This window comes from Hyperoodon ampullatus (genome assembly GCF_949752795.1).
Source record: "Hyperoodon ampullatus genome assembly, chromosome: 6".
Taxonomy (NCBI): Eukaryota; Metazoa; Chordata; class Mammalia; order Artiodactyla; family Ziphiidae; genus Hyperoodon; species Hyperoodon ampullatus.
This window is the reverse complement of record NC_136919.1, coordinates 112,766,661-112,824,176: the sequence shown is the minus strand read 5'-3', so window position 1 is coordinate 112,824,176 and position 57,516 is coordinate 112,766,661. Positions and strand designations below refer to the sequence as shown.

Below are 57,516 nucleotides of genomic sequence, written 5' to 3'. Positions count from 1 at the left end.
CCCGTCCCCCACCCAACGCCCACGTGCACACACACGCGTGCAGGCACGTGGACAGTGTCCTCCGGAGCAGCAGTTCAATCTTCCCCAGCTTGGAGGGATGCAAGAGAGGTAGAGGTCATTGAGTTTCCTCCTCTTTCACGTCACCTCTTGGCACCCTGTGGACGGCTTCTAGAAGCAGCATGGGCAGAAAAATGAAGCTAGTGGAGCTCTGGCCTGCTCCTCCTTGCCCAGGAGTGAAGCCAGCAACTGCAGTTTGCTGTGAGGTAATGCCTGGCGCCGCCTGGGTGCTCCTGCAGGTTGAGACAGATTCGGGCCGGGTGGGGTGGCGGCCCCAGCCGTGGAGGTCATGCAGGGAGAACCACACCATGACCGGCTGGCTGCCTGTGACCCAGCCCCCCTCCCCGGCCAGGCCTTGGGGAGGGGCCCACGGTCGGGTGAGCATCTTGGCCTCACCCGGACCCAGAGCTTCCAGCACCGCTGGGATTGAATTCCACGGAGAACCCTGGCAGGATGCTAAGGGCAAGGCCTGGCCTCCCCCGGTCTCTGAGCCCCTCTGCCCAGGTGTCGTGGACCTGCCGAGACAGGCTCAGAAGGCGCCAGAGAGAAACCAGCTGGAGCTGGAGCCTGGCATCCAGCCCCCCGGGCTCCCCAGGCCCTCTCCCACCCTGGCTGCAGTTGCATCAAGCTTCTCATAAGCGGCTGCCCCCACCTGGGCGCGGAGCATGCTTTGGGCATTTGCCATGAGGCTGTTGGGAATTGTGCAACAGTCTCCAGGAGGGCTGAGCGGGAAGAGGGGCTTCCCCTGCTGTCCACTGCCGCTTCCCCAAGGGTTAAGCCAAGAAGGCAGGAGAGAAAACGTCAAGTCTCGGCAGCATCTATGGTACTTGGTGTGGCAAAGACAGGGTCGTGCCCGCATCTCTCTGGCCTGTGGTCTTGACCGGCCTCAGAGCTATCAGCTCACTCCCCCTCGTGCCCCTGGAATGAGTCTCAGGTCTTGGCCTTCGCCACAGATGGCCCACAGAGACAGGTGACAGGCACAGGACACATGAAGCTCTGGGTCTGGGGGCTCACCTGGCCGTCACCCAGCTCCCCAGAGAAGGCCCCGAGGACACCAGGCTGCCCAGAAAGCCACCTCTTTTGCTACTTGGCTTCTGATACCTCGGAGACCCACTCCTTGAAACCCAGTCTGGTGGAGCGAAAAGGCCAAGGTCGTCTTGAGTTAACCCGAGAGTGGAAGCCCAGACCTCCACCCAGGCAGAGGTCCCCGGGATGTGAAGGAGATGGAGCCAAGCCCCCACCCCGGGAGGACAGCGGTGGCAGCAGTGCCAGGTGGGAGGCAGCTCTTGGGCAGAGGTGTCACGTTCCTGGTTCAGACGTGCCCTTCCGGGGGTTCAGAGAAGCGCAGGTGAGGACCACGTGGGGGGAACTTGACGAAAGCGATGGCAGCCAGCTCTTTGCAGAATTCCTCAAGGACTACCACGCCCTGGAGGAGGGTCTGGTGGTCCAGCCTGAAGGAGACAGCATGGCGGGGGTCACGGCTAGGAGGTGTGGGGAGCGTGCCAGCGTGGTATCCCAGTGTCTGTGAGGGGTCACCCGGCGGCAGCCACCTCTGTGAGGGACCACAGGCCTCAGCAACGGGCCCTCCTCTGTCCCCGGCCTGGCGCCTCCCCCACCCGGAAGCCCTAGCTTTCCCACCCCGGGGCTCTTCCTTGGGCACCCGCTTCCCTGTTACTTACTGCTCCCCGGGGACCTGGCCCATCAGCTGCCTGCGCACCAGAAGCAGTTTGCCTGGGAACTGGGGCACCCTCTGAATTCTCTGCATCAAGTCCCCGATCACCTAGAATGGGAACAAGAGGGGACTGAGGAGGAGACCAGCGACACTGCCGCAGGGTCCCTGGCTCTGTTGCACCATGGGAGGGGGTGGTACCAGTGCTTTCCCCTGGCGCTGGCAAGGGTGCCCACTCCTGCAGCCCCCAGCACCCCCATCCTGTCCCCCTCCCTTCCTGTCCTCAGCACTGGCATGCTCCCTCTGGCCTGGGCATCCTTACCCTGACGAGCACAGAGAACAGGCTCCGGCAGCCAGGGGCCAGGTTGATGTAGGGATCCAGGAGGTACTCGTGGATAAGCGGGTGTGGGAAGAGGGCGAGCCGGGACAAGACTGAGGTCACTTGCAGGTTCAGGCTGTACGGCTGTGGGGAGCACGGTGGACAAGCGAGGGTTGGCACAGGCGGTGAGCACTCCTGTGCCCCCCACCCCCCAGCAAGGCGCCTGGCCAGTGTGAACACGCGCGGGGGTTGGAGATGCATGTGATGTGTGTGTCACGGGTTCCCTGGGGCTGAGGACCAGGGCACGTCAGGGCGTGTGGAGCAGAGACGAGACGGGGCTTCCCGCCTGGGAAAGGTGGGGCTTGAGGGGGGTCGTGGGGCCAGAAAAGAGAGGACGACTGGACCCCCACGGCTGGGCCCTGCTCTCCTGAAGGACTCCAGAGGCCCTCGCCCTGTGGCAGGGGCCCAGCCCTGTCGGGCACCTGCTCTAGAATCCGGGACATGCGGTCGAACAGCATTCGGAGGAAGTGACCCTCGAAGAAAGGCCGTTCAGGCTCATGGGGGTCCAGGGGTGCGGGAGCTGGGGGCCAGCCCCAGGGTGCCACTCGGGAGCTGCACTCCTGGAACTGAAACAGGAGGGGAGAGTTAAAAGAGGTGGACCCAGTGGTCAGGAGGCACCAGCAGACAGAGGGAGCCGCGCAGGCAGGTGGGGCTCGGGCACTTGGCCAGAGCTGGGAGCACCTCGGGCGGGAGATCGCAGAGGCAGAGGCAGAGTGTATTAACCCCGCGCTCTGAGCGGCGAGAACTGGGCGCCGGCAGAGGCCTTGACACTCACCAGTCCGTAAGCATCGTGGACGTACGTGTCATATCCGGTCTCCTCCAGGAAAGCCGAGGTCTTGGCTTCCTCAGGAACGAGGCAGAGGAAACTGAGAGACAGGACCCTCGGTGTGGAGGCGTCCCCGCCTGGGCCGCCCTGCTCTCCCCGCTCCACCTCCAGCCCCGAGGGAGCACTCTCCCGGCTGCACCCCATCAGGGCTGTGGCCAAAGACGGAGCAAAACTCAGGTGGCTCAGACTTCCTGACCTGCTCGTACCTGTTGACAATCTCGGTCACCGCTGTTTTGCCATCGGGGTTGGTGACGGGGGCAGGGGGAGGCTTCATGGAGGGTTGAAAGCCGGGGTCAAGGAAGCCATCCGTGAAGTAGGGGTCTTCCTCCAGATCTCTGTGCCAGGGCAGACAAGCGAGGTGCCAGTGAACGCAGGAACTGGTGTGAGGTGCTGGGGGCCGGTGGGGGGGTCCCGAACGGGCCGAGGCCTCCCTGAGGCACTGAGGTTCACTTACAGGGTGTCCTCGTAGCTCTCGGGCTCGGGCGAGCCCCGGGCCACGTAAGGGCGGCCCTCGAGGTGGCACAGGATCAGGCTGTGGATGATCTGCTCGTGGGGCTTCTGGAGCAGCTCCTCAAACAGCCGCAGCGTGGCGATGCTGATCTGGGACAAGAAGCGGTCAGCAGGACACCCCTTCCCCACCCCAGCCTCTAGGGGTGCCTGGGAAGTGCTCACCCAGATAGGAGGAGTCCCCCTAGGAGGGGCTCACCTCCTCCAGCCGGGGGCTACGGTGGCAGGTTTTAAGGGGAGCAGATGGGTGTTGGCCCAGGAACCAGAAGTCTGGCTGGTCCCTGTCCCATTATTAATTTGAGGTGTGGTATCAGGCAAGCCCACTGGCTCCTCGGAGCCTTAGTTTCCATGTCTAAAAAATGGCCCGGAGCTGTCAGCTTCAAACAAGCCAAATGAATATAAAAACATTTTGTAAGATAAAAAGTGCCATCACAAGTATGTGATCACAGAAAATTAACTGCATGACAAAAGCAGTTTGGCTACCCATCACTGGGTCACTGCCTTTTTCTGCTTTTTTTTTTTTGGCTGGGGGTGGGGGTGGGGAGTTGGATTTCAATGGCCTCAACCACCTGGAAAGCTAATGCAAATGGGAAGAAGCTTCAGGAAGTCCCTTGGGCAGGGGTTGGGGGCCAGGGAGCGGTTAGAGAGGAGGGCCCGCCCGCCTCACCTCATCAGAGAGGTGGTCGCAGTGCCTGATGAGGTGGCCGCCCAGGGTGTGAGGGCTGTCCTCGGGGGCTGCAGGCTGCTGGTCCTTCCCCAGGAGGAAGGCCACGGCCTCCCGCAGCAGCGCAGGGGAGCGGAGCTGGCGCAGCATGGCGGTGAGCAGGGCGGTGGAGGTCAGGATGCTCTGTTCAGACCTACGGGGAGGGCGCGCTGAGCCAGGCGGGGCAGGTGAGACCAGAGTAGCAGCAGGGAGGGAAGGGGTGTAGGGGGCAGCACCCTTTCCTGGTTCCCTTGCATCTTCGGCTGGTATTTCTCTGCTCACACCCCACCCCTCTTGAGGTCCTAGAGTCCAAGGGTGGGAGGCCTTTGTTAGCCCACGTAGCTCTGAGCCACGAGTGTGTCAGGGGAACAGGCAAACATCAACTGGTGGAGCCCACAGACTCCCATGACTCTGGACAAGGAGGTCCCTGGTCTCAGGCGCAGGAAGGGGCTTGGTGGGGTGGGCGGTTCGCCCAGACTATGGCTTCGCCCAAGGGAACTACACAGAACTTACACATGCAGGAGCTGGGGCTGCAGAATCTCCACAAATAATTTCTCAGCCACGGACTTTGCCAAGGCATCCGAAACCACCTGGGCGCCAAAGAGCATGTCTCAAACACATTTTACCTCCAATCGACAATTTTCCACTGAGAAACAGCTGTGTCCTTGCACAGAACCTAACAACAGGCAGAGGGTCTCTGCTGACCCCGGGCCCCACCCAGCTCCCAAGAGACCCCCCCTGGGGCCTTGAGGTAGAGACACAGACAGAGCACCATGAAGCGGGGGACACCCAAGGAGAGCCCTGCCATCGCCCACGCCACTCACCGTGTGTGCCTCTGTGATGAGGTGGTCGCAGTAATCAAACCAGCCCAAAAAGGCAGCCAAGGTCTCCTTGCCGGGGAAGGAAGCCTCATCAGACGGGGCACTGGGTAACCTGAGGGAGAGCGAGGGAAGTATGTGGGGCCTGCTTCAGCTATGTCCAGGAAGCTGGGCCTTTCTGCCCTCTGCCCTAGAACCTCTGTTGCTGGGGCTCAGTTCTACTGGGGGATCTGAGGGCAGAAGCCAAAGTGATGCTTTCCTGGAAGGCGAGAAGGCCCTTGGGCATGGGCTGTAACCTCAGGAAGACAGAGGCCAGCAGGGGTCCCCATCCCCCCTGGAAAACAAGAAGAGCCACCACCGGGAAGATGACGGAAGGGCAGGGCTTCCAGCCCCTGAAGATGCGGCCCAGCCTTCCCTGGCCAAGCGCCTACCTCCAGCTGATGCCCTCTAAAGTGGCAATGTCTGCGGGGTCCAGGAAGCTGGGCAGGGACTGGTATAGCTGGCAGAGGTGCTCGACGATGGCAGGGCAACAAGGGCTGCTCTGCACCAGGTAGGTGGCAGCTGCCTGGGAAGCCACGCTTACCAGGACCAGCAGGTTCTCCTGGGCCTTCAGGGCCACCCGACCTTTCTAGGGGATAAGGGTACGACTTCAGTGACGTGCGGCTGAGCCCCCAAGTGCCCTCCCAGCAACTCGCCCTCCCCATCCCTGCTCCCTGCGTCCCGGCAGCCGGCACCTGGCTCTTGCACAGGCCAATCAGCGAGGTGATGAGGCTGCTCTCCCCAGTGCCTCCATCTGGCTCCTCGGTCTCAGCAGGCAGCTGGGTGCTCAAGGCCCGGGCCCCCCAGGCACCCCTGTCAGGAGCTTTGCTGTGGGGCTGCTCCTCGTTCTTGAGGCCGGCTGCCTCTCTCGGCAGGGCAGTGGCTTCTCTGGATGCCTCCTTCCTACCGACGGTCTTTCTACCCTGCAAGGGAGGCTGCGTGAGGCCAGGCTGTGGTGCAGACCACGCCCCGTGATGGCCCCTTGGGAATACAGGGTGGGTGGCTTCAGCGTGGAGCTGGAGGGGAAGCTGCCTGAGCGCCTCCCCGGTGCCTGCTCCAGCCTTCTGCTTCTTCAGAAGGGCCACGGGGGATTGCCCCGGGGTCTGGGCCCTCCCGCTCCTGTTCCCCAGAGGCGCTCACTTCTACAATATAGGTGAGCAGGGCTGGATCCTGCTGGATCTTGCAGCAGAGGACAGTGGTGAACTGCACCTCCTCCTTTTCTGTGAGGGATCCAGGAACGGTCCCACCAAGTCGGAGAAGTTTCTGGAAGCGGAGCAGGACAGAGACAGAGGGGAAGGGGGTGGCAGGGAAGAGAAGGAAGAACGGGGCAGCAGAAAAAAAAAAACCCCCGCGCACGACCATGGGTTCAGACTCAAACCTGCGGCACGGGTCCTGATGGAGAAGCTGGATTTGGGGGCTTTCTGAGAGTCTCAGAGGGTGGAGGGTTTTTGGAGAGAAAGGTCCGGTGCTTTGGGACTGGCCTAGGAGCAGCACCCCCTAGCTTTCCTTGAAAGCATAGGCCTCACCCCCAGACACCCCTTAGCTTCTGGGCCCCTCACCTGCACAGGCCTGTGGACGTTGAGGTAATGCAGGAGGGGATGCTGCACCTGGGCCAGAACCTTGCTGAAGAACTGGAGCACCTGCTGCCGCATGCCTGGCGGGTACTGCGGGTCGGGGGACAGAGTGCCCGTCAGTCAGGCGGCGAGGCCACGCCCCCACCCGGACCGCTCCTCCCCTCACTGCGCGGAGGGGCCTTCTCCCCCAGCCTCCCTCCCTCACGCTTGGAAACTGGCCTCCTCTATGCTGCCAAGCCCGCTTCCTGCTTTTCCCTTTTTTCTTTTTGGCCGCACATGCGGGATCTTAGTTGCGACGAGGGATCCAGCTGTGCCCCCTGCATCAGGAGCGCAGAGTCTTAACCACTGGACCTCCAGGGAAGTCCCGCCCCCTTCCTGCTTTATTTTCGTCCATAACCTTGTCTTTATTGAACATACTATACGTGGGCTCCTTTGATTATCCTGCCTCTCCCCACTAGAGTTTTCGCCTGTTTCAATCACTGCCGGGTCCCCAGTGCCTAGGACACAGACTGGCACATGGCCGGTCCTCAGTGGATCTTTGATGAACGAACACAGACTGAACGAAAGGAAACATGTCCTCAACCCCGACGACAGCGAGAACGCGCCACCAAAGCAAATAAGCAAGGGCCCGAAGCCTCGGGGTGTTCTGAGACAGCCTCAGTGCCCCGCCCCCAGTGTGGGCACCGTGGGGAGCACAGGTAGACCTGCCGGACACCGGCTCCGGTGGAAAGTTCCAGAGGCGCGCGGGGTCCTGCCCACCTCGGCCTTGCCCAGCGTGCACAGGGTCTCCAGGATCTTGTGCTGCAGTAGGTACTCCAGACACGGCCCCGCCTCACCGGCCACCGCCTGCTGCTTCTCCTCATACACCAAGATGTCCAGCATCTGCTTCAGCCGCCAGGGAATATCTGTTTTCTTGGCCGGGGTGTTTTCATCTAATCAAGATTCAGGAAACAAGGTGGGGTGAAGAGGGGCACTCTGGCTGGCTGGGGTCAAGCCCACAGGGCCTAGGGGGTGGAGGGAGGTGGAGGCCAGCCTGGAGCAGGCCAGGTTAACACTTTTCGTCAAAGACCAGAGGAAAGGGAAGTTTACAGTTGATGCCTCTCTAGTTAAAAAGACAAAAGACCTCCTAAATGAAGCCCAGGATACAGCCCTCTGACGGAGCATGTGTGCAGGCCCCAGCACTTTACGAGAGGAAAGCAGCAGCATTTTTTCTCTGAACCTTGGGGTCTACAGAAGGACACCTGCTAGGGCTTCAGGCCTGCTCTGGGCCTGAGTGAGAAGCTATGGGCTCAGGGGTCTCTTATATTATTTAGAAGTCATCTTCGATCAGCTTCCAAACAGATAACCTCCTGAGGCCTGTTTCTGTCTCTTTTATACTCAAGGAAGGCAATACTCTATTTTTTTTACAAAGCAAAAAAAAAAAAAAAAAAAATCCATGCATGACCATGGGTTCAGACTCAAACTCACTGCACAGTGCCCAGGTCCTGATGGAGAAGCTGATTAGTGGGGTTTTCTTAGTCAGTCTCAGAGGGTAGAGTATTTTTATAAAGAAAGTTTTGGTACTTTGGGACTGGTCTTGGAGCACCCCCTAGCTTTTCTTGAAAGCATTGGCTTTTAAGCAGGGCAGCTCACCTCGCCCACCCCTGCACCTCCGGTCCAGGGAGCAGTCTGGAAATTAACGGATTGGGCCCAGGTGAAGCCCCAGGTGGACCCAAGGCAGTTCTAGATCTTTTCCTAGTCTCTGGTAGTGTGGGGCTCCCTGTCAAGAGATCGTCAGTCTAAAAGCTGCAAACATCCAGATGTAAAATAAGTCCTGGGGATACAATGTACAGTATGGTGACTATAGTTAATAATACTTTACTGTATATTTAAAAGTTGCTAACAGAGAAGATCTTAAAAGTTCTCATCACAAGAAAAAAAAATGTAGCTCTGTGCGGTGACAGATGTTAACTAGACTTACTGTGTGATCATTTCTCCATATTTCCATATACTGAATCAATATATTCAATTGATTACACCAATTATATGGGGCTGGCCAAAAAGTTTGTTCAGGTTTTCTGTAAGATGCTACAAAAACCCAAATGAACTTTTTGGCCAACCTAATGTGTCCATTTTATCTCAGTCAAAAAAAAAAGGGGGATCTTCAGTCTAAAGCATTCGTTCTTAACTGGGGGTGATTTTGCCCCTGCTCACCAGGGTGTCTGGCAATGTTTGGAGAGCCATTTATGGTTATCACAATGGGGAAGGAAGGGGTGCTACTGGCATTTAGTGGGTAGAGGTCGGAGTTGCTGCTAAACACACAGTGTACCTCCCCAGCCCCCTACAACAAAGAATGATCCAGTCCAGGTGTCACCAGTGCCAAGACTGAGGAACCTGGTCTAACAGAACGCTCAGAGGGTCCCTCAGAGTGTCCAAAGGCCACTTTTAATTTCTTGCATTGGCTCAGGCTGGAAATAAAGCCTTTAGGAAAGGTGTAGGCTGGAATCAAACCCCAGTCTGAACTCCAGGAGGTGGAAGGCTAGGGATGCTGGAAAGGTTACCTGGCAACCAGTGCATCTCCACCAATCCCAGCATACTGACTACAAAGCAGCCAGTGAGACGCTGCCCCCTCAGTGAGTGATCCTGATGGGCCCAGATGACCCAAGGCTTTGGCTTTTTAGAGTGTCAGCCTGGGGAGAAGGACCGGGTGTGCTACATGCCTCGCCAGGTCTCTACAAGAGAAATGCCCTGTAAGTTGGCTCACGGAAAAGAGGAATTTATTCCATCTCTTTTCTTTAATCAGTAAGCCCTAGGCACAGGGCCCAGGCACTTGGGGACTGAAGGCCTGGACATTCTGCCCAACTGGAAGCTGGGGGCAAGTGGCATTCAAACTCTGGGCTGCAGAGTCAGGCCAGTGAGACCTCAGCCTCCCTGTCCCCACTCCTACCTCACACAGGTCCCCTCCCAGAAGGTCAGGGTGAACTCGTGAAGCAGCAGATGTCACCTTCCTCAGGACACCTGCATCTCTGAGCTGCAGGGTGACTCCACCCACACCTTCCTCCCTGCTCCCTCCAGGGATCCCTGTGCGGAAGGAGACCAGGCCCCACCTGTGCTTTCAATGTAGTAGTTCGTGATGCCCTTCCAGTGTTCCACGAAGGCCTCCAGCAGGTCAATGCTGGGCTCCCGCTGTGGAGAGAGCAGACACAACCTAAGTGGTCGCCACCGGCACTCAGCAGAAAGGACATTCCACCATCTGCTAAGTGTCGGACGTGTGCTAGGCCCTGGAGGAGGCACCGTGATCCTGGGTTCTCAAATTGAATAGTTACACGTTTTCTCCAGGACATCTGCACATTGTCTCCATATCTGCCAACAATCTGCTGGTTCCTCTCCTCAGAACCCCTCTCCCTCCTGGAAATGCTGTGACATGAGCACATGTCATGATTCTACATCCCCTGTCCCAGAGCAGCTAAGACTGATGGTAGGGGAAACAGACACAGAAACAGATCATTTCTATATATCGTGGTTATGCTACAACAGAGGTACGTAGAGGGACACAGGAGAGCACCCCCAAAACAAAATCAAAATGATCCAGATGGAAAATGTGGCGAAGACAAAGCTTTCAGGTCCCTCTTGGTCTGAGAGTCTGAAAATCCGGGTTGAAGGCCACGACAGCTCAGTTCAGCCAGATGCATAACGTTAGCGGAATATTAAGGAAGTGCCTTACTTATCATGTGCTGCATCTTGTGTCCACGGCTGCAGGCCGTGCACCCCTAGCTGCTCTCCGCTCTGCTCCTGTCCACATCTCCTGACTCCTTCCATCGCCCCGGGGGGGATTCTGATCTGCTGTGAGCAACCCCCCGAACCTCCCCCCCTTCCCAAAGTGCTCTCTCCATTTCCATGCCCCAGCTGGAACTAACCTTGAACTGGTAACAACCAGTTCCCCTAAAAACTTCTCCAAAAAAGCACATTTCTTCTCTATTCTTGCAGGGTAAATTTTCGCTGGAGAAAAACGCATAGTCCCTACCTCTTAGTCTTTGCTCCGGCCACTCCTCTGTCCAGGAGGCCCTGTATCCCCCTATACCTGTCTAGGTCCTAGCAGTCCCCAGTGAGGTCCTGCTCAGGGCCACCACCTCCACAAAGCCATCTCTGCGGTCCCCAGACGCATCTCTAAATTCACGCTTTACAGCACCACAGGACGGGGTGTCTCCTCCTTCCATAACTCACTCAGTAGGTATCTGTTGAGTGCCTACCACGTACAAGACACCACGCCTGATGTTACAAGCCATACAAGGCTGTCTAAGAGCCAGTCCTCCAGAAACACGCCATGGAGGAGAAGAGAATATAAAACACGCTGAATAACTCAACTACTGAAGTAGTGTGAGAACATAGGAGAGGTGGAGAATGACCTTCGGGCGAAGAGGGGTCACTTCCAACAAGTGGAACAAAGAGGCTTTACCGAGGTCATGCGGGAACTAAAACCCGAAGAGCTGGGTCTGATTTCAACAATTAGAGAAACAGGAGAGACATTTCCTGCAGAAGGAACTTTGCAAAGCATGTCGGGGCCAAGGATGGATTGATGAGCGTGTGGGGCCTTGAATTTCTTGGCCAAACCGAGAAGTCCGATTTTATTTTTAATTTTTAAAATTTTTTATTGTTTTGCAGGCCGCCGGGTGCAGGTCAGTGACATCGGAACTGTGTGAGGAAGAGTCATCTGGCGGGTGTGTAGGAGACAGACACAGGATGAATGCTTAGCAGACCATTATGACAAGAGGAGGAAGCAATCACACTGAATCAGAGGCCTTGAAGTATTCCCCCGGCCTTGGCGGCCCAGGCAGTCTTGTCTTCTCTCAAAGTTCACTGTGGGGACCACGACCCTTACAGGAGTGGCACCTCGCACAGTCGTTCCAAACACACCATCCATATGGAGTGACCGCATCTTATCACGTTCTACGTGACGCTGTTATTGTTGGGTGAGCAGTCATCTCTCCAGGAGACTGTGAGCTCCCTGGGGGCCAGGGTTCTGTTCCTGCCTGCCCCTAAAGGGCTCTGCACAGAGTGATCACTCACTGATATTTACTAAATATCTCAGCAAACTCCTTCAGCCCCTTCCGTAGTTCCTTGTCTCTGGGAAAGCCCTCTGACCCTTGACCACGCTACAGTCATCGCACAAGCCTGTGATGGGGTCTCATCTACCCTTAAAATTCATTTATAGTCTCCTAAAGCCTTAAGCTGGACTTAAATCAAAAAACAACAATCCAGGGACTTCCCTGGTGGCACAGTGGTTAAGAATCTGCCTGCCAATGCAGGGGACACGGGTTTGAGCCCAGGTCGTGGAAGATCCCACGTGCCGCGGAGCAACTAAGCCCGTGTGCCACAACTACTGAGCCTGCGCTCTAGAGCCTGCGAGCCACAACTACTGAAACCCGTGTGCCACAACGACTGAAGCCCGCACGCCTAGAGCTGGTGCTCCGCAACAAGAGAAGCCACCACAATGAGAAACCCACACACCGCATCGAAGAGTACCCCCGCTCGCCACAGCTAGAGTAAAACCACACGCAGCAACAAAGACCCAACGCAGCCAAAAATAAAAAAATAAATTAAAAAAAAAATCCAGCAAGAAAAGGAGAAACAGGAGAACAAAGGTTAGCCAAAACAGACCCTTAGAGCTAAGAAAGCAGGGGGGTAATCTTTACCTGAATCTGTTATTAGCTACTGTAACTCCAGCCCAAGGAAACTGCACCAAATGATTAATTTTTAAAGATAATATTATATTTACAAATAACGCTAAAGATTGCTTTTCTATTTTGTCAGAAGAGGGCAGGAAGGAGCACTCTTCCTCCTTAACTAGGAGTCAAGCAACTTGCTGGGGGTTTTAACCTGGTGACCCAGCCCTGGGAAGACCTATGCTCAAGCTTGCGGGTGGGAGGGAGAGGGGTCCCCATCTCTCCTGGTGGTCGCACGAGGCCACCCAAATTTCCAGGGCGTCATCTATATGTTGTATACTGAGGGGCCTAAGATCACCTGCCTAAAAATATCCCCCTCGACCAGCAATACTCCTGCAGCCACTGACACTGAAATTTCCACATAGGAAGCATTAGAAATTCACTTCCCAGGGCTAGGGTCCTGTCTATCCAGTCCACCCACCTTGTGTATGGAGCTTTCCCAGAGAGGTATGAAGGAGTGTCAGATTACTTTCTAAAACGACAGCTATTTTGATTGGGGACAGGGAGGAAGGGAGGAGAGATCATTCTGGAACCCCCTCCTGAGGCGGGATGGCTGGAGGCTCCTGAACACCAGCGAGGGCAGGGCTGGGCAGGTGGGAGAGGAGAAAGAGCAGAAGCTTTTCATTTTCTTCACAAGTTTGCTTAAGGCTGAGACTGTTTTCACTCAGCAACAAGCTCCGATTTGGTGTGTGTGTTGGGAGGAAGGGGATGGAACCCAAGTGTGTTTCTCCTGAGAACATGTGATACACTCAACTGATCAATTAGGGGGAGGGTTTATACTGTGAGACAAAAGAATTGTTAACTTTACAGGCAGAATCTTGGCAGGGTTGCTTTAACTGGAGGGCATCCCGCCTACCCTATCTAAACGGCACTTTTATCTCGCTCAACCAAGAGAACAGCCGCCGTGGGCGCCTCTCACCAGCCTTCAACCCCAACAGAAAATGGCAGAAACACACACTCCTCGTCCCCGCTGGCCGCCCTAGGCCGCACCGCAGCTGGCCTCTCCTGACTCAAGGTCAGTGGGGCTCGGGCTGGCCTGGTGTTGAGACAGCATTCTGGAAACTGCGCTTGTACCCTGCAGACGGCTGTTTCCTGGGCCAGGCGACCCCCACCCCCCGCCCCCGGACTGTATCTGTACCCTCCCTGGGGACCTGGCCAGTCCGGGGCCTGCACTTCCCAAGTCCAAGGTGAGAGGGCAGACTGCGCCTGAGTGCGGTCTTGGAGGCGGCCGAGGGCTCGGAACCAGGGTAAGGGGCAGCTATTTTTTAAGGCCGGGTGACCAGGAAGGGAGGAGCGTGGGGGAGGAGGAAGGCACCCAAGCTGGGGGAGGGGCCTTGGGGGGAATTTTGGGAAGAAACTATTGGGTGACTAGGGAACACTCGGCACAGAGGAGTTTGGGAATTGGGAGAGACTCGGGGAGCAGGACAAATAAACAGGAAGCAATCCGGGGAGAAGGGTTAGGGGCCGGAGCGACCTGGAGAGAGCTGGGAACACGCGAGATACGGAAAGAAGCCACTGGAAGCGGGGAGCGCTGCGCGGGAGGGGCGCGGCGGGGGAGCGAGGAGGCCCGGGAAAGGGAACCACGGCCCGGGTCGGGGGTCCCTTCCTGGAGGCGGCCCGCGCCCTCCGCCCGCCCGCGCGCCGGCCGGCTCCTCCCCCGGCCCCGCGCCCGCCCTTCCGGCCCAGGCCCCGCGCGCCCCAGCGTCCCCGGCCTCACCGCCCCCACGGCCTCCTGCAGCAGCGCCCCGAGCCGGCTCAGCATGACGGCGGCCCGGCTCCCGGTTCCCGGTTCCCGGTCGGCGGCGGCGGCGGCGGCGGCGGCGGCGGCGGCGGCGGCGGCGGCGGCGGCGGCGGCGGCGGCGGCGGCGGCGGCGGCGGCGGCGGCGGCGGCGGCGCTCCCGGGCGCAGGCGGCGACCCGGACACGCGGCGAGGGAGGCGGGGCCCCGGCCGCCCCGCCCCGCAGCCCCCGCCCCGCAGCCCCCGCCCGCAGCCCCCGCCCCGCAGCCCCCGCCTGGCCTAGCTTGGGGTCGGAGAGGAGGCCGGCAGCCAACGTGGCCGGGCCGGGCAGCGAGGAAGGGCCCCGGGGTCGGGGGCGCCGGCAGCCAGGTCAGCGGAGGGGCAGGGTCAAGTCCGCCGGGGCCTGTTGGTGAACCAGGAGGCAGCGAGCGAACTACCCTTAGAGAATGGCGAGTGGAACCAGACAGGATTTTCCTGTGAGGGATGAGGTTTGTGGGTTCTGGAAGTCTCTAGACTTTCCTCGTGGGACCCCATAATGCCTTAGCCTCCCATCATATGACGTCGAGGATCAGCAGAAATACATTTTGAACAGCTGACTGCCATGTGCTGAGGAAGAATTTCTTTCCATTCCTGGGCGAATGGGGGCGTGGAGTGGGGAGATGGGGAATGGGCTTTGAACTGGCAGAGCTGGCTGCTAGAAAGCCCCCTCCCTAAGGTCCCAGGTTTTGACATTCCGGGAAACCCTGCTCTGGTTGAGGGTTCTGCCTGGGTAATTCTTGGCCATAATTTTCCCAGTGTGTCCCCCCCAACAAACACACACACACACGAGACACACCTGTTTCTTTCCTCGATGCGTCTAGAAGGGCAAAATGGGGCCAGCGTGACTTCTTTCCCCCACCCCTGTCCAGCACAGTAGCCACTGGCCACTTGTGGCTATGGAGCTGAAACGGGCTAGTCCTAATTGACATGTGCTGAAGACATGTCAGACAAAGGAAAAAATGTAAAATAGTCACTAATGATGTTTTATGTTGATTACAAGTTGAAACGTAATCTATTAGATAAATTGAGTTAACCAAATATATTATAAAATTAATTTCACCTGTTGCTCATGACTTTAAGTGGATACAGTGCTGGTCCAGAGGTCCTGCAGAGGAAGTCACACTGGCCTCGTTTTGCCCTTCTAGACGCACCAAGGAGAGAAACAGAAGGTGGGTCTCCGGTGTCGGGGACACACTGGGAAAGTTACACCCAAGAGTTAAACAGGCAGAACCCTCAACCAGAGCAGGGTTTCCCGGAATGTCAAAACCTGGGACCTTAGGGAGGGGGCTTTCTAGCAGCCAGCTCTGCCAGTTCAAAGCCCATTCCCCATCTCCCCACTCCACGCCCCCATTCGCCCAGGAATGGAAAGAAATTCTTCCTGAGGATAGGGCTGACATCTGTTCAAAATGTGTTCCTGCTGACCCCTGACACCATCTGATGAGAGGGTGAGGCACCAGGGGTCCCACGAGGGAAGGTGGGTAGCCCCTCTCACAGATCTGAGGACCTGGAGCTGTGGGGTACTGGGGCTTCACTGCGCTGGCCCTGCCTTTGGGGCCCCTTTCACCAGTGGGACTAAGGCCCAGGAGGCAACGCCTGCCCAGAGTTGGCCACGTGCTGTGGAGTGGAGCCTGCAGTCCAGACCGAGTCACGGGGAGGCCAGGGTTCGGCTGAGCTAGTATTTGGATCTCAGTTCTCTGGCAGCTGCTTAGGGAAAATAGATGTTTCAAACAGCTCGTCTACAATTGGTCCCAGGTGAGGAGCCTATGGGAAATGAGAGGAGGCTTTTAGTCCAAAAAGTATAAGAACAAAGGGAAGAAAGAAGCCTATTTTGTGTATCAAGAAGCAATCTAGGGGGCTTCCCTTGCAGTCCAGTGGTTCGATCCCTGGTCGGGGAACTAAGATCCCGCATGCTGCACGGCGTGGCCAGAAAAAATTTTTTAATAAAAAAAAAAGCAATCTGGAGTCAGTCCAACACTGTTCTTCTCTGGGTCTTCTTCCTCATAGGTAAAGGAAGCAGGCTGGATGGATTAAATCTACTTGTTTTCCTTCAAGATATTTCAAGGAACTGTAGAATATAGGGGAAGTGTATAAGAAATTCATAACCTTTTATTTGGTTTAACTTTTAAATTTTTATTTCAAAAGCTCTAATAAAAGTCAGAGGACATACTTGTATATATGATAGAGCCCACCGATGTACTTAAATTCTGCTGCCAGGTTAGCTCATTGGGAAGAAGATGTTTGAATAAACCCTTCCCTCCTGTCAGCGTAAATGAAGGCGGAAGGCTGTTGCAGAATAAACAGTTTGAAAGAGCAAGGCACTAAGCCCAGATTCAAAGAGATGGGACTTAGCTGCTGCTGCTCAACAACGTGAGGAATGTGACTGTTCACATTTGCATGCATTTTTAAACCACCGCAACTTTGTAACTACTTATCTGTGTGAATCAGAATTCTCTCCTACCGTGCAACCAAATGCAAGAATAAATTAGATCCTGTGTTTGGTGAAAGGGCGGCTGTCATATACAACCCCTGACTTAAAATTTTTATATCCATCAAATAGCTTCCTTGTTCTCATTGATTGATTTCATTCATAATTAACTATAAAATTCAACTTACAGGGAATTCCCCAGCGGTCCAGTGGTTAGGATTCCGTGCCTCCACTGCAAGGGCCACAGGATCTATCCCTGGTCAGGGAACTAAGATCCCGCATGCCGCGTGGCGTGGCCAAAAAAATAAATAAAATCAATTTATAAATGTATTCTAATTGCTAATAGTAAGATCTAATTTTTTAAAAAGATTGACTACTAAAAAGGTTTGGAAACCAATGGACTAAATAATCACCAAGGTTTTATTTTAGGACAGACCTCCACTTTGAGCCACTCTTAATTCTCAGGAACTTCAGATCCTTTAGGACTTCGAGTCCAGTCTGCTCGCACCACAAACATTTCCCAGTGCACTGTGATCAAACACTCCTCACACCCCTTGATGCTCAAGAGCCTGGGAGCTCTGTGGACAGGGGGGTGCTGGCCTCGTCACCCCTGTTTCCCTCATGCCGGAATGGGATAAGCCTTCGAAACTTTTGCTGAACACCTAATCCTGGGTACGTGTGTGTGGGTACCGTTCCTCTCTTTGCTGCTCCTGGAGAGGCAACTGTGTCTATACTGGGAATGACCCAGGTTAGCAGTGAAGAAACTGGGCTGTGTGTTTCCAGTCTGCAATCATTAGTTGCTTGTAGCTTCAGGCTTGTGAAATGTCTCTATTCCACGATTTTCTCATTCTCGAGAAGGATGAAAACAACCTGTGCCGTTGACCTCGCAAGTTTGTTAAGACGATCAATGTTGTGCATGTAGCAGAACTCCTACAGTTTAATCATTCACACTTGAGCAGTTCTTATCCACTTTGCTTTTGTTTCAGCCAAAGGGGCTAGAAACTCGTCCAAGGGCAGGAGAGTTGATTCAGGTGCCAGGTCCAGTCTTGGGTTCACACGCAGGGCCCCCTCCAACTCACCGGGTCCTCTGGACTGCATACCTCTTCAGGTGCCCAAACCCAGGTTCTGTTCCCCCCAGGTGAGCCGGCCCCATCCCCGCCAGCCCTCACACCCAAAGTCCTCCTTCTGATCTTCCAATCCAGTCTTCACCCCCTCCACCCACTTCAGCAGGCCCGTTCCAAGTCTACGGCCCCTGGGCGGTCCTGCCAAGTCATCCAGGACCAAGTTACCCCTGCTCCCTCGGCCTCCACTTGACCCTTGCTCCTGCTAGATTTCCCCCATCATTTCTCCACCCCTTAGCTTCCCCCCCCGACCCTCGACAATCAGCTCACTGTCCACTCCTACACAGTTGACCTTTACTGGGTGTTTGGCCTCCCCATTGAACTGTGAGTATTATAGACCTGGAGGGGTACAACCATGTCAGCTGTTGATGAGCTTGACCGCCAAGGGGGTGCATTTAGGGGCTCAGTGAAGGGCAGAGCCTTTTCTCCCAGCTGGCTCTACATTCATGCTCCAGAGTGAGTTTCTGTCCCCTCATCCATGTCACCATTGCACAGCCTCTGAAGGAGAGGAGGCAGACAGGACCTGCTAGACCGCCCCCGCTTTTCTGGCCCAGGGATGGGGGAGGGTAGGATGTGTGCCCCGCCATTTGAACCCTCGCTCCGTGGCTTTTCTCAGCCTGGCATCACCTGTCCCTCTCACTCAGATCTGGTGGCTCATAAAGAACAAATAAGGGCTTCCCTGGTGGCGCAGTGGTTGGGAGTCCGCCTGCCGATGCGGGGGACGCGGGTTCGTGCCCCGGTCTGGGAGGATCCCACGTGCCGCGGAGCGGCTGGGCCCGTGAGCCATGGCCGCTGAGCCTGCGCGTCCGGAGCCTGTGCTCCGCAACGGGAGAGGCCGCAGCGGTGAGAGGCCCGCGTACCACAAAAAACAAAAACAAAACAAAACAAAACAAAAAAAAGAACAAATAGATTTGGGGACCCGATGCAACCTTTTAATTCCAAGCAGAGTCCCCCTCCCCCAGCATTATCACACACACACGGTGGAAAGGGATGTCGGGGTCTGGGCAGGAACAAAACCCAGACCCCGGCAAAAAATATATATATATATAATTATATACACGTGTATTTGGAGAGAAGAAAAGCTGGGAGCGTGATTAAGGTAGGGCAGAGAGTTAGGTGAGGAAAGCAGCTGGGGGGTGCCCCAATAAATTACATTCTTTAGAGAGCACGGCGGGGGATGCAGGGGTGTGGGTGGAACCCGGTAGCCAGGACTCGAAGCCTGGCTCCTCATCCCATCCAGGGGAGCCCAAAGGCCTGGGCTCTGCCCGGGACCTGGATGCTAGAAGGTAGCATTCTAGCCGACTCAGCCTGAAGGCTGATGTTGGGCTGGGGGTCTGTATACGCGACATCTCCACTCTAAGCCAAGGCTTCTAGGAAAGCCTCAGGGCTGGAGCAAGAGGCTTCGAAGCTTAGGGGTCACAAGGAGAGGACAGGGTGAGCTGGAGGGCTGGGTGGCCTCCCTGCTGGAGGCTGAGAGGCGGGAGGCCCAGGTGCAGGGGAACCCGTCCCAGGTGAGCTGCGGAGGAGTGCTTGGGTACACACAGGGTCCTGGGAGCTCTCTGCCTGCGTGGCTGCTTCCCACCCTCACGTGCCTCCTACCAGGCCCGAGGGTTCTTCCCACCCATTGGTCAGGACAGCAGACAGGCCTGACCACTAAGTGTCATGTTCATGTCTCATCACTCTCTTCTGGGGACCTTCACATGGGGGTGGGGGCAGGGAGAGGGTGCAGACACTAACTCTGCGTGTGCTGGAGTGCACGCTGCGTTTGCCCTGTGCAGCGAGGACCAGGGATGAGCGAAGGGCCCCCCCGCCCCAGCTCATCATGGGGAAGGAGGTCCACGTCCCCAAACCCCAGCACTGCAGAGGCCTTGCTCTCCCTCGACCTGGGCAACGGAGGCAACCCCACCTCTGCCCCACCCCCCTGGCCCCCAGAGATGATGCTTTGGGGTCTAGTGCCCCCAGCTCCAGAGCCCTGAAGCAGCAAGGGTGAGGGTCAGTCACAGAGCAGCTGGGGGCCGTCAGAAGAGAGAGGCCTTTTTCTTGAGTTCGTTTCGCTTCCACAGAGCCAGCTTGCCAAACTCTTCGGGAGACATGGAAAAGACCCTTGAGAAGTCCTCTGCTGACAGGTGCCTCTGCAAGGGGGACACAGGGTGGGGCTGGGCCGCTTTCCCCCACACCGGGCAGGGGAGGCTGCCCCGCCAGTAGCCCCTGACCCACCCAGCACATCCTCCCTGCGTACCTCAAGCCTCATCCTATCCACACCTGGAGGCAACTTGGTTCGCCCCCTGTTGGTCACCACCAGCATTTCGTAAGGATAGACCTGGCGGGGACGGGAGGCGGGCAGTAAGTATCAGGCTCTTCGAGGTCCCCGTCAGCGTAGCCCCCTCCATTCCCCAGGCCCCCTTATCAGCCTGCAGGGGCCACGGGGGCTCATGCCACCTTGCCATCCAACTCCCCCAACTTCCGTGCTGCCCCTCCCATCCTCAGCCAGCAGGACCCCTCAGTGCATTCACGTCCCTGGCTTCTCCCCAGGCTGGCCCGCCCCCGATGGAGACGGCCCTGTCCCCTGCCCACCACCCCCTGCCTGTGCCCCTGCCCCTGCCCCTGCCCCTCACCTTCTGCTCCAGCACACAGGGAAGGGAGATCCCCCGGTCCATCCTCCCCCTCTGGCCCTCTCCGTTCTGGGGAGACCAAAGCCGCAGTGAGCCAGAGTGGGGCAGGGAGGCCTCCCCAGCCTTACCCTAGGCTTCTTATGTCCTCACCAGGTGACTCGGTAACCCCGCACCCCTCCCCCAACACTGCCAGTCCCCCGTCCATCCATGGCTTCCGTGCTCCACGTGTTTCCCTCCAGAAGGCACTCACCTGCAGGCCTGTGGGAGACAAGAGCCATTGTTCAGAGGCAGCTCTGAGGTCAGCAGGCTCCCAAACCTGCCAGCTCAGCCTCCCCGACCTCCAGCCACAGAGCCCTGCCCACGTGGCAGACACGGGCTGCCCCAGGGGCCTCCTGAGCCCCGTTCCCAGCATCAGGTCGGCCCTGCCTCTCACCTGGGCTTTCGGTCTCACTCCCGGATGGGCTGAAGTCTGTGGACTGGAGCTGGAAAGGACACAAAGGAATCAGAGGAAGCTGGAGCGTTCCACATCGTCCCTCTTCACTGTAAGGGTCGGGCCGCCCCCGCTTCCCGGTGCCCACGTAGCTCAGTCCCTCACGGGCCCCACACGCACACTCTTCCCACGAGGCCTGTGACCTCCGTCCTGGGACCTTACCCGGCTCAGGGTGGTCCTGCCGTAGGCGGGGAGGGAAGAAGACTTCGATGTTCCCACGTGCAAGGCTGGAAGAGAGCAGGAGGCCCTGTCTCAGACCCTTTGGCCTGACAGTCATTCCAGAGGGTCATTCACTGGCCTCTCCTGCCAGGGGCAGGGCAGTGGAGGCGGGACTTGGGGGAACCTGGTGGGCCTCTGTTGGCTTCCAGATCCTGCCCGTAACCTTCAGCAGGTGACATCGTGCTGGCAGCTCTGAACTATCCCTAATGCCTCCCCTCTCTCTAACAGACATGCACAAAATAGACATTTGGGCTAAATGTCTGAGTGTTCAAATTGATAGTCAGCCAATGATAGTCAGATGATGAGGCTCACCATCATAAAATGAACCTCTGGAATATGAAAATAAATCTAAAATTTAGGGCTTCCCTGGTGGCGCAGTGGTTGAGAATCTGCCTGCCAATGCAGAGGACACAGGTTCGAGCCCTGGTCTGGGAAGATCCCACATGCCGCGGAGCAGCTGGGCCCGTGAGCCACAGCTACTGAGCCTGCGCTCCGCAACAAGAGAGGCCGCAACAGTGAGAGGCCCGCGCACCACGATGAAGAGTGGCACCCGCTCGCCGCAACTAGAGTAGAGAAAGCCCTTGCACAGAAATGAAGACCCAACACAGCCAAATAAATAAATAAAAATTAAAAAAAAAAAAAAAAAAAAAAAAAAAAATCTAAAATTTAGTCAAAACAATCGAATTATTACAATTTTATGTTTAGCAATGTTGGTAAGCAAATTTCAAATGCTTGATGTTGTAAAACAGAAGCTGCAGTTTTCCCAGCACTTTCAGCTGCTAGATGGCACCGCAGTCACTGGACTTGACATCTGCATGACCAGATGTCACTTTCAACTTGACGTCCAATAATATCACTAAGCTTTCAAGCACCGCAGATTATAATTCAAGAAAATTGGTTTTCCGTAACAGGTTTTCCTAGAAGGATTCTTAGTTTGCACTAATCTCAAAATTCCTTCATCTCCAATGACTAGAAATTGCTGGCATGGTATAGCAATTGTTTTGACCAGCATTTTTTGTGTGAAGGTTTAGCCTGGACGGACTCAAAAGTATAAGGAAGAATTGTTTTCTTCAAACATTTTAATAAAATATGTTATTTGGAAGTTTGTTGAGAACAAAATGTGTTTTGGGGACCCTCGTGTTTTTTTTTTTCCTTAATGCTTCTTATTTTTGTGTAGAAAATTGTCTGCTTTCACAACCCTCATGATTGAAGCACTTCTCTTCTGTGATAAGTACACACTTCTCCCTCAACTGACTGATAAGATTTTTGTTTTGAAAATTTTTTGGCCATGCTGCATGGCATCCCCAACCAGGAACTGAACCCGTGCCCCCTGCATTAGAAGCACGGAGTCTTAACTATTGGACCGCGAGGGAAGTCCCTAAAGTGTATAAGATTTTCACTCCTAATTACTTCTAGACTGCTTATTTACGTTTGAAAGTGACCATTAATTCCAATGTTACCCTTAAGTCAGAATGACACGCCTGTCCGTAATTCTGAAATCGTTCAGGTTGGAGCTTGGATTCTTAACCACTGGACCACCAGGGAAGTCCAGAACCTCAGGTTGATCAGCTATAGAGAGTAACCTATGCAATCATATGACCTTTGATCCCATACAAGTTCAAGGATGCCAGCAGTGACCCTGAGGCAGACATTTCGCTACTCAACTTTGCAAGGCCAAATGCACATTAAAGAGCTAATTTTGGGCTTCCCTGGTGGCGCAGTGGTTGAGAGTCCGCCTGCCGATGCAGGGGACACGGGTTCATGCCCCGGTCCGGGAAGATCCCACATGCCGCGGAGCGGCTGGGCCCGTGAGCCATGGCCGCTGAGCCTGCGCATCCGGAGCCTGTGCTCCGCAACGGGAGAGGCCACAACAGTGAGAGGCCCGCGTACCGCAAAAAAAAAAAAAAAAAAAAAAAAGAGCTAATTTTGCCTAACTAGCAAATCCTGGTGGACCATGAAGACTGAATCCAACCTTCGGGGCATCTCTCTCTCTGCCTCCTTCTTCAGGCCTTAACTGTTCATTCCACATTCTCTAAAAAGGCCTGTTAGAAGCTCTTCCCACCCACATTGAAATATCATCCTGGTGAAATATCATTTTGATGACCCTATGGACGTCCCAGCCATATAGGAGCCTTAACGGTTCCTTGAGTCCCCCAGCCCAGTGGCTTTCACCTCCACTCCACAGCATGCAACCCCTTCCAGTGGCCAGCCCCTGGATCTTGTCGTCCACAACCGCTTCGCTTTGACACTGAAGCCTGGGTATCACACTTTGCGGCCACAGTGCCCTTTTTTGTTTGCAGCTTTCCCTCAGCCGCATTCCTGGCACATCTGCCGGTCAATATCATGGGGAACCTCCAGTGTCTTGATCCCCCACGTCTCCCTGACCTTTGACCCATGGGTGGGTACATAACCACTTTCACCCACACTCAGCAGCACCCAAACTCTAACCCTGCATCAGCCCAGGGCTCCCCTTTTGCCCGCAGGCGATGGAGATGAAGCCCACAACGTGTACCTTAGCATCACTACAGACCCTAAAGCCTCTCATCAGTTCCCTTTCCCAGCAGAAGCTGTTCCGAACCTTCACCACTCTCACCAAGCCTCACCCTCCGTGTGCTCAGCAGACAACGTCAACTTCTCTTTTTTTTTGTTTTGGCCTAGCCACACAGCATGCAGGATCTTAGTTCTCCCCGACCGGGGATCGAACCTGTGCCCTCTGCATTGGAAGCACAGAGTCTTAACTACTGGGCCGTCAGGGAAGTCCCTAAAGTGTATAAAATTTTCACTCCTAATGATTTCTAGATTGCCTTTTTATGTTTGAAAGTGACCCTTAATTTCAATGTTACTCTTACGTCAGAATGACACGCCTGTCCGTACTTCTGAAATTGTTCAGGTTGGAGCTTGGATTCTTAACCACTGGATCCGCAGGGAAGTTCCAAACCTCAACTTCTGATGTGGCCTGCTCCCAAAGCCAAGTCCCCGACCCTTTCAAGGCCAGCCTCGCGCATCCTGAGGCTGGGTCTCACTTCTGACCTCCTCCCAGCCAACCTTCCAAGGGGATTGTAGTGTGAGTGCTCTCCAAGGAACAGCCCTCGGCACCCTGACCTTCCCTTCCCTTTTTCTACACAACTGGATTTTTTTCTCATGGTCCCACTACCACGTATAAGCTGAAGATTCTGCTTGAGGCCTGACTTGCGCCTCAAGCTTCCAACTCAGTCAACTCAGCTCCCACCTACATGCACTTAAAACCCAACACGTCCCAAAACAGTCTCGTCGTCTTTCCCCCGAAACCTGCCTCTTTCATGATCTCAGCCCCAGGTCTGTCATCACCCAGCACCCAAGACAAAAACCCCAACTCGTCTCTCCTTCACCACCCATATCCAATCAGCCACTAAGTCCAGTTGTTTCCATCTCCTCTACAGATCTTCCTCGACCTACGATGGGGTCGCGTCCCGATAAACCCATGGTTAAGTCAAAAATGCATTTAAGGTCTTCCCTGGTGGCGTAGTGGTTGAGAGTCCGCCTGCCAATGCAGGGGACACGGGTTCGTGCCCTGGTCCGGGAAGATCCCACATGCCGCGGAGCGGCTGGGCCCGTGAGCCATGGCTGCTGGGCCTGTGCGTCCGGAGCCTGTGCTCCGCAACGGGAGAGGACACAACAGTGAGAGGCCCGCGTACAGCAAAAAAAAAAAACAAAAAAAACCAAAAGAAAATGCATTTAATACACCAAACCTACTGAACATCAGAGCTCAGCCCAGCCTACCTTAAACGGGCTCGGAACACTTACATGAGCCTGCAGGTGGGCAAAGCCTATTTTACAATGAAGTGTTGAACCTCTCATGTAATTTATTGCATACTGTACTGAAAGTGGATAACAGAATGGTGGTCTGGGTACAGAATGGTTGTAAGTGTATGGGCTGTTTCCCGTCATGATGATGTGGCTGGCAGGGAGCTGAGGCTCGCTGCCACTGCCCAGCATCTCAAGAGAGCATCGTGGGACTTCCCTGGCTGTCCCGTGGTTAAGACTCTGTGCTTCTACTGCAGGGGACGCGTGTTCAATCCCTGGTCGGGGAACAAAGATCCTGCATGCCGCACGGTGCGGCCAAAAAAAAAAAAGAAGAAAAAAAAGAGAAAAAAAAAAGCCAAGAGAGCATCGTACCGCACATCACTAGCCTGGGAAAAGGTCAAAATTCAAAACTGGACCTACAGTTTCTACTGAATGCATATTGCTTTCGCACCATCGTAAAGTTGAAAAATTGTACTTTCGGGGCTATTTCTATACAGACTGTGCCTGTATAGTTCTCAAACCCATTCCCTCTTCTCTGGACCTACGTATATTTTTAGCCCTTACCCAGTTGATTGCAAAGTGTGGTAGACTGTCTCCGAAGATGGCCCGCAACGTTACCTCCCAGCCTGTGTGCCCTTGGCTGGTTCCTCTCAGCAGGAAGCAGAATCTCTTTCCTCTCCCTTGTGTCTGGGTGGCCTGGGAGCTGCTCTGACCGTCAGAAGGCAGTAGAAGGATGCCCTGTGGCTTCCGAGGCCAGGCTCTTAGAGGCCTTGTAGCTTCCAGTTTGGGCTTCTCAGAACTGCCCCCCTCCTCTCCAGCCATCATGCTCGAAGGAAGCCCAGGTTAGCCTCAGTGACGAGCAGCATGGCACCAAAGCCCCAGCGACCGCAGAGCATGCTCCGTGCGCTGTAATTCCAGGCTCCTGGAGGTCCTCTCTGCTGGCCGGATGTTTGCTGCTCCTGGCCTTTGCTCCCACACTGTCCCTGGGGTCTGTGCTACCCTTCTCCCCCACTCACTTTGTCTTGTCCTTCAAGACTCCAACTCTGGGACCCAGGCCCTATCAGCGTCCTCTCAAAGCACTTGAAGTGTACCTCTCACCTGCTATGCTGCACTGACACCCCAGTTTCCACGTCACTTTCCCCGTGACCAGAAGCTACTGGAAGACAGCACTATAGTGTTTTACTCTTTATATCCTCAGGGCCAAGAACATGGTAGACAGCCAATAAATGTTTGCTGAATTAAACAGAATGTGCTAATTCTGCTTTAGCTGATGTCGTCCTTTGTCATCTCGTCTTGTTCCGTGACCGGTACTCTTGCCCTAAGGAGAGCGCCAGAGCCTTGAGCCAGCAACCGAAACGTCTATGTCTCTTATACCCACACTAGCACAGCGCCGGGCGTGTGACAGACAAACTCAGCAGACTATTTGATTCTGGCCTCAGGGTCTGGCCAGGTGATTCTGAGCCCCCTTGGTGACACTCACAGGTATGGAAGGGTGTCCGGTCAGGCAGAGAGCGGGTTTTCCGCCGGATAGGCAATGACTTTTCCATCTCTTCCTTCAAGATCATCTTTCCCAAGTTAGAAGTAACCTGGCAAGGAGAAAGGAAGATGGATCCAAGGCGTCGATACCTGTTTCTCATCTCCAAAAGGTTCAGAGTTGGGCCCACCCCAGGCAGAAGTGGGGACAGGGTTCCTGAGGGGCTGTGTGGTGCCTGGAGCCCACGGAGCCTGTCCTGGTCAGAAGCTCTGCCACACTGGGTCTGGCCACCCTCGAGAGCGAGGAGTCAGAGCCGCTCAGTGTAACTCTGCCCCAGGGGCTTCTGCATCCCGGGTCACAAGGCCCAGAGCACAAGCCCAGGCGACCATCAGTGGCCTTTCCCTGACTCCATGCACCCTCTCCCCTCCCCTGGAGGCCAGCAGCCTACTTTCTCCTTTCTCCTCGTCCCATGAACTACTCCGCCTGCTGAAGCCTGGCACTGGCAAGACCACCCTTTTCTGTGCTTTTGGCCCTAACAGTAAGTGGTGTCCCCCTAAAGCAACATGCAATCCTAGTGTCCCTTCAAAAGCAGCAGCCTGACATCCTGGCAAAGGAAGGGAATTCCTCACATGTTCTCGCCAGGACGCTCTTCAGACATGTACCCACTTAGATCAGAATGGAACTTCCGTCCCCAGGGTGGCCCAGGGATGCGGGTGGGGCGGCAAGACGCTACCTTACTGAGTTCCTGTCTCTGACGCTCCCTGAGAGCCTTCATCTCCTCCCCGGAGTCATCGTCGTCATCCTCCTCCTCCTCCTCTGCCCCCCTCCTCGAAGCCTTCCGCTTCCTCCATTCTGTCTCTGGGAAATACGGACAAAAGCAGGCACATCAGTCAATCAAACCGCGTGCTCAACGAGCATCTGTCAGGGGCTGCTTTGTGCATATCCCGGGGCAGCTGCACCTTGAAGGGGACACCGCAAATTATTATTATAAAATAAATGCAACGTTTTCTAGTCTTGTGGTGAAGCTGGGTGGGCAATACGTGCTCATACGACTGAAAGCGATTGGGGGCCAAGACCTCGTCTCATTCCTCTTTCTCTTCCCAGAGCCTGGGACACAGTAGAAATTGGACAAATGTCTGTTGAGCGGCCAAAGAAATGAACGGAAAGCGGGTAAATGGCTAACAAGCAGGGCCGCTTACGCCGAGAGCGATGGGGTTGCAGGAGCCTGGAGGGTTCATGCAGGTGTGTGGGGGGGTTCCTGGGGCTTCAGCAGGGCCTCCCTCTCCCTCTCCAGCAGTCTCGCCTACCCACAACGGCCAGCGATGGGGGGCACGGCCAGTAGTCCGTTTCGATCTTGGCTGGCTGGTTGGGGTCGGGAGGCTGCGCTGCAGGGAACTTGGATGACTCGATGATGAGGTCTTCAATGAGGTGCTTGCTCTGAGGGCTGCCTCCTGTGGGCTCTGCGGGGGGAGGTCAAGGTCAGCCCGGGCACACCCTCCCCCACCGCCGGAGGCCACCTCCCACCTTAGCCCCCCACTCCCGCCTCTCTCCCTCTTCACACCCGTGAGCTCCTGGGTGTAAAAGCAACGCACAAGGAAGAGCACAGGGCAGTTTACACGCCGTCATGAACATCTGTTTTCCCATCACCCCCCCCCACCCTCAGGACAGCCTCCCGGCACGTGGCGAAAAGGGGGCTCTGGTCGGTCAGGGGAACCCTCACCTCTCTGCTTGTAGATGGGTGGCTTCTTGTAGATGTTGGAATCTGGGCGGGTGGTCTCTGTGGGGAGGGAGAAAGAGTGGATGAGAAGGAGGCTAGGAGGATGGCGGGGAGGCTGGGTCAGAGAAGGGAATGGAGACATGGATTGGAAGAAGGCAGGAAACTCAGGGGCTCCTGCCAAGAGCCAAGACAGAACCGGAGATCCTGAAATTACCCCTCAGGAGTTGGGATTTTTGCACTTCTCTGTTTGGGTGGGGGGGAGGATGCAGCAGGGCCCACCACCTCTGGGAGCTCTGCCTGGGGTCCGGCATCTGGGGGTCCGGCCAGTTCTGTGGTGTGCATATACTCCAGAGAGTGGGGGACTGAGAGTAAGGGGCTTGGGTTCCTGAAGGAAAAAAAGAGGTCCTAGGGCAAGGATGCAGCCATGCTGACACTAAAACCTACCAGGATGGTGGAAATGGGGCAGGCTGGTCCGGGGTGTGCCAGTGGTTCTTGGGGCTGAAGCCTGAGAGAGGGTTCCAGGGGACCGGCTCTCCGCCCACACCTGCAGAGCAGAAGTACGGTTCACTGCAGCTCCCAGGTCCCCCACCCCACCCCCTCCACCATCTCCATCCTCCCACCCTAGCAGCCCACACGCCCCCAACCCCAGGGCAGAGGAAGGCTATCCAAGGACTCGACCTGCTGATGCTGCCTGACCCAGGAAAAAGGATTAAAAGAGATCCTGGGTCAGACGTAGATGGACCAGTGACGGGACAAGGTCCACTGATTCCATCACCCCCTAGGCTCTGCCAAGCCCAGTCTGGATGTGTGTGGGGAAGGGGGTTGAGCCCGGTCAGAGCAGGGCTGAGCAAGTGTCAGGTGCGGGGCAGACTCACCTCTGGGGATGGTGGGGGGGATGTGGATTTGGGTGACAGCGAGCGCTGTGAATGGAGAGGAGGCTGGTCAGAGCCACAAGGGTGGGATTAAACCCTTGTCCCTAGGACCCCAGGTGGGCCACTTCACCCCCCCACACTCAACTCTGCAATTGCCCAGCCAATTTCTGGGCCACCTCTTCTCTCTTAGTCCTTGCCAGCTCCCAGGGCTGGCCCTCCGTCCTCTCTCTCCCTAGACAGGGTCCTGAGTCTTTCCCTAGGACCCACGAAGAAGCAGAAGAAGCCGAGGATCTTGGAGCAGTGTGCGTGTGCTCTGAGGGCCAGCTGGAGGGGCTGTGGCTCTGACCTCAGAGCCAATGAGCAACAAGGGGAAGGGACAAGACCCACAGCACCCAGGATGGAGTCCGGGCCCCTTGTCAGGCATTTAAGTCTCCCCACAGCCTGGCCCCGTCTCTCTGCTCAGCCATGACACTGCCCCTTTCTCCAACACAGTGTACAAAGTACCTGTCCTGCGTTATCTCGTGCAGTTGACTACCTGGTGAGGTGGACGGGTAAAGGTATCACCTCTATTTTATAGAAGGGAAACTGAGACCACACCGTCGCACAGGTCACACTCAGCTAGGACTTCCGGCCTCCAAGCTCAGTGTTCCTGAGTGCTTTCCACAAATTTGCTCACTTTCTGCCCAGTCCCACCCCATTCCTACATGACCCCGCTCTGTGCGGCTACCATTCAAACATGGCCTCCCCTGCTCTCCACCTGGAGCTAGCCTCCAGCCGCCAGCCCATCTCTGCCTGCTCTGCGCAAACACCCAGTTCACCAACTGACTGGTGATTCCTGTGCACAGGTCCGCTTCTTGTTTTGGAGTCTGGCCTCCAGGAAAGAAAGCATGAGAGGGATTCTGCCTCCCACCCAGTGTGGCTGGGGGAGCCCTTCCCTCAAGTCCTGTCCAAGAGGAACCTCCCACCCTTTACCTCCCGGCTTCTGGGCAGCTCCACGTGTTCCAGCAGAGAATAGGTAAAGTGGGGCTCGTAGATCATGAGGTCAGGCCTCTCGATGTCCAGGATGGCCTTGTCCTTGGGGATGGCAGCCAAGTCCTTGTAGCCCAACACCTGATTGTCCATCTTGGCCTGAAGGGAAATGGTACACATGGAACAGAGGTGTCAAAAGCCTCCCCTAGAATACTGGCCCTACAAGCCAGACCTGCAGTTTATTAGGAAGAAGATGGGCAACCGTTTTAGATGTCAGCTCCTGGAAGTTAATAGTTCTATGATTGTCATTTTAAGGGTTTAGAGGGTCACCTTGAAACAATGGTAGTCCTTCACCTAGCCCTTTGGGTACAACGAGACAGTACCAGACCAGCAGGAGGGGGTGTGCAGAACCTTCTCTGGATCTGGGGTTCTCTCTGCCTGCCAGCCCTGGCAGGATCATCATCATTTGAGTGAAGCTGCCCCGCAGCCAGCGTGCGCCCCGCCCCTCCCTCCTCCCAGCCTGAGGGTGCTGGTGGCCGAGAGGTACTCACCACGATGCTGGAGGGAGAGCCGGGAACACTGGAGCCTCGGGAGGAGCTGACGCTCCCAGGGGAGGTAAGTGGTTGCTGGGGAGAGCGAGAAGGCGGGCGGGTGGGAATGTGTGTGGGTGCCAGGGCCGGGCCGGAGGGAGGGGGCTGGGGCAGGGGAGGGCTTCTCTAGGCCTCTGGGGCCCCGGGGTGCGGCGCCGCGGGCAACCACCAGGTGGCATCCTCGACTCCCGACCTGACCCTCCGCGGGGAGCCTGGCCCCCACCGCGTGCCCCCGGCACCCCACTGCCCCGGCGTGGGTGTAGCCCCGCGCACCTTCTGCAGCCGTTCCATGCAGCAGGGAGCTGGGCGGCCGGATCACTCGCAGAGCCCTGTGCGCGAGGGGAGACGACAGGGCGTCAGGCTCTATCCGGCTCCTGGGCGCTGCGCGCTCGGGGCCGCGAGAGCAGAAAGGGTGCTCCCCCGGGCTGTGGCGTCCTCATCCCTCGGTGACTCTCCAGGCTGCTGGGCGAGTGCAGGGCCTGGAAGGGGAGGGAGAACGTGCCAGCCGGGGCTGTCGGGCCCCGCGATCTCAGAGGGCGGGGGCGAGGGCAGCCCCCTCTGGCCCCGCGTGTCTCCGGGGAGCGGGGCTCCGGCTTTCCGTTCGCTCAGCCGCGGGGACCGGAGGTCGCATGTGGCCCGCGGCGAGACGGGAAGGTGGACGGGCTGCACTAGTTTTTGAGCCATTGTTCTCCGGCTGGAAAGGAAATGACGGCAGGGCTCAGCCGTTCCCAGGGCAGCCTACACATCCCTGCTTCCTCATACCTGCCCTGCCGGGGCTGCGGGTCAGTTTCAGGCCCAGGTTCTCACTCGTCTCGGCCTCTGACGTGGCCTTTCCCTGGCGCTGTGTTGGTGCCCTTGACCTCCTTCCCCTCAATCTATGTCCACGGTGCCCCCCCCACCCATGGCCCAGACAGGTTGAACACAGAGGGACTTAGTAATACTATGAGACGGCAATAGGGGGAGGGGAGGACACAGCGAAGGCGATTTGGTGGGAAGCGCTCAGGTCATTGGCTGGGGGCTGCCGCTCTCCCAGTGGAGCAGGGAGGAGGCGGCTGGAGGGAGCCACATCCCCATGTGCCTGTCCCTGTACAGCAGGCAATCCCACTTGCAGGCATTTGGTAAAACACCTCTGGGGTCAAGGCCACGTCCCAGCTCCCCACCATCTCGGAATCCTCGAGCTGAGGCTGCCCTCTGAAGTGCTACTTTGCTGCAAGTCAGGGCCCCCTAGTTCAGCAGGAAGGCCTCCAGGCTGGCACTGCCCTCTCTTGGTTCCTAAGAAGTTGAGTCCTGTCTGCAGCAGGAGTTCCCTGGGGCCGCAGCCCAGGTCTCCTGCCTCAGTAACTCCCTTAGCAATCCTCCCCTCCTCCCCACACACCCCTGGACCAGACACATAATAACCATTCAGTGGGACTTCCCTGGGGGCGCAGTGGTTAAGAATCCATCTGCCAATGCAGGGGACACGGGTCTGAGCCCTGGTCCGGGAAGATCCCACATGCCGCGGAGCAACTAAGCCCGTGTGCTCCAACTACTGTAGCCTGCGTGCCTAGAGCCCGTGCTCCACAAGAAGAGAAGCCACTGCCATGAGAAGCCCGCACACCGCAACGAAGAGTAGCCCCCGCTCGCCACAACTAGAGAAAGCCCACGTGCAGCCATGAAGACCTAACGCAGCCAAAAATAAATAAATAAAATAAATAAATTTATATAAATAAATAAAAGTAACCATTCAATGAACGCCTGGCTGAGTTTCTGACGTGATGGTGGCAGTGGAACTGTCTTCCAACTGCTGGCAGTAAGCCATAGAGTGAAGAGAGCTGATGACTACAGAACGTACGGGGAAGAGGCAGCAGTCATGTAGTGGTTAAGAGCATGGACTCTGGACTGGAATGCCTGGGGAGAGGAGACTCTGCTACTCAGAAGCTGTGTGACCTTGGGCAAGTTACTTACCCTCTCTGTGCCTCACGTTCTCATCCATAAAATGGAAGGTGGCAATAGTATCTGTGTCATAGGGTTGCTCTGATTATTAGGTAAGTTACAACATGTGAAGTGTTTAACACATAGATTTTATGTAGAGTGTTTATTATTTCTATCTCCCTGAGGACTGATAAACTTAGATGGCTTTCTGTAGCCACTCTGCCACAGAAGGTCATGAAAGACTTGAGGTCATTGGTGCTCCCAATTTTATCACCTGTTACTTTGTATCAGGCCGTTTTTCTGCTGTCTCTCCACCACCTACTTGCTGCACCAGCAGCCCTCACTCCCACTTCCCTGCTTTTGCGCAGGCTCTTGCACTATTCTCATCTCCCAGATCCCACCCATCCTTTAAGGGCCATGCTAAACCCTCCTCCTCCTGGAGGCCTCCCCTATTATTCTAGTCCTCATTGACAAACTCTACTCTGAATTCCAGTGGGACTTAAAAAGAGAATCATATAACTTAGTCCTTGATTATGTTGCCTGACGTGTTTTCTCGCTAACTAGAATGACTGCTAATTTCTACAACAATAATAATAGCTATCATTTTTTGAATGCTCATGCCGGGTACTTTGATAAGCACTTTACAAGAATTATTTTGTTTCATCCCCCCAACAATCCTATAAGGTAGACCTATTTTACAGATGAGAAAACCGAGGCTCGGAGAGGTGAAAAACTTGTCCAGAGTCGTGGAGGTGACAGTGACTGTGTCTTCAGCATTGGCATGTTCCATAGTGCCTCCGTAGTACTGTGTCAGGTTCACTGTGGGGATAGACTAGCATTTGCCACAGTTCTCAAGTCTTTTTGGAATTCTAGAGCCAAGGCTTCTCCAAGACAAGGCTCTGGCCATCAGAGTCACACTGGGGACTAGGTGCCCATGGAAGGGCTCCATTCCAGAGCTTCAACCTTCTCTTGCTTTCTTAACACTCACTTTGTAATGCTTTTAACTAGATGTGTGAGGACTGGAATAAACTCTAGCACATACTCAAAGAGCTGTTAGCTCCCTCTCACTCCTATTTCACCTTTACTTTGTTAACAGACATTGTCAAACTAGCTATACACTGGCTTAGCCAAGAGGCAAACACTCATTCATCCACCCATATACATCCACCCGCCCACCCAGTCATGTATTGTTTTATCCATTCATTCACTACTTTCTGAGCGCCTGTTCTGCAATGACCACAGAGCGTTGTGGTGTTATGGAGAACAGAAAGATGAGTCAAAGGAGCTAAGCTGCCCCTCCAGAAATGAGGCCATATGTATAGATAACGCCTGTGCAAAGCAGAAAATTATGTGTGCCTGATAAGATAGTATAAAGGGCTGTGAGAGGTCACAGGAGAGAGGAATCACTCCTGCTGGGGTGTCAAGAGGGGAAAATAAAAAGGTTTTCTTAGAGGAGGAAGTGTTTAAGAGGGAAGCTGGAGACATGGGGAAGCACTGGGTCTGTCTGGGGACAGCAAATACGGCTGAACCGAGGAGCTCATGAGGTTGAGACTGGTTTGGGGCAGGAGGTTGGGGGCCAGATTTGTAGATGCCTTGAACTTAGACTAGGGGATTCCGAATGTATTCCGTGGGCAACTAGGACTATGGAATGCTTCGAAACATTTTTTAAAACAAAGAAGTGACGGATCCAAGCAGTGCTTTGGGAAAATGAATCAGGCTGCAGGCTGGGAGATGGAATAGACAGGAAGAGGCGGTCCACAGAGAGACCAGCCAGGAAGTTATGGCAGTAGTTCAGGCAGGGGATTGTGAGGCTCTAGACTTGGGCCTGGGGCCGAAGATGGAAAGGGCCAAGTGGGAGGAATCCTAGAGGCAGAATGTGCAAAACAGAACTTGATCTGGAGACAGCCCCCCCGCCCCCACCCCTCACCGCTGGGGAGGAACAGGTAGCAGTGACAGGAGAAGGGGAAGCAATGAGTTCACTTCTTGCCAGTTGAGGCTGAGGTGGGGGCAGTAGCTGGCAACAGAAATTTGGGAGCCATTTGAGCTAGAGGTGGTAGTCTGCCCCATGAGGTTGCCGAGAGAGAGAGAGAGAGAGAGAGAGAGAGAGAGAGAGAGAGAGAGAGAGAGAGAGAGAGAGAGAGAGAGAGAGAAGGTCAAAAACCAGCATCCTGGGAAACGCTAGGGGACTAGAAGAAAAAGGGAGCTGGAGATGGCATGAAAGGGAGGGGGAAGACTAGATGGCCAGGTCCCTGAGGGGCTGGGAGTGTATCTAGTGATTCTTTGTATTTTCAGTAAAGGACCTAATACACAGTAAGTGTGCCATAAACATTGAGAAAGAGTTGCGGGGAGGGATAGGGGGGTTGAGAAAGGATGTCATGAAGCCAGGAGTCCATCGCCCAGAGAAGGCAAGACATGCAGAAAGGAGTGACAGCTCGCCAGTTTGGATGTCAAGCCCTGGTGGCTTCTGAGAGCATCTGCAGAGGAATAGTGAGGCCTCCTTGTTAGGGATGGGGGTGGGGAGAGGTGGCCAGGGTGTACAGGCAGGGGGAGGGGCACTTCCAAGAAGTGTGACAGAAGGGCAGGAGGGGGTTAGGGGTTAGGGGTTTGCAGGAGGTGAGTTTGGCTGAAGGTTTTTTAGGAAAAGGGAGACCTGAACACGTTTGTAGGCAGTGGAGAGTGAAGAGTAGAGAAGAAGAAATTGTGGCTGCAGGAGAGGCGGGGGACTTGAGGGGGGAAGGTCCCAGCAGGGGAAGGGGAGAGGGATTGGGTCCAGGCCCAAGTGAAGGACTACCTTTGGAAAGAAAGCCCGAGCTTCCCTGAAAGGAGAGGAAAGGGAAAGTTGGGTAACGGCAATCTAGGGGCCTTAGGAGCGGGCCGATCGGGAGGCTTCTATTTTCCCAGGAAAAGTGAGAGATAAGGTCATGTACAGACCCTACAGGTGGGTTAGGCAGAGGCTGAAGAGAGTAGAAAGGACCGGAACAGTGGTGGGGGGTGGGGGGGGGTGGGGGGGTGCGGGGTGGGGAGTGTGGCGCGGGGGAGTGGGGGGAGAATGGAGAGCTTCTTCGTGTCCTGGAGCCTCAGGCTGAACCTGGAGGTGGCCCAGGCACCCTGCCCTCGAACACCAGTTGCGGGTGGGTACAGAGTGGGGTAATGACTGCCTCTCAGAGTGGTCACTGCCCAGGGAGGGAGAGGAGGGGTCCAAGATGAGCCAGGTCACAGGTTACAAGGTCTTGCACTGAGACCCCCACTCGCCCGTGCACGAACACTGTCCCACAGACGCAGCCACTCGGAAAGACGATTCAGAATAATGATGTCCCTGCTCTGTCCCCTGCCCCCTCTTCTCCACAGCTGGCCGCAGCCCCGTGCCCATCCCCTGGGCTGGGTCTCCTCCGCCTTCTGCCCTGAGCCACATTCCTTCAGGAACCTGCACCCCAGCGCCTGGTGTGTTAGAAAGCACGCTGCGGAAATTGTTAATGTCTTACCCTTCCAGGGACACGGCATTTTAATTCGGGGCTAACCCTGAGGAGTGAAGGTCTTACTCGTTAAAGATTAAGCCAGCAGGGAAAATGTTTTGGGGTGGAGTAGGAGTGTGGGGTCGGGGGAGAGGGAGAGAGGGAGGGACGGAGGGGAGTGGGAAAAGGGGGAGGGAAAGAAAGGGAGAGAGAGTGTTCCTGCCTTCTCCCAAATCACATCACGCCCCGCAAACGCTTACTCCACCCACTCGTAGCCCCTCCCCCAAAGCCAAGTTCCTCGCGCGTCCGCACCCGTGCACACCCCTCGTGCGTTCCCAGGCCCGGGCGGCCTCCCGTGGACGGACCGAGAGGGCAGACTGCAGCAGGAAGGGAGGGCGCGAAGGGAGGAAAGGGAAAGAGCCGCGGAGGAAAGCCAGCCCAGGTGGCGGAAGGACCTTCTCAGCTGCCCCGGCGGCGCCCAGTTCTTCCATCTCGGACCCACCCTCCCCCAGCTGTGCGGCCGCGCCTTATCTGAGCCCCCAGCCGGGCCCCACCTCACACCGCCCGCCCCGTCTCCATGGCAACTAGAGCCGCCCGGCCCTGATGATAAGGCCCGCCCACCCATTCCCAAGGGCGCCGCTACAGGTAGGGGCTGAGCCGGCCTTGGCTCCCTGGACTTGCGGAAATGAAGGCTCAGCCGGCAGAACCGCAGCCTGGTATCCTCCAGTCCAGCTTCCCAACCTGTTCTAAACCAACCATCACTTGCTCTGGGCCAGGGGCTTTCACCCATCCTCTCTAGCTTCACCAAAGCTCATGTCTCCCAATCAGGAGATGAAAATGTGGTTGAGAGATTGACCTGCCCCACCCCCCCATGCCCCCCACGCCTCGGCCCATTGAAGCCAACCTGGAATTCCTACCCAGGTCTGTCTCAGGTCAAAGCCAATGAATGCTCTTTTCAATGGGTCCCCAAAGATCTCACTTTCATCTGAACTTGGGATTTGGGGTCCCGTGTGCTAACCTTATACCGTGGAGCCACCAGAATCCTGCTTCGTTGGACTGGCCTGTGGACAAGGAGCAGAGAGGCTGGGGGACGCGGGCTCTGTGCCCTGGGGCAGGGACAAGCCAGGCTGGAGGCCGGCCTTGCACATAGTAAACGAGTTGCGAAATGGCTGAGCTGGCCCTGTGGGCGGGGGTCAGGTGGGCAAGCATTCCGCCTCTCTCCGTTTTCGCCAGTGTCATTCACAGTGGGCCGGCCTGCCTGTGCCTCCGGGTCCCGTCTCGCTCCTTCTGCTTTCCATTCCCTTTTTCTTTCCTTTCTTCATCTTTCTTCCCTTGGCTCTGCTTCCCTTTCACTCTCTCTCCCTCCCAGCCCCACCCCCGCAGTTGCTGTGGCAACAACTCAATGCCAGAAATAAAGGCAGGATCCAGCTAGGTCACCAGTTCCCAAAACAGCACACCAGGGTGGAGGGGGGAAGGGTGGATGGGAGCAGACCAGCCCAACAGGGGAGGCCCCCGGCATACCCTGAGGGTGGGGTCTGTGTCTGTGTGTGCGTGGGGAGGGGGCACCCACAATCGCCCCCAAAATCGCCCCGCTCCGGGCCGGTGGCTCGTCAGAACGTCTCTTAACCTCTGCCAAGCCTGCGCCTGCGCCTTTCCTGAGCCTGATGCAGCTCCCACTCCCCTCCTCTCATTTTATGCTTCTCCCGAACCCCCATTTTTAAGCCCTCCTCTATCTGCTAGGACTAGGGTTGGGGTTCCTCTAATGCTAACCCTGAACAGCACCCTCTCGCACTCTGGTGACGCATCAGGCAGGGGCAGGTGGGCCCAGAAGCAGGGTCCCAGCCTGGGAACCCACCTGCCCAAGGCCCAGCTCCCCGTTTGCTTCTGATGACGGCAGGAGCGGGCCCGGGCGTCCCCTTCCTTCCTCCCCCAGCCCCCCCCCGCCAAATATGCATCTCGTCACACAGTCTCTCTTAGCACTCTCGCTTGGGTTTCTGTATCCTCTCTCTGCACACCCCGGAAGGAGGCCCTCTTTCTGTGTCCTCCCTCCCAGCCCCTCAGGCTTGCTTGGTCCTCAGCTTGTTCCTGCTCTGGTCTCTATTTATAGTTGGTCCTGTTGGCGGGTTGTGACGTCACTTGTACTAGTTGATTGATAGGGCTGCGGGAGATGCAAGGGAGATGGCCTCCCAAATTCAGCGTTCTGAATCCTGGGGGCGTCCCTATTCTGGTCATGACACACACGCATGAGCTCTGATCGAGGAATTCCTCAGACCTGCACCCCCCCCCCAGGTGGACAGGCTGGCCCCGGCGTTGGACATGTGGCCATAGCGAGGCCAGCAGCGCGGAGGCCAGCCTCCCCCGTGGGCACAGGCACTTCACCCACACAGGCAGCCCCTGCCGAAACATGGTTGCAGAACGCACGCCCCCGCTCTCCCGGTGAGGCACCCCCCACGCTGACACGCGGTGCCCTTGACACCCACTCACGCCACCCACCGATCCTCCCCTTGGCTCCGGTTCTTCACGCTCACAGCCACCCACCCCACGTGCTGACACCCCGTCCCCGGCACAGAGCGCCCACTTACCCATCCCGTGGGCGCTTCCTGGGCCCCACCCCTTCCCAAAGCAAGACTGCCTGCCTTCTCCTACACCTGTCCCTGCACCCCTGCCTCTGGCAAACTCGGCAACCCAGTGCCCTGGGAAAGAACCACCAGGTGTGCCTGCCCGGCAGAGGGCGCCTGGCCTGCCAGGCCAAGGGAGGGCAGAGCTAGCAAGGGGGTGCCTCGATCCTTGGAGGCCTGCGTGTCTGCTCGGCCCCCAGCCCCTGCAAGCACTTCAACAGCCGGCACCAAGAGCATCGTGGTCAGGCCTGTGGCCATGCCCTGCCGCCCAGCCTCATTCTGCATTTGGTCCTCACCACAGCCTGGCCAGCTGAGGGCTAGAAGGAGGCTCCTCAGGCCCCTCCCCGCAAGGAGCAGTCCCCACACCAATGGCATTCAGGCCTCCGAGTGAACTGCACCCCCCCCCCCACAAGAGCATCTGTGGCATGGTGGCGGGAGACGGGCAACGCCCCCTCCCCTTCCACCACTCAGCAAAAATGGCACAGCTCTCCAGCCTACTCAAGGCGGAGCCTCCACCCCCATCACTTGGACTTCTGACCAGCACAGCTAGGGGAAGGGGTCCCTGGGTGGCAGTATGTGACACCCCAGCCCCTCTTCCCCGAATCAGAAGGAGGTTGGGTCAGATCAAACCCAGCTCGTCCCCGGGTCCGGCCCATTCTCCCACTGAACAAGGGGCCATAGCTGACACCACCACCCCCACCCCCACCCCGGGACCCCTGCCACCACCCAGAGCCTCACTTCTAGGCGGCTGTTGTGGCCAAAGTGCCCACAGAGGGGAAGAGAGGCGGGAGACCCTGCCACCTACCTCCTCCCGGACAGGGTGGCCCAGATGCTCTGAGGCCCCAGGGTGGGGGCTGCGGCTTTTCCTGAGAGCCCAGGTAACAGGCGGCTCTTCCAGGAACCCGGCGTGCTTTCCCAGAGCACAAATGACAAGAAAAAACGCCGGCTTGCGGTGGGTGAGTGGGTGGGTAGCCGGCGAAGGAGGGGACTTACCCTTCTGGGCCCCCAGCCCCTCGCCGCCACCCTGCTTCTCCGCCAGCCTGGCGCGCAATCCCAGGGCCGGGTGTGTGCGCCGGTGGGCAGGCCGGGCGGGGCGGGCGGGCGGGCGGCCAGGTGGGCGGGCCGCTGGCTCCCACCCACCCCTGCACCCTCCCCACGTCCAGCTGATAGCGTGTGGCCACTGGCCTGCGGGTGTGTGTTTGTGTGTCTGCTCTTCCACCTCGCTTGCTGCAGCTCAATCCATTTCAAACAAGAGGACCATTAACTGGGCATCATGACGAAGCAGAATCGGAAGCAGACTCTCGGCCAGCCGCTGGCCTTTTTCCCTTTCCCACACCCACCCCCAACTTTGCAACACACGCTCACACACACAGCCCCCTCCAGCCTCCTAAACAGCCAGAGTCTGAGTCAGGGGGAAGGGGCTCTACTGATAACAGAGGGGTGACAACACCCGGTTTCCCCAAGCACCTGTATCTCTCACTCATCACCTACCAGCACCACAGAGGCCTCTGGGGTCCCTGCCTCCCTGGGGTGCTAAAGCGAATAGATGGTGAGGGGCAGGGGTGTGGGCTAGATGCCAGAATTGGTTACCCAAGGATTAACCCTCTCCTGGGGAGGACAGGATAGGAGGATTCGAGAAACCAGGTCCCCAGCACAAGAGACCGGGTTGGCCCTTGGGTAACCCAAATCCCCCGGGGACGGAGCACGGTGGTGGTGAGTGGGAAGGACCCCAATCTCTCTCCAGGGCGGGGTCTTCAAAAGAGAAGTTCTCACCAGGTGATGTCCAGGTCCCAGCACTGAACTACTGGAATGTCTCTGGGAAAACCTCCACGACTCCAGGCCCCTGTCATTGGCCTTTTGGTTCCCTCTGGGCTTAGAGCAGAGCCTGGTTCATTTGTGACCCCCGGGAGCAGGGGAGGGAGCCCGGCCCACTGACCCTGGCCCCAGCCCGGCCTCCTCTCCACCTCTGTGCAGACTTGCCTATCTAGGCAGCCCTTACTGTTGCCCTGGTAACCGCTGCCCACAGCTGGTCAGCTGATGGTATCAGCTGTCGTTGGGGAAATCTAGAATCTGGGGAGGGGGCTCTGGGGTATCTGAATGGAAAAACCACAGGGGGGAGGGTCTTGAGAGGACAAGTGAGAGTGTGCCCTGGGACCTCTTTCTCAAAGAGAAGAGGACCGGAGAGGGTGGGTAGGGACAGGAAGGGGGGGATGTGTCTGGGTTAGTGGGAGACAGAGAAGAATGAATCCTGAAGGATGGGCTCCAGAAAGAAAGGAGAAATGAAAAAGGCAGGTAGCCGAGTGGCTGAGGAAGAGTGGAAAGAATCTGGGCTTAGCTGCTGGACGTAGGCCAGAGGCGGGAGAGGGGCCTGTGGAAAGGTACTAGAAAGCCTGGGAGTGGGAGAGAAACGCAGCATCCATCGAACCATGAAATAAAGGCCAGGAGATGATGCGGGAGGAGGTGCACTCTTGATGTGGCAGGAGCGGGCCACAGCCTTAGCAGAGGGGAACCAGGCCTTTCTGGACAACCAGGCCGGCCTCTCAGCTTTCGGTCCCTTCAACCCCACCCTTACTGCCCTGTCCCCACCCTAGTGCTGCACAGCCTCCCTCCCCCTCTCCAGGAGACCAAGTGCCAGGTAGCCCTTTAGGATTCCTGATTTTTCCCACTATCTCGGCTCCTTCCCTGTTTTCATGCGCCACCCACCCCCCAAGACCCCATTCCAGGATATTTGCCTTCCGGTGCAAGGGTCCCCAGAGGCAGGGCTGGAATGAGCGGTTGCCAGGAAGGACAGCTGTGGACAGGGGCCTGGAATGAGGTGGCTCCGGAGGAATGGGTGGGAGTCGCTGGGCTGGGAGGCGGGGAGCGTTCCTCAGGGAAACGAGTGCTCTGGATAGAGTGGGGAAGCCTAGGGGAGAAGGCAGGGGGAGGGGGAAGGGAGGGGGTCTGCGGTACCTTCAAGGGCCTGGGGCGTGGGGCTCGGCAGCTTCCTCGGTGACATACACCTCCGTCCCTCAGCGCATCTCCTCTCCGCCTCCCGTTGCCAAGACAACCTGCCGGCTCAGCCGAGGAGGCAGCAGCCGGCAGGGAGGGGGGAGGAGGCGGCTGTAGCTCCTACTGCCTCTTCTTCAGCAATGGAGGGAGGGGGCCTCGGTGCTGGGGGTGGGGGTGGGGGAGCTTCAGGAGCCGGGGCTCCCACTGAGCCCCCCCACCACTCTCCCGTTGTTCCCTCTCCTTCCTTAATGCTCTGGGATTGGCTCCTGGGGCGGCCTCAGGAGAACCTTAATTCAGGGCCAGATAGCAGGCCGGTCTTGGGAGGCACTGGGCCACGTCCCCCATTCCAGAAAGCTCAGCGTGGAGTTGGGAAGAGTGATAGGAACAAGGGAGGGATGGCTTATGTGGAAGGGTCGGAGGGTGGTTTCTGGCAGGAAGGAGAGGCCCCGGGTGTGGCTAGGGTGGGCATGTGGGCCATGGGCCGAGAAGGTCAGAGCCTGGGACGGCACTCTTCCAGTCCCGCAAGGGCCATTCCCAGTGCCCCTCACTCCATAGGCATGTCCTTCCAGGGGCGGGAGAGCACCTTGGGCAGAACAGTCCCCCTCGAGCCAGCCCTGGGACCAAGGGGACTGCAGAGTTAGGGCTCCCTCTGTCGACCTGAGGCTTGGTAGCTGTCAAGGTCGGTCATTCCTTGCTGAGGGATCCTGGGTGTGTGTGTGTGTGTGTGTGTGTGTGTGTGTGTGTGTGCGCACGCCTGCCAGGCTCTGCTTCCCCCTCACCTTTGGCCTCGCCCTGTGAGGAGACTTACTCTGCCTCTGGCCCCCGCCTCCTGGGAAGACCCCAGACTCCTCAAGGCCAGCTGAACAGTCGGTCTTCCCCCACTGCTTGCCTGCCACCCCAATAGGCTGGGAGGACAGGGGAGGCAAAAGCTTCCCCCTGGAAGCAGGCAACACTGAATACCAGGTTCCTGTGAGCCCAGGCCCCCGGGGTGGGCTTCCTGGGCACGGCTTGGCCACACCCAACCCAGCAGGCTGCTAACAGGACGAGCGTACCTTTAGGCTTGAGGATGGGCACGTGCGTCCACAGCAGGGGGCTGGGGCTCCTGCCCCTCTCAGGCGGGTGGTCCCAGGCCCAGGATACCTAGTTCTTGGCTCTTTTCCCCAGCAAGGTCACTGCTGCCAGAAGTCCTGACCAGACGCTGGCCCTGCCGCCTGTCCCCTCCCCAGGGGCTGTGCGTAGGTTTCTCTGTCCTCTCTCCGTCTCACTCCAATGCCCCTGCCCTGCCCCCTGCACCGACCTGCCCGGGGAGGTCTAAACATTAACTCCTGGAGAGGCTGACTGGGCACCTGTGCACCTAAGAAGGGACAGTGACAGAGAACTGGGCCAGCAGAACAACAGGAAAGACGAGGGCCTCCAAGGGACCCTTTCCCATCAGCTTGGATGACACGTCCCCCACCTCCGATCACTGGACTGTCTCACTCCTGGACCCCAGGGCCTCAGCCCCAGCAGCTGCAGCAGACCAGCCTCTCCCCCGAACCCCAACTCCACAACTGCGTCTGGTCACTCCTCTTCTTTTTTTTTTTTTTTTTTTTGTGGTATGCGGGCCTCTCACTGTTGTGGCCTCTCCCGTCGCGGAGCACAGGCTTTGGACGCTCAGGCTCAGCGGCCATGGCTCCCGGGCCCAGCCGCTCCGCGGCACGTGGGATCTTCCCGGACTGGGACATGAACCCATGTCCCCTGCATCGGCAGGCGGCCTCTCAACCACTGCGCCACCAGGGAAGCCCTGGTCACTCCCCTTCTTGAAGGCCCTCACTGTCTCCTGTCACAGCAGAGACCCAGCTCTCCATAATGTGGCCCAATCCTTTCCTGCCACTTCTGGCTGCAAACTTTCAGGGCCAGCCGAGCCGACCGACGGCTCCCCTCCCCCTCCCACAGCAGACCTCACATCTTCCTGCCTTGAAGCCCTTCTTTCCATGCTGTTTTCACTCTCAATATTGCCCCCTGGTGGGTCTTCTTTGCTGACGGAAATCCTGCTCCTATCTTCAAGGTCAAGCAAACCCAGTCCTTCCCAGTGCCCCTGCCCCACGTACATCCCAGAACCCACCGTGCCTAGCTGAGGAGTGGAGAACATCCCACTCGAGGTGTTAAAGACAGGTGAGAGGGCTTCCCTGGTGGCACAGTCGTTAAGAATCCGCCTGCCAATGCAGGGGACACGGGTTCGAGCCCTGGTCCGGGAAGATCCCACATGCCGCGGAGCAACTAAGCCCGTGCGCCATGACTGCTGAGCCTGCACTCTAGAGCCCGCGTGCCACAACTACTGAGCCCGCATGCCGCAACAACTGAAGCACGAGGGCCTAGAGGACATGCTCCGCAATGAGAAGCCTGCGTGTGCACCGCAACGAAGAGTAGCCCCTGCTCGCCTCAACTAGAGAAAGCCCGCACGCAGCAACGAAGACCCAATGCAGCCAAAAAAAAAAAAAAAAAAAAAAAAACCCAGAGACAGGCGAGAATCTGGACTGTGATCTTGGATGAGTTAACATCTCTGCATCTGAGCCTGCCCACACACAACATGGGAACAATCTCACCCCGCAAAATGAGGGGCTCCATGTGAGCACACCTTGCACGTTGCCTGGCACATCTCTGGAGCTCAGTACACAGCAGTGTCCTTATCTCCTCCCCTTTCACTCTTTGGGGATGTACCAAATGCTGCTTTGCTGTCTTAGGGGTAAGAGACGGATTTCCAAAAGTCCTCAAAAGAACTGCCTTTTTATGGGTTGATCGCCCCCCAATTAAATTTCAAGTGTCTTGAGAGCTTGACAGGGGATGACACACTATCTTGTCCATTTTTTTAATTAACTGAAGGGCTAGCACAGGGTCATACCTTGTAGGGAATACACAAATATTTGGATTAACTGCTTAGGACCCCTCCTGCCCAAGTCCTCCTAAGGATGGAGCTTGGAGGCAGGATTCTGGCTTCTCATCCTACTTCTACCTTCAGGGACCACAGGGTGCTGGGCCAATGGCCAACGACTTCTTTCTGGGTCTTCAGTTGGTTTATTTCCTCAAGAAATACTTATTCTGTGTAACGTACTGTGCTGGGTGCTATGGGGGATGCAAAGACTGACTAGTTCTACATCTGAGGCCTTTGCTGTCCAGCGGAACCATGACACGATCATAGGTAAGTACAGTTCTGGACGAGCTGTGATTTGTGCCTTAAGGCCAGGGCAAGTCAATGACCGGAGGGGCTGGGGGCAGCAGAGACGGCCACTGCCCCTGGGAGAGTGAGGGGCGTCTGTAGAGCCGAGGACATGGCTGTGGTCTGGACGTGCCAGCATTCTGGAGAAGGGCGTGCAAGGCAGTGGGAAACTCATGAGCAAAGATGGGCCCAGCAGGAAGTCCCTGGTGGTCCAGTGGTTAGGACTCCGCGCTTCCACTGCAGAGGGCAGGGGTTTGATCCCTGGTTGGGGAACTAAGATCCCACAAGCCGCGTGGTGTGGCCAGGAAAAAAAAAAAAGATGGGCCCAGAGTGTCTTTTGGACTGCAAGGGTTGCAGTTTTTTTTTTTTTTTTTTTTTTTTTTTTTGCGGTACGCGGGCCTCTCACTGTTGTGGCCTCTCCCGTTGCGGAGCACAGGCTCTGGACACGCAGAACCAGCGGCCATGGCTCACGGGCCCAGCGGCCATGGCTCACGGGCCCAGCCGCTCCACAGCATGTGGGATCCTCCCAGACCAGGGCACGAACCGGCACGAACCCGTGTCCCCTGCATCAGCAGGCGGACTCTCAACCACTGCACCACCAGGGAAGCCCCAATGGCTGCAGTTTTGCCAGCGTTCTTGAGGGGAGCTGGAGGCACAGGGCTAGCGGGGGGCCTTGGCAGGACTGGGCAGGGGTTTGAAAGCCATGCTGAGTCTGTTAGTGATGGCGTGACTCGGGCAGAGCTGTGGTAAGGTAAGGTGAGCTGAACAAACTATGCGATGTGCTGAGGGGGGTGTGTGTGTGTGTGTGTCAGGAGGGAGAAAGACCGCTGCAAGAGCTACCGCATTCATTGAGACAGATCCCAGTGAGGTCCGGCCATGGTGCAGGGTTCCAGAGTTTGGAGGAGAAAGCAGTCGTGTGAAAGGGGGTGACAGCTGACATGCTGGTTTGCTCAGGGAGAGGAGAGAGTGACAGAGATCTCGGGGCACGTTTCTGTGAAGAGGGGCCAGGAAAGAGAAGAGTCCGCGAGCCGGAGAGAAGGAAGAAAGGACCGCCTAGGGCAGGTGAGGGAGGAAAGAGCTTCAAGGACAGGTGGTCCTCGCAGCTGTCCAGGGCTGTGAGGCTGAGGCTGGGTGACTGGGAAGTCACAGCCAGCGGAATCTGAGGGACGGGGTTGAATAGAGAGACGTGGCGGGGGCTAAAATGTGAATGGATTCCCGCCCCCTGCCACCGCCCCGACTTCCTGCTTCGGCTCCCCTCTGCCTCATCTAGCCGTTTGGAGGACAGGACAGGGAAGGCAGGATCTATATGTAGGCTATTCTTAGCCAGAGTTCTCGGTAATCCTAAACAGGCATAGGATTTGAGGCACGCTGCTGCCGCCGCCGCCCTCCCCCTGTCACACCCTCCCTGAAACGGATGTGTTCAACTCACCCTAAGTCTTCCTGCACTGTGTCCATCCCTACCCGCACACCTGCTTGGAGCTTTAGGGCGCCCAGAAGCAACCAGGGTTGCTATAGCCATCAGAGGTCCACGGGAAGCCTCCTTCCTACCACACACACAGATACTTTATATCCCGCCCCCCACCATCCCATTATTAGAGACCCATTCCTTTGCCTTCTTCCTTTTAGCATCTTCGAAATCACCACCAGGTAGGAGGGAATGAGCTGAAGAGACTTCCCCAGAGCATGAAGAGGCACCCTGGGTACGGAGCCTGGAAGCACCAACAGCTGGGAGACCCAAGGCCACAAGCGGGCGTCAGAGCTGCCAGGCTCGGGCTGGGGGTGGTGCCAGGGCCCCGTCTGAGATGGCACAGGCCTCCAGAGCGGCCTTCCTCTCTCACCCTTCCCCGTTCTCTGTCCCTCCCTGCCAGGTCTCACCTCAAAAAGCAAGAAAGGAAACAGTGAGGGCTTTCTGGAGCCGTCCCCCAGAGGCCTGTCTGTGCTGGGGAGGTCAAAGAGAGGGAGGGAGGGGCCGGAGAAAGGCAGAGAAGAAAGGGGAGGCGAGACAAAGGGCCCCATCCACCTTTGAAGCTGTCTCTAACCCGAGCCGAGCCGGTGTGTGTGTGTGGGGGGGTGGGCCTGAGCTTTAAAGAATGTCTCAAATTCCTGCGGAAATCAGAGGGCTTGTAAGAGCTCCCCCTCCCCGGCACACCTCCTTCCCAGCCCCCCAAGTCCAGTCCTCCACACCTGGGGGCCCCGACCCTTTGTCCTCAGGTAATTGCTGGGCGTTGCCCCTGCGTGGAAAATCCCATTGAACTCGCCAGTTATCAGCTGTGGCTCCAGACCACCCTCCCTACACTCCCCTCCCCTCCCCCGAAAACGACCCCCAACACATTTCCCGCAGTCTTCAGCAGGATTAAGACTCTTTGTGATTGGGGGGGAGAGGAAAAAGCAACCTGGTGAAAAGTGATTATGACAAGCCGGAGGGAGAATGGCCTGGGGCCCGGGGACCTCCCTCTTGGCTGCCGCTGTCTAAATTGCCTCGAGTTGGGGGTGTCAGCCTTGGCTCCGGTCCTCACCCAGGGAGAGGTGAGTGACCCCGCGCCCCCCAACTTGGACTACGCGCCACTCGCCTCCCCTTTTGACTAAACCAGACCGCCCCCCAGCTTCCCATTCTTTCTTCATTTTTAGGCCACTGTTGGGAGAAATGGGGAGAAGAGATGTCGTTCATCCTCCTTTTTCTCTCTCCAAAATCCCCCTCCCCAACATTTTCTCAGAAAGAGGAGGGAGGGGAAACTGAGGCTGGGGGTCCGTGCGCAGAAGAGCGGGCTCAGTGAGGTGTTCCCCGTGAAAAGCAGACGGAGGGGCGCTGCTAGGAAGGGGCTCCCCAGTGGACAAAATTAAAAGCCGCGGCAAAGGAGGAGAGAGGCGGGTTTTATGGCCTCTTAGTTCCACTCCCCAAATGCACACCTGGAGCCATCCGGAAAGCCCCCCCAGAGGAGCTCTGGCCGGGGGGGGGAGGGGGAGGGGGAGGGAAGAGGATTGCCCCTCCCCCCCGCCCGCCCCCACGCCCCGGGCCGCCGCCTCTAATCGCCTTGTCCCCCCAGGTGTGGCCCCCGCCCCGCCCCCCCCCCCCCCGCGGGGACCTGGGCGCACTGTACGCGGTCTCGCCCTCCCTCCGCTTCCGCCCGTCCGCGCCTCCTCCCCCACCCGACCTCCTCACCGGAAAAAAGTAATCTGGCTCCCGGCGAGGAGGCTGCAGCGCCCGCGGCTTGCAGCGCCCGCGGCTGCCCGGCCCGCGGCCCCGGCCCCGGAGGCTCGGACCGGCCCCTGGATTGGGGTTTCTGCGCCCCAGCAGGTAGCACGGGACGCGCGGTGCCAGCCAGGAAACCTGAGCCCGCGGAGGAGGGGCGCGCCCCGGGCCGCCAGCCTCCCGCGGGGCGGAGGTGCGGGGCCTGCCGGGCCATCCCTTGCCGCTGCTCCTGCCCCCCTTGTCCCCTGCCCCTGCGGGGATGTGCGGGGCCCGGCCTGGCCTCCACCTGCCGCGCCGCCCCCGGGCCTGCGCGCCGGCCTCCTCTTCTCTCGGAGGAGCAAGTTTGTCCCCTGTTCAGCTTTGCGGTTGTTCCCACCCCGCCCTTCAGATAACCCGTTTGCAGGAAAATGGTTTTATTCCGGGGCTGGGAGCTGGGGGAGAGGGTGCAGGCCTGGGTAGTGGAATGTGAAGAATGGCCAGCCCTCTTTTTTTTTTTTTTTTTTTCCCTCCCTCTTTTTTTCCTGAAACCAAAACAAAAGTCCCTTCCTACAGCCTGGCCAGGAGGAATTTGGAGGCTGGGGGGCAGACTGAGGGAGACAGGGGCAGCAGAGTTCGAGGAGAGCCACCTCCAGACCGTGTCTGCAGAGCCTTGAATCCGCTGACTTTGCCCACTCGGTTCAGGGGAGCCTGACCTCGGGTTATTCTACCTCACCCTTCTGGGGGGCCTGCCCCGCCCCCAGGGGGCCACACCAGGGTGGGGCCCTGAGGAGCCAGCCCTGGTTAGTGGCAGTCCTCCGCCTTTCCGGGCGGGGGTGGGGGGCCTCTGATGCTCGGTGGTCCTCAGCATCCTCCTTGGGGGCTCTGGCTCCCCTGCCTCCACCCCAGCCCTGTCTTTGGATTAGGAAGGGAAGGGGATGGGAAGGCCCATGAGTGAGGGGCGGCTGCCCCCCCCCGGGGGGCGGCGGTCCCTGACTATGTCAGGGGCTGTGGCCTCCGAGTGCGCTTGGTCCGGCGGGTGGGGGCTGAGCCCACAAACTCGAACTGCTTCTGCCTCTCGGCGTGGTTGGGGAAAGGCAGCTGGCCCTGGTAGAGGCGCTTGATGAAGTGAGCCTCTCGCTGGTTCTGGCGGCTGCGGGAGGCCTGGCGGGGCCGGCCCTGCCGCGTGAAGGCCATGAACCAGCCCTCGTGCCGTGCATTCTGGAAGGCTGTGTAGTTGTTCTCCAGCACGATCTCTGTGAACACGCAGTCTTTGCTCTTCCCGCTGGGCTGCAGGGGGAGGAAAGGGAGTTTGTCCGCCTACCCTGGCTGGCTAGTCTGCCTTATGGACCTATGTTGTAGGACCGAGGAGGGAGCGACAGGGGCTGTGCGCCCAAGAATTCCTGCCCGGTGAGACGGGCATCCTTGTTGGAGAGGCAAAGGAGGGGGCAAGGAACAGGCTTTGTTGGAGTCAGATCTGAACTTAAATACAGCCTTGTCCTTTGGAGGTTGTACACCTTGAGCAAGGTATTTAGCCAGGCTGAGCCTCAGTTTACCCAGCTGTTTCATAAAGATCAAGGTAACTGTGCAGTTCAGTGCATACCCAGTGGGCACTCGTGTATACGAGAACGTTCCTTGGTCTGCGTGAATGGTGTTGCTGGGTGGAGGGGAGGGACGACAGTCTGATGAAAAGAAGGGAAAACGTCTGTAGAACACCAACTGTGTAAAGAGCCAGGCAGCCGCCCATCTGGCTCTATAGAGAATCTTGACACCGTGCCCATTTTACAGATGAGAAGCCTGAGACTTGACAAAAAGAAGCAAATATTTGAAAGCAGCCAGAATCAGAAGCCAGGATTGGCTGATGCCAAAGGAAATGGAATTCTCCCTGCACAGCAACTCTGGACCCACGATTGTAGAGAGTGTAACTAGTGGTTACGCTAGTAGGCAGTTAGCACGAATCTTGTTACTTGGAGCCCGGGGACCCCACGGACCTGAGGGGGCATGGCTTCTGGCCTCTCAACCCTGATCAGCCCTTAGCCCTCAACACAGAGGCTGTGACATGATGTAGGTGCTAAAATTCTTCCTCATTGACGCTGGGAAAGTACCTCATACATCAGAGCCAAGGATTCTTATGGATCAGCCAGTGTCCTCAGAGGGCTTCTAGACCCACAGGGACTGGAGAGACCAGAGAGAGGCCGAGTGGTGGGGTGAGAATAGGAGAAGTCAGAGCCCTGGGTGCGGCCCAGCAGAGGGCGGTGGGATGCTGTTGGGACCCTGCATGCCCCGACCCGGGAAGACAGATTCGTTCATTACTCCCTGCCCTCCAGGCCTCACCTTCCCGATGAGCTTGCCCCTCTTGTTCATACAGATGTATTTCTCGCTCTCAGCTCCCTTGATGCGCACCCGGCTTCCGAAGGTGTCTGTCTCCACTATGAGCTTGGCTGGGGGGGGGGGGCGGGGGAGAAAGACCTCTGTCCCTCGGGGCTGCTGGCCCAGGGGTGTGCAGGGAGCCCCTACCAGCCTGCCCTCTGAATTCGGGTGGGGGGCCCTCGGGGCCTCTCCTCCTAGAGGCTTCTCCCTGCTCTCCCCCTGCAGCCTCCACCCTGACCCGTCTGGGGATGGACCAGGCAAGGCTGGGCAGGGGTGTAGGGGGGCCTCCGGTGAGGGCTGGGCCTCACCAAACTTGTTGCCGTCCTCAGCGGTGGCGGAGATGCGACGCCCAGTGACCTGCACGTGTTTGCCGCTGGTCCGGCTGTAGAGCTGGTACTCGCGGATCTGCCGCCGGCTCAGCTGGTCGGTCATGGCACCCTGGTCCCTCACGTACTGGTTAAAATTAGGAGACGGGTGATTCTCCCCCTTTGCGGTTACCAAGGGAAAAATAGTGTCAATTTGCTTTGGGTGACACCACCGCAGGTCCATCCAGGGGAGGGGTGCGGAGGCGAGTGTGGTGGGGCAGGACATTTGCCCTGAGAAGTAGAGGTGCAGGGGGCATCTGGCCATGACCTTCCCAGGCCAGTGTGTGAGCCAGTCATCGTGACTTGGCTCTTCGTCTGCTCTGGAGCACAGGACTGGTAGCTGCCCAGCTCAGGGGACACTTGGTGATACAGCTCAGGCCTGGAATCATGACTCTGGGAGCTGGAAGGAACATTCAAGCTGCTGGTATCTAATCCCCATGGTCTAGGGAGGAAGTGCACAGGGCCGCACAGCTGATTAGTGACAGACGCCTGTCCTGCCTCTAGGACGGGAGCTTGTCTCCTCTACAAAACTCCAGGGGCTTGGCTCTGTTAGCCAGGGTGACCAGATGTCTCTCCAGTCCTCCACAGTGGCCTCGAAGGAGCCCACGCCCGGCACATGTGTGTGCACACTCACGCACACACATACATGCACACACAGCAGCTGGTCTGTTAGAGTCACTGCAGACCTTTTTGGGGGCTCTAAGACCCTTCTCTGTAGGCTCCTACAGGGCCCCTGGAAGCATTTCTTTATAGCACTAACCAAGGACTCCTGAGCTCACGCCCATCTTCCCTGCCGCTCCCCCGGGTGCTCAGGGCCCTCAGAGAAGCCAGTGCCCCTTCCAGCGTTCCTCCCCCTCTAGGGATGTGGTGCCTCCTTAGCAGAGGGTGATGGAGGCGGTGGTGGGAGGTGCCCTCTGTGGTGGCCCAGTGGCTGCCCTGTGAGGCCACCTGCATGTGCCACAGTGTAACAGAGGCTCGTGGCCAGCCGGGGGTGATGTTACCGCCCACTGCTTCCCGGGGAGTGGAGAGGGGACGTTTCCACCCGCACACGGTACAAAGCCAGGACGAGTACCTTCTCCGGGCCTGGTGTCTCCTTACCCTTCTGCAGTGCTGAGTAGGAGAGAAACAGACCACTTCCTGCCCTCTCTCTCCAGCAAGGTGCAAACCGGGATGGCGTTTCCCAGCTGCTGGTGACAGCCTCAGCTCTAGCAGTAAAAAGTTTCTCTCTCCACCTGGATCCTGCTGGCCTGTGCTGGGACAGCCTTTCCCTGCCCCAAATCCCTAAGTCCGCCTTTATCCCAGGCCCAATCGCAACCATCTGGACAGAGCTAGACCCAGACGAGCATCTGTGAGGGGCCTTTCTCCTGGAGGGAGGGGTGGGAAGTATCAGCTTTGAGGAGTGGGGAGGTGAGGGAGCAGCTCCAGGCTGTCAGGGGTTAACCCTTCCCGGGTGTCACTGCCCAGGTCCGACCCCAGCTCATCCACAGCCAGGATTCCCAGCCTGTGAGGGCAGGGTCTGTCCACCCCACATCCCGCCCTGGGAAAACCTGAGGCCAGCATTTTGGGTGGGGGACCTGCCTCCCTGCCAGGGGGTGGGGTCCGGCCTGTCCCCAGCCCCCCGAGCCTCCTGGCCCAGGTTCAGGCCCTCCGCCCCTCTTGGCGGGCAGCCTCCCTCTGGCTGGCTGTTCCAGGTCGGGAGCAGAGAGGGCCCCCCCGAAGCCCCCTCCTCTACTCGTCCCCCTTCAAGCCCTGCACAAAAGCAGTCCCACGCCCCCCCCCAGCCCACAGCCCACAAGTCGCTCTCCCCGCGGGACCTTGCCTGTCCCTTTCATGTTCCCGCTGCAGGGGGACCTCCCCTTCCACTGCCGCAGACAGCTGCTTGTCAGACGGCCCCTCAAGCATGGCTGCGGTCCGGCCTGCCGGCCCCCCCTCCGAGGGGGCCGAGGGGGCACTTCAAGGGGGAAAGGACAGCTTTGCCACCTTCCCCGGGTCCTGAATGGGGCCTCAGCCAGGCCATAAACGCCGGCCAGCCGCACCATTGTGCTAATTCCCCCTCCAGAACAGGTTGGGCCCACCCCCAGACCCCTCCCGGCCAGGCTGGGGGCTTTCTTCTTGCTCTCCCTGGATGTGTGAAGCAAAAGGCCTGGAACGGGGGCTAGAGCAAAAGGGGGCAGGAAAGGGGGGGTTGTCTCTCTCTCTCTCCCTCCCACCCCCCCACTGCTTCAAAGGCAGCCCCTTTCCCTCTCCCAGAGAAAAGGCATTTACCTTCAAAAAAAGTCCCCACTGGCTATGAAGAGAAGCGGGCCTCTGGCCTGGGAAAGCCAAGGGATCTCTCCCCAGAGCGGTTCTGGACCAGTGCATTTTAATAGCTGCACTTTTATGGAGGATCACAAAAAGGGACCGAGCCTCACATAGGGGGCTGAGGCTGGGGCGGGGGGCGGGCGCTGACTTGGGGTGGGGGGTGTGGAGAAGCAAACCCTGAATCTCATCCCATACAAACCTCTTCGGGCTTGACCTCATTGCCCTGTAGGTAAGGAGTCGCCCACCCTGGCTGGGCATTCTGACGGCCCACGCGATCACCCAGGACCGCGACCCACAGGACCTCCGTGTTGGTGGGAGTGGGGTGGTGAGTGGAACAGACGGGCGGTTTCGCGTGGAAACCTGTCCTTTCAGGTACTTGCAAGTACAAGCCTCACCTGAGCCATCACCTCCGCCCTCTTCCGACCACTCCCGGGCTCCATCCCTCAGGCTTGGCTGCCCCATGCGCTTAGCCTTGGGGGGAACACGGTGTGGAGGGATGGAGGGGGCAGGAGAGACCCCAGGGCAACACGGGAGGGGTGTCGGAAGGAGGGCTGAAATAAAAACTCCCATCAATCCCCCAATCTGCTGTAGCCCCTTCTCCTACCCCATCCCACCCCCCTGCCCAAACCTCAGAGTCTTCTGGACCCAGGGAGAGGCCAGGATCTGCCTCTGTCCACCGAAAGGAGACTGACGGCCCCCATCGGTAGGGTGGGAGGAACGGGGAAAAGCTAGTCGGGGGGCGCCCGCCTACCTGAGTTTGACAGCAGAGAATCAGCAGCTGCAGGCACCTGTGTGGGAGACGAGGCAGGCCCGGGTGTGGGTGCCAGCAGCCAGCCCGGGGGCACAACAGGCACCCACCCCTGCCCCACGCGGTCCGTGTGCGAGTCCCAGGAAGACTGGGTCTGCCCCCGAGGCTGGAAATGGCAAAAGACGGCAGTCCGAGAGGTAGCGCACTTACAGCGTGAGGCTGGGCAGCAGGCGGGCGGCTCCCATCGCCGGAGAGGTTTCTTGGGGCCGTTGCCCTCCTGCCCCCAAAGTCAGGAGCAGATGTGGGCAGTCCCTGGGGGCAGAGTCCCAGAGAAGCCAAGGTCTCTCCAAGCCACAGGTTTTCAGTGGGGAGAGGAGAGAGAGGGGAGGAGGAGGAGAGAGGAGAGAAGGGAGGAGGGCGAGCGGGGAGGAGGGCGCAATTGGGAGACTGAGGTGTGAGGAGTCCACCTTCCTGGCCAGTGAGACTGCAAAGCAGCTGCTGGCAGGGCTCGGGGAGGGGGGTGCTGTCAGCCTCTCTCTGGGCTACCCCAGCGCAGAGGATGGAGCTGCTGGAGGCTTCTAGACCCAGAGGCTGGTTCCTGCGTTCTTACTGACCCTCACGGACCCGACGGCAGGGCCCCTCCTCCCCTCTCAGGGCAAGCTTCTCCTGCCGCACCTCCCCTAGGGTGAGCTGCAGGTATCATTCCAGGCCTGGGGTCGCTGGGTCTGGGTCTGGGGGTGGAAATTCCCAGCAGCAGCCTTAAAAGGAGGAGCCTCCCTCCAGGGGGCAGGAGGTGGGCTTGGCTAGGAGCGCAGCTTCCACTGCCTCAGTCATCCCTTGCTCCCCCTGTCTGCCGTCTGGCCACCGGGAAGGAGGGGTTAAGGCTGTCCCGACAGGCAGCAAACAGTAGGTGCCACAGCTTGGGGACCAGGGGTAGGGAGGCAGGTGCAGGTGGGGCTGTAGAGGGACCCCATGGCGTCAAGGAGAGAGGGTGCATTGGCACCAGCCGCTTTCCTCTGGGCCTTGGCAGTTTCCTCTGAGAGATGGGCTCAGTAGTGCCTCGGGATGTTGGAGGACCCAGTGAGATGGCCGCACTGAGGCAGAAGTCAAAGGTATATGTTCTGGGCCTCGTCATCCCGTCACGACAGCAGCCATCCCTAGAACCTCCGGGAGCTGGGAGGAACCCAGGGCCTCCTCCCTGCGGCCCCTCAGCAGCGGTCTGGGATGAAGTGCACATCGGCCTCTTCTTTTTCTAACCTCTGGTCCCACGCTGCTCTGTACCACACCAGGTATCACCCCATTCTGCAGAGGAGGAAACTGAGGCACACCGGTAGGTCGTTTGCTCAGGATCACCCAGCTAGTGAATGGCGTAGCCAGGTTTCCAAAGTCCATGCTCTTTCTCTCCCACACAGATTTCTTCTACTGTGCCCACGCCTGCCGGGCCCAGCATAGCGCCCACCCATGATGTCCTAATATTCCTGGTCCTGGAAACTGATGACCAGGAACTCTGCACGGTTCCTTCCCCGCAGAAGGTGGCTGATGGTGACTGTGGAAGGGGGCTAGTGCTTACGGGGGGAATCTCTGAGGGCAGCTCACACCTCAGCTCTGGGCTCCCTGGACGTCTCAGTGCCTCCAGGATGGGAAGAGAAGGGGAAATGCTGGCTGTGGATTTATTTACCTAAAGAGATGAGTGGGAGGGCGAAACTCTCACCTCCAGGCCTCCTTCTCACCTTCCTGAGCTAGATCAATCCACAAAGTTGTCTGCCACCCCTCCCCAGCCACCGACAAGCAGGGACACCTCCAGCCCACCCGGTCAAGCTCCACACTTGGCTCCCAGCTCCGCCCCAGGTGCCCCGCTGGGGGCTCAAGGGTGAGTTGAGCCTGAGCTGGCCTGGGGAATGCAGTGTTGGCTCCGGCCCCGACCTTTGTAACTAGGGGTGTCCCGGGTTGGAATCAGTTGGAAAGAATGTCAAAACTGGAAGGGAGGGCTTCCCTGGTGGCGCAGTGGTTGAGAGTCCGCCTGCCGATGCAGGGGACGCGGGTTCGTGCCCCGGTCCGGGAAGATCCCACATGCTGTGGAGCGGCTGGGCCCGTGAGCCATGGCCGCTGAGCCTGCGCATCCGGAGCCTGTGCTCTGCAACGGGAGAGGCCACAACAGTGAGAGGCCCGCGTACGCACCCCCCCCCCCAAAAAAAAAACAAAACTGGAAGGGAATCTTAGAGATTCTTCATCTGGTCCAGCCTCCTCATTCACCAATGAGGTCCAGAGACGGTCTCACAGCTGGTTAGCAGCATCGTTGGAACAAGGTACCAATCATTTCCATTTTCCACATTCGCACCACCGTTTGGGGCCCCATTTAAACTCTCCCTCTTCCATGGAAACATCTGGAACCTACCTCTCCACTGTGATCGGTGCTGGTTCTGTCTCTCTTCTCTGGGAAGACCTTGTCCTCATGCCCACATGCTCACCAGCTCCTAGCTCCCTGGTAGGGCATTCAAAGCTATCTCCTCCGGACCTCAGTCCCCAGGAGTCACAGGTAAGAGCAGAGAGGCATGGAGGAGACAGCTCAGGCTTGGGGTTCAGGGGTGGAGGGGTCAGCGGGGGGACGGAAGGCAGTGAGGAGAGGCAGGTGTGGGGAGTTCCATCCGGGTCCAAGGTCTCTGAGCCCGAGAACCTGGTTCCTATCAGTGGGGGAAGGGCCTGCTGTCACTGGCCAGCCCCCAGCCCAGCCTGGGTCTCCATGGTAACAGATGCCCACAGTCAAGCTTGGCCTTGGGGCTCAGACAGGGGGCTGGTGCCAGGGGCCTCTGGGGCACAGCTGGGTAGTCTTTCTGCTCTTCGTCCCTTCCCATTCTGCACCTGCAGGCCTGGCTTTCTGGCTCCGTTTGCTCCTTTACCCCCATGGGAAGGCCGGTGGTGGGCCCCAAGTGGGGAGTGTTCCAGTCCCAGACTCTGAATTTTATCCCCATTCCCTGACCCCAGCCCTTACAGGCTATGTGACCTGTGGCAAGTCCCTTCACCTCTCTGGTCTCAGCTTCCTAATTTATACGAAGGACATGGCCACTACTGATGCTGCCAAAACTGCCATCTTGTCAACTGAGAGGAAGGACACTTCCTGAAAAGTGTCAAGTGCCACCAAGAACGAGGGAGAGGGGAAGAGACCCTCTTACGTGGTCCCGCCTCAGTTTGCCTGAACTTTGACTTTCTCCCCTCACCAGAGGGACCTGGGAGCGGGGGAGGGGGCGGTGGGGGGAGAAGGGTAGGGTTCATTACCATTTATGGGGTGGTGGCAGGAGGTGATAAGGGGAGTGAGGAGTAGCCAAGGCCATGGTGGTTAATCCCATCCCACGGTGCCAAGTTCAACACCTCCCCCCACAAAGGGCGCGTCTCACGCCTGCTCCTAGCAGCCCAGCTTGTGCAGACCCAGAGTCCACCTGCATGCCGGCCACTTGTCACCACCTGCTTTGACCCCAGCCCACCCTTTTCCTGTTGACAAACAGAAGGGCTAGGGCTGGGGAAGGGTGAAGGGCAAAGAGCACTGTAGCAATGCGGACAGACCCCCCCACACACACATTTGCTATCTGATCCCCACCGCCTGCCGGCACGTGGAAATCAAATTGTCGGACGTCTAGCTGTTAAGTGCCCTTCTGTGCAGTCCTGCTGCGGAGCCAGAGAACAGGGGCGCTTGCCTGGGGCTGGCGGAGCGGAGCAGTACCTGCGACGACACAGGCTTTGCTATAACTTGGCTCCAGAGCTGCCCCTCCTGGGCTCCAGTTATACCGTGGACTCAATTCTAACTCCCACTCTCAGTTTGAGGCGTCCTGGCACCCTCAAACTTCCACGTCCCCCTCTCACCCCCAGAGTGGTTAAAAACAGGGCCCTGGCGCCAGACTACATGGGTGTGAATCCTGGCTGTGTGACCTTGGGGGACAAGCTGTTTAACCTCTCTGTGCCTCACTTTCCACATCTGAGAAATGGGGCTGATAACACCCACCTCTAGGCATGGTTGTGAGGATTAAAGGTGTGAATCCATGGAGCAGCACCCAGCTCACAGCGTTACCACTGCAATCACATC

At 57.7% G+C, this 57,516-nt stretch overlaps 3 protein-coding genes across 7 annotated transcripts; all 3 read right to left on the bottom strand.

Annotated features, from left to right (window-relative positions):
* Window positions 1-1,369: 1,369 nt before the first annotated feature.
* FHIP2B (FHF complex subunit HOOK interacting protein 2B) lies at window positions 1,370-14,036 on the bottom strand (the record flags this gene model as incomplete). Its single annotated transcript, XM_079706419.1, has 17 exons — window positions 1,370-1,508; window positions 1,737-1,837; window positions 2,049-2,189; window positions 2,528-2,671; window positions 2,881-2,971; window positions 3,138-3,266; window positions 3,386-3,531; window positions 4,106-4,295; window positions 4,655-4,731; window positions 4,966-5,074; window positions 5,391-5,587; window positions 5,694-5,921; window positions 6,139-6,261; window positions 6,558-6,662; window positions 7,332-7,504; window positions 9,659-9,737; window positions 13,992-14,036. The coding sequence occupies 17 exons, from the start codon at window positions 14,034-14,036 to the stop codon at window positions 1,370-1,372; spliced, it is 2,217 nt and encodes a 738-aa protein (XP_079562545.1).
* Window positions 14,037-19,615: 5,579 nt separating this feature from the next.
* Window positions 19,616-30,614, bottom strand: DMTN (dematin actin binding protein; the record flags this gene model as incomplete). 4 transcript variants are annotated; one of them, XM_079707080.1, is made up of 14 exons in its annotated part: window positions 19,616-19,729; window positions 19,837-19,917; window positions 20,213-20,278; window positions 20,460-20,467; window positions 20,643-20,691; window positions 20,862-20,926; window positions 26,182-26,287; window positions 26,909-27,033; window positions 27,483-27,635; window positions 27,896-27,952; window positions 28,337-28,436; window positions 28,768-28,812; window positions 29,737-29,892; window positions 30,597-30,614. In XM_079707080.1, 14 exons carry the CDS (start codon window positions 30,612-30,614, stop codon window positions 19,616-19,618), a joined length of 1,143 nt encoding a protein of 380 aa, XP_079563206.1. The 4 variants fall into 4 exon arrangements, with proteins under 4 accessions (XP_079563206.1, XP_079563208.1, XP_079563207.1 ...); XM_079707082.1 differs by lacking the exon at window positions 20,213-20,278; XM_079707081.1 differs by lacking the exon at window positions 28,768-28,812.
* Window positions 30,615-48,653: 18,039 nt separating this feature from the next.
* FGF17 (fibroblast growth factor 17) lies at window positions 48,654-53,686 on the bottom strand (the record flags this gene model as incomplete). 2 transcript variants are annotated; one of them, XM_079705953.1, is made up of 5 exons in its annotated part: window positions 48,654-48,947; window positions 49,992-50,098; window positions 50,336-50,513; window positions 53,445-53,481; window positions 53,652-53,686. In XM_079705953.1, 5 exons carry the CDS (start codon window positions 53,684-53,686, stop codon window positions 48,654-48,656), a joined length of 651 nt encoding a protein of 216 aa, XP_079562079.1. The 2 variants fall into 2 exon arrangements, with proteins under 2 accessions (XP_079562079.1, XP_079562080.1); XM_079705954.1 differs by having other exon boundaries at window positions 50,336-50,480.
* Window positions 53,687-57,516: the final 3,830 nt, after the last annotated feature.